Source organism: Wolffia australiana, chromosome 7 (genome assembly GCF_029677425.1).
Source record: "Wolffia australiana isolate 7733 chromosome 7, ASM2967742v1".
NCBI lineage: Eukaryota > Viridiplantae > Streptophyta > Magnoliopsida > Alismatales > Araceae > Wolffia > Wolffia australiana.
The window spans coordinates 16,588,326-16,660,414 of NC_135841.1; the positions used below are offsets into that span (position 1 = coordinate 16,588,326).

Here is a 72,089-nt window from a genome sequence, read left to right on the forward strand (position 1 = left end):
ACACACAATGCATGCCTATGTGTGTTGCTCTTCGCAACAGTTTCAGCCATCTATACTGAGACATGGTTTGTGTCGCATGAACTTAAGCAATTTAATGAATTCAAAATTTTAGAAAATTGGTGAATTCCTTAAAAATAATGGTTTTTGCCTTTTAGTTTTACTTTAAAATAAATATTTCACCATTCAAAAATATATCAAAATCACAAAAATTCCAAAATATGTTAAATTTACGCACACTTGTGGTTTCATAACCTATAGAGTAACAAATTGAGTATACAATTCAAAATATTGGTTATGTCTGAAATTAACACAAGTAAAAAACCCTTCATTTGGACTAATTGAGGGGGCCTGATCCAATCATTAACCAGACGAGTGATTGAGGCCCACGTGTTATGTGCACAAGAGATAATCTAAAACAAGGAAGATGTTTTAATATGAAGTAATCATGTCCTGATTTTGGACGTATGCAATTATATTTTATAAATTTCCTTTGTTAAAAAGATACAAAGTATATGATAACAAATGGGTCAATTCACAGGGAAAAAACTATTTATAAAAGCCTAATTTATATCTTGAAGAAAGTTATAGAAGAAAATATGCAAACAAGTAATTACTTATCTGATCACATTTTCACATTTTTAGTATAATATGAGAATAATGTATTTTCATTCTGATAATAAAATTTTCATACTTATTTTTAAAACAAGATTTAGATGAAACCAAAATTAATTTTCAGATCAGAATGACATTAGATTCAATTTGGAACATGTATCATTCTAAACTTGTACTAAGAAAAACATATATTAAATTAACTATATAGATGAACCAATGGTTTATGAAATTTTACGAAAATTTAGGATAGATAGGGAATAATTTTTTATAACAATTACAGAAATATTTTTGAAGAGAATTAGGATATCATTCTATAGAGTGAAGTGAAGAAAGTTATAAAATTGGTGTTTTGAATGAAGTAAATATATAAATCAAAGGTGCTAATGAATGTCAGAAAAATCATGTTTCAATGATTTGTAATCATGATCTTGAATGCAATGAAATTTACCCTAATCCTCCTTGGGCGTTTATCTGTCACTTAAGGTTTAGTGTCTTGGCAACCATCACAAAAAAATACAAGAAATCAAGAAAAAACTTTGAATTGAGAAAAAAGTGCAAGGAAAATTTAGATTTAATGAGCTTCTGGTACGTTCCAGCTATCTAAGTTACACCAAGCTTCATCAGTGTTTCTTCCCTCTTTGTAGTATTAATTTTAGAGTAATGTAAACGGTTGAAAAAATTTTTATATCTCATCCAGAATAGCACCAGCTGGATTAAAATCAGCATTGTGATTGATGCATAACGTTTTACTTGCTTTCTCCCCTAGCCAATAGTCTGGCACAACATACCATGTACACTAAAGAAAATATTTGTTCCCAAAAAATTAAAGAAAAAATAAACATCCTTTTGGTACTGATTTCAGCACCCAAAGGATGTTTGTTTGCCAACTTAGAGCTGGCAACAAAGGTGGGAGCCTACTTAAGAAACACTTTTTGAATTTCCAATTTTGAGACTTTCAAGTGTCTTCGCAAATTTTCTTCATAGAATAAAACAACTCAATTTTTATGATTGTGTGTCATGGTTGTGGTGTTTAAATTAAGGTAACATCATTGGCCTGGTCAAACAAGAAACAAATCATTAAATCATTCTGTCATCACAAAGGGTGATGCATTAATGATTTTTTCCAATCATTTACTGCTTAAATCATTTACAAAAAAATTCAAAATAGGTGCTAACACACGGTTAGCATGGATGAAACACCAATAAATATATGAAATCACTTAGATTAAAATTATACTTTCTGACTTCTAAAATATTTTCTTAACTAATTACTAGTCAGTATATTCTGAAAATGGAAGAATTGATAAGATTAATGAATAACTGTGCGAAATTGAAAAACAATATTTTCTGACTCGTGAATGTTATATTTCATCGATATAGATTCATAAAAATCTACAAAAACACATGAAAATATGGAAAAATCACATTCAAGGTTATTTATCAACTTTGAACATGATCATATGAAAATAACAAAATTTTGATGCAGTTGTTAATCTAATCTACATGATATTTTATTGATAGTTTTCATAATGTCGTATCTGTCCACTTAAGTCATTGCTAATGCTTCTGAGTTGTACCATTAGTTCTCCTTGGATTACAGCTTTATCTGTCATACCTAAAATATAGTTGCGTGATTTGTATGAATAACCGTCACATTCAGATTCATCTTCATCACTCCTAACAAAAACTCGTGCCTCACTTTTAAAGTTGCTCACTCATAAAAGCTCATTGACTCGGGCCCCTCCACAAGGATTTTTCACCTTTTCAGGAATGTGGGATCCACTCCACCTAGTGCGAACAGAGCTACTGAAGTGAGATAGAGAGATGTACTTCTCCCCAGATATGGCACGTGTTGGGTCTTCGTGAGAATAAAACTTTGATCAGGTAAGTTTTAATCGTTTATCAATATTTTGAACTTAATGAGTAATTAATCTTTTTTATGCAGGTTACTGAAGTAGTTAAAAGAGTACTATTATTTGATTTTATAAATAATAATAATAATATTTCTCAATATAAAATTGGTTTATAAATATTAAATATATATGTAGGCTTGTTTTGGTTTTGAACCCAAGACCTCAAGAATTTTTAAGAAGGGCCTTTAACCATTCCTCCTACTTTATTTTTTTGATATTAGAGAAAAACAAACCAATATAATACCTTTTTCAGCCCATTATGGTAAAGGTACTATAAACGCACCCTTTTCAAAAGGTACTTCACTTTTTGGGGAGAACACTCTCTCTCCTAAATTTTGTGTGCTCACCTTGGGATATGAGGTCTGCCCTTGATTGAGAGCTTCAAGCTTCAAAGAAATTGGGCTTTCTGGTGGATTGATTCAGCATTTACTCGATGGATCTACATTCATAAAGATTGGTGAGATTGTTTCATAACACCTGTTCTCTATATTTTCATTTCCTAATTCGTGAGAAATTGATTAATTGGTTCAATCCTAATAATGCTTTTGTGAATGTTATAATAGTTTCAATCTACGATCTGTGTCTTGAATCAAAACTTGGGCATTGGTTATTCAGATTAATCATCACTCATTTTCTAGTTCTTGATTCTCTAATCTGAAGTTCACAATTCAATATTCAAATCTGAGTTTAATATTCCAAAACCTGAAATTGACATCTAATTCGATTCTTGATTATTTAATATGTAATTCATAATTGTCCATTTAAATTTGGTTTTGGATTAGTAAATATGAAATTGGAAATTGCCTTTTTCTATTTTTATCCCTGATTCCTTCTAAGTGAAAGTTGAAATTGATTTTCCAAATTCGATTCTTAAATTCTTGATTCAATATCTTGAAGACTGAGCTGATTATCCAGATTTAATCATTGTTTATCTACTCTAAAATTCATTCTCGTTAAATCAACTTTGTGATAATCAATCTGTTCTTAATCATTCATCTTAAAATATTATATTTGTTGACTTTATCAAGTCAGTTTATTCATCAAATTTAAGCCTAACAGGTAATTTGATTCGATATTACCCATTAATTGAATTCGATAATTTCAGATGAATTCAATTAATCTTGTTTTGACCATACTCTTTAACTGATTTTTATTATATTTTTTAATTCAGTTCAATCATAAATTCCATTGAATAATTTCTCACATTTGTTTATGTCATTGATTTGATATTACTTTATCACATCTGGTTATACATAATTTAGCTTTGATCACTTTTGATTAATACATTCAATCATAGCCTTGATTGGAATGGACAATCATTATTTTTCTCTCATGAAGTAAATCAAAATCAACTATATCCATTATTCTAAATTGCTCACATTTGATTCTAATGATCGATATCAATTAATCATATGTTATGTCATCATTGATTTAATCATAACTGATCATGTCCAATGTATCTAGTTTCATTTTATCTCATCGTGGTCTAAGTTTAATCAATCAGTAAAATCGACTTGATTTTGACTTGATCACTTGCGTTTGACCATTCAGAACTGATTGAATATGATTAAGACAATTGAAGTATGTCGAAATTGTTATTAGAGTTCACTTGACCACTCTGATCCTATTGGCTTTGACTTGGAGTGTTGAATTGAATTTGAATTTTCAACAGATTTCATTCTACGATTCTGATGTGATTAAAATTGATTATTGAGATTATGTATTTGATCCATATTACACTAAATAATACCAACCAGAACTTGATGGTAAGTGACTTATCATTCTGTTATTCTGAAGTTGATAATCTATTTTTGTTAAATCGATTTAGTTATGAAATATATTTGGACTGAACTTGGTGAACCAAAGAAGTTAGTTTGTTGACCAAGGGTCAACTAGGGAACATTGGGCCTTGTACTATTGCAGGTAGGTGGTCACCAAGGCTAAGAAGATTTGCTTGGTTCAGGACAAGGAAGGTAAACAGTAGGAGAATTGAATTGAGTGTAATTGTAAGGCGAGAGTGAAGCTCATCCCGCATATAGAAATTTGTGGTTTTTTATATAGGATTTTCATTGGGAACTTGAGCCTGTGACTGTCTTGAGATCTATACGATCTCCCGCGGCTGCAATAAGAGCACTTTTGTGCCCCCAAGCAGGGTAAAATACTGTAAGGTGAGAAGAGAGGTTGAGAGACAATATTAAATAAGGAATCTTAAAAAGGAAATTATATAACATAAATACAAAAGTAGAGTAATTCACCCCCCTTTTTAAGATAAATACAAAAGTAGAGTAATACAAAAGTAGAGTAATGACGTCATCAATTGGTATCAGAGCTAGTGCTTGCATTATTGGCTATAAGTAGTCAGAAAGTCCTATAGAGATGGGAGGTGATCATTATACTCTACTCCCATTTACATTAGATGTCACTAACTATGCCATTTGGAAAGTCACGACGGAGGCCTATCCTGTGGGAAAGAAGGATGCAGTATGGAGTGTGATGGTGAAGGGAATTAAGAAACCAGTTGATTCATATACTGTAGAGGAATTAGAACATAATGGTACAGCTAGAAATTTTATAATTGGTGCAGTGAATCCTAACATTTTTCATCAGGTTTTAAGCTGTGAGATGGCCAAGGAAATATGGGGCAACATTCAAATTGCCCATGAAGGGACATCACAACTGAGAGATACTCAGCTGAGCATTTGGGTGAGTGATTTTGAATAATTCAGACAAAAGCCAGGATAAAATATTCATGACCTAGTTGGCCGCTTTAATGAATTAATCAATGCATTAAAGGGTTTGGATGAAGACTATTCATTACTAGAAATGAATAGCAAACTACTGAACTAACTTTCTAGTGAGTGGAAAATGAAAGTAATAGCTATTAAGGAATCCAACAATTTAAGGACAAAATCTTTAAGTGAAATTGTTGGATCCTTGATTACTTATGAACTGAATAAAGCAAGAAGCAATGGCGTATCCACTTCTTCCTGTGAAAAGAGTTCAAAAGCTCTTAAGGCCGAATCGAATGGGTCAAAGAATGAAAACCTTAATGAATTATGTAAAATTTTGAATTAAGTTGATCAACATAAAGGTATCAACTCAAGATCCTAAAGATGATAACTCCTCATCAGATGAGGAAGAAATAGCTATGATATCTAGGAGGATTGCAATATTAATAACGAAGAAAAGGTTAAATCAAAAGAATACTAACGTTTCCTATGAGTGCAACAGGCTAGGTCATTTCAGAGATGAATGTCCTGAATGAGCAGCAAATGAGAAAAGCAAGGGAAAATGCAATAGAATTCAAAGGAAAAACAGAGAAAGAAGAAAGCATTTAAGACAACTTGGAGTGAATCAAGTGATGGCAGTGTTGGGTTCTAGATGCCTTGACATGGATGAATAAATGAAAAGGATTCACAACGGAAGACTTGAACGAATTGAACGACATCAATAAAAACATTAAACGAAGCACCTTTCCACATATTGCATCCATGAATTCTTGGATCCCGGAGTAAGCCGAATCACGCTGCTCACGTGTGCAGCCTCTAGACGTATCTACGCGGTCCTCATGACGTCAGATCTCCTCCTTGTCATTGACAAGCCCCGTTCTTTTTCTGTCGGCGTCGTTACATCGTCCCGATCACGTCGGGGAGGGAGAAGGGTGTTGGGAGATGGGAGAAGAAGGGGAAAGGCCCCTGAACAATTCTGGCCTGGGTGAATTTTTTTTAGGGTCTTCTCCTATTTATCCTCAAGGCCCATGTATAAGTCTAGTTAACGACTCCAGCAGCCCAATAACATTTAACTAACTATATCATCATATAGATTAATTAATGTTTGATCGATTTAACCCAATCGATAGGTCGAGTCTCTGACACGTGGAGTGCCAAGCTGCACCTCGTGTACTAGAAGATACAAAGGAGTGTGTATCGACTCACTCATGGAACCTGTTCGTCATCAGTTACTGTGTATGTATAATCCCTCATCCACTTGACGCTCCTTGGATGACTTAGGGTATGGTCAACTATCAAACCCTAATTGGTCATCCGAGTTAATACTGATGCATTTGGAAATCATCGGAGAACTCTTCTCCGATATTTCAGTGACTTGGCCAAGGACTTCATCGCATCATCTTCCTCGAGCTGTCACCTCTTATACCGAGGGTGGACGATCCCATCTTGATCACTCAATCATCTTCGTGAACTTCTTGATGTACCCGAACTAAGACCATTTAGACTCCCATGATTAGAGACTCGTTGGCCATCGCCAAAGTACAACCTTCCGTCCACAAGACGTCTTTGGTGTCTCAGGTATAAGGACCACTTACACAACCGTGACGTGAATCAACCTGATTGACAGTTCGGTATAATACCATTCAAGGATTCATACGGATCAATTCAGTGAACTCTTTCTACTAAAGAGCACCCACTATCTGTCATTAGTGTCGCCACACTAATGGCTATGGGACTGGCCATACTCATCACATGAGTGAGGCTAGATGGTGCTATTCTATCTGGATACTTCGATGTCCTTCTTGCGCACCCTTTGAATAGGAATTTTTAGAACACATGCATAAAGACTGTCATCTCCGTGTTATGATCTCATCATAATTCTCTAAGTCCAATCATGTATTCATGGACTTCATTATACTCATCACACGTGCAATATAATGAATGTGTTCTATTAATGAACATGGAATGAGATGTGGAATGTGTGATTGGCTTGCCGGCCACATATATTTCCATCAGGCAGTTCATCAGAAAGTAAAGAGGAAAAAGCAAACCTATGTATGATGTCCAAGTCAAGGCAATGTATGATTTCTTATGACCATGATAACTTAAATGAATCTAATGAAATTGTTATAGAATTACTTGAGAATTAAAAGAAGAACAAAACTAAATCTAGGAAATGTAAGGAAGAAATTCTTCACTTTAAATCAAAACTGTCTTTGATTAAAGATGAGATTTAAAGTTATTGACACTCAAATGCTGATGGTTCAAAATTTCTGAATGAAATGAATAAAAATTAAAATGCGTTTTGGACTAGAACGATGAATTACTAAATAATAATTCGTCATCGCATTCATAAAATTCATTACTAAAAATGAAAGTTGAAGAATTAAATGATTATTCCAAGGCTGTCATAGTCACCTGTGAAATACAAAAGGAAAATGACAATCTTAAGAATGATTTTGAGAGATTGTTAGGAAGCCAGAAAATCTTGAATATTATATTACATGCTCAAAGACCATCCAATAGGGAGGATGGTTTAGGATTTCAACAAATTCAAGAAAAACAGATTATGAATAATACCTTAATTTCAGTTTCATTTGATAAGGTTGATGAGTACAAATATGACAAGGTGATTTCAAAATATATGAGTCTAATGAATTTGTGATGCATGTTCAAGGTTACAAATACTCACATAGTATGGATCTTTCTGAAAATATTAAATTTTTTGATAAGACTATTTCTGATCAATCCAAACAGAAAACGTCTAAGATTTGTTATGAATTGGATTATGACTTAACTATGAACAAGAACTATAAGTATTCTCATACTGTCTGTCATGGTGCTGGATTGACTTTTGTTGATCAGATTCAGACAGGATACTAGTAGATATTATAAAAATGAAATAAAATTTGTGTCATGAAGGAATTCTTCTTCTAAAATGCATGATGCATACCCATTTGTTATTTCTAGAAATGTTAATGATTATCATGCACCATATTATTCTGATTTTATTGGCGGATGCTATCATAAAAATAGAAGTTTTTTGTCAAAACTTAACAATGAGATGGAAGGTTCAACCATCATGGGTTCAATCATATTACCACTAATTGTTAGTATGTGTGCAGGAAAGTCAAAGGATGTTTGGTTCTTCAATCATGGATGTTCAAGACACATGACTGGAGACAAAGAAAAACTATCAAACATAGTAAAAACAGAAGAGGGCATAGTAACATTGGGAGATAGTAACACTGGAATCATCAAGGGTATGAGTGAAATTTCTTTTGATAAGGAAGTTATTATCCGTAACATTTTTTTTTTCATGGCCTGAATCATAACTTGATCAGCATTAGTCAACTATGTGATAATCAAATGATTGTGGAATTTGATCGTAATGTTGCAACATCTACGATGAAATAACAGTTCTTCAATCCATTGATTTTGCTATCCATACGACTATATTCATGAACATGATTATAAGTTTTGCTCGTGGATTATACAAGTATCTATGCAAGCAAACATTGAACAAGATGTGTAATATGCAGTTGGCCTGTCATCCCAGTATATTGAGTTCAAAAAATTTTCTCCCACCTGTATTTTTTGAAACACATGACTCATCTTCATTCTCAAAGAAGACACAAGAACTGATCACCTTTTCGACAACTAATATTCAAAATTAGGGAAGATTTCCCCAGTCAAAATTAGACATTTGATAGCTTTCATAGACTGGATGTATAACCTTTGGCTTGTATCATATAAACCTTCCTCCTCAACGTTTCCATCAAGGAAATCAGTATTTTTCATCCATTTCTTACATTACATAATCATACTGTGTTGCAATGGAGAGAAGGGTTCTCATTGGCTTTATCATGTAAACTAGTAAGAATATTTTGTCATCATTAATTATTTTTCAATTAGAATTAATCTTTATTTAAAATTTTACTTCGACTCAATGGGTACATATGCTAAGAAGGGTATAACAAGTTTTAAGCTTGGTTAGGAGTATGGGAAAAAAAATCAGAATATATTCAGTCCTTCTAATTTCAAACTTAGAATGACCTCATTTAAGGTCAGTTACTAACGTCTCTGAAATAAAGCACCTCAAAGTTTACTTTAATCATTTCCCAAATTCTTATGATTATAATGTACTTGCTATAGGAAATATGGAAGGAAATAATTTCATCTCATTTTGCAGAAGTAGGATTTTGGCACTCCACTTGCTACTAATGTGGAAGGATACCGCCGAAAAATGCAATGATCCTTCTCTCTACTGGATGCATTGATGTCGGACGTCATCGAGGATGTCCACCGGTCGGCACCGAGTATGATGGTTCGGTACAGAGATAGTGGGTCGAATGTCAACGGTGTCGTCATCCGATGGATAAACCCTAATTGGGTTGATGTAAGTATGATACATGATGAATGATGCACCCTATATGTCGTACGTGCAGGCTCCAACTCGAAGGAGGCTCCGAGCTCAAGCTTGGATGAGTTGCCGGGGGACAACAATGGTGGCCTCTCAAACCTCGTCAAAGTAACAAGGACGTCTATGGGCAAATGAAATCAATCCGCAGGGCTCGCACGTAACAGACAAACTCGTCCATAGCGTTAAGACGCTCACTTGTGTTTGTAGTTTTCCCTCAATTCTTTCCTCTCTCAACTACCTAGCCGAGCGTGGTGGAGTCAAGACAAAAGTACACTGCAAAGGATAATAAAACAAGCGACAGAGAGAGGGTGTACCTCGTTGTCGTGTGACTCATCATGCAGGTTGTTTGTCGATGAGGTGACCATAGCGGGTGTTGTGGAGAGAAGCTGGAGAGCATTAGCTAGGGGGTGAAGAGGGGCTGAGGAGGATCGGCGCGAGGCAAAACTTCAGCTCAAGCGAGCGGGGGACTGGGCTAGCATGTCCCTATGGGACTGGCGAAGGTGGGGTCCGATGGCAGTTCGAGCGATGGAACGCCTCGGCGACTGGTCATAGGCCGTGACGATCATCAGCGGCAGCACCTGAGGCTTGACGGTTTGGTGGGCTTGGACACGGCCTGGCTGTCTGCACCTAGTAGACCAGCATCGGTTGACTGATGTTAGTATGACCGGCATCGGTTGACCAGCGTCGCCTCGGCCGACGTAGGGCGGATCAGTAGCAGCATCAACCAATATTAATTGACCAGCTCTGATTTGGCTGGCGTCGAGTGATCAGGTCGGATCTACCCGGTACCGGTGTATCTGGCAAGACAGTTGTCCAGCGTTGGCTCGATCGGTCCCAATCTGATCACCAGCAGCGTCCTGGTGAAGACCTCGGCCGACAACGGTGAACTCAAGGAAGTTGACAATGATTCAGGAGCGTGAGGTTGACGCTCTAATTCTCTCCTCAGCTTCTCAGGGAGCATGAATTTGCAGCAAGAATTCGCGACACCGTTGAGTGGCAGACGTCAATTTTGGCGCCAATATAGGAGCAGCAAACCGATTCCTCAGCTGAATTAGAGTCCAACTCCGACGCACGATCAACCGTTTGGTGGGCTGCTCGCCCATTAACCGTTATCTGCCGATATAGTGGCGGCTCATCAGATTGCAATTGTGAATGCATAGTGCCGATCCAAGAGCAGCAAACCGATTCCTAAGCTGAATTAGAGCCCAAATCCAGCGCACGATCTGCCATCTAGTGGGCTGCTCGCCTGTCGATTGTTATCTACCAATACTACAACGGCGGCTCGTCAGATTCTAGTCATGAATTCATGGTGTCAATCCAGGAGCAGTGAACCTTTTCAGGCGAGTAGGAAAGGCCATTCACATGGTTAGACCGTGAGGTGAACAGAATTAGAGAGAGGGGGGAACAAGGAGGTCTCTTGAGATGTGTCACCAGCGGCGCAATCTTCTGGCCGCCCTTCCCTCTCCAATTCCTTGTCCTTCCGCCCTCCTCCCCCTTCTTCACCCTCCCTTCTTCTTGATGTGGAAGGGGGAGACCTGTCTAAGACAAGTCTAAGTTTCTCCTAGGGTGCCCCACTTTATAAGTGGGAGAGGCTAACTGGGCCCTAGGAGGACATTAGTGGGGGGGTTGGGGGGGGGGGGGGGGGGGGGGGGGGTATTGGTCCAATAAGGAGGGGCCTTATATAATGGGCCCCCCGTGACAAAATAAAGGGGGAAAATGATGGAGGATGATAGGTGATGCAGGATGATAGGTAATGCGGGATGATGGGACTGACCGGGTAGGGCAGGCTAGCTTGACTAGGGTAGGATAAATCAGACCACAATTCACACGATCGAATTCGAAGATTTTAAATCTGGTGTAAATACTGATTGTGCAGCCCCTTTCTTTGATGGAGGGCGGGAGTACTGTCTTTCAATCACCATGCTTGAAGTAAAGCGACAATTTCAATAAATCAAACTATCGATCACGTGTGGGTGGGCGCGTTCGCATGGGCGGGTGGTCGCGTGGTGGCAATAGCGGCGACAGCGGTAGCAATAGCGGCGGCTAGTAGCAGCAACGTCAGCGGTGGAGAGGAGACTAGGGCAAAAATTCTCTTAGAAGAAAACTTCATTTCCAAAAGAAAATTCACCCAGTCTTTTTAATAAAATTGGCCTATGTATAGGCCTTAGAGGAAAGAGAAAATAAGATAACAGTTAATTTAAAAACCTAATATTAATCAACATTGGCGATGTGTCGATGTGTCACGTTAAAGGACAGTTCTGAAGTTGGTGCTGGTGACGTGTTATGACACGGGACGTCTTGTGTGAAGGTGGGGCCACGTTCGGTACTGGTGTGTTGTCGTGGTCGCCATCAAAAAAGAAGCAAACATAAAAGAAGAAAAGGAGAAATGGGGAAGACAGGAGGGGGAGTCGAAATTAGTAAGGACCCCGCCCACATGGCAATGAAGAAACACAGACAGACAAGATGGGATGCATCACATTACGACGAAAACAAACCGACGAGTGCAAAAAACACAAAATACGACTACAGAAGACGATGAAAATCAAAATGTGATAAACGAGCATGCTTCACCCAACTGCCGACTATGGTGGCGGGTGGCGCAGACGACGTCATCGACGGTTCAAGATGGGGGGCGCCATCATGCACCAGATCCAATATACGTAGCTCGTTCTTAACTTGATCAGACAAACATGTCCGTGCTTCATGCACACCTACTCTATTTTTTTGTACCAATACAAGCCTCATCATTGATAACATGAATTATTAATAGGCCAATATGATAATGATAACATGATAAATGCATGGTTATTTGCATGCATCTAAGATGATTTTCGTATTATTAATTGGGAATTTATCATGTTAATACTTGAATTAAATGAATATTTATGCAATAGCTATAAATTTCAGTTTCTACACATTGTGGTTATTTTTCACTAACTTCCTTGACTTCTCTAAAGTCAATCAGTTTGGCTACTGATGAGTATTTCATAGTTTCAAATGTGCAGAAATTTACAAGAATGAGAAGATAAAATTCTTAGGAAATTGGAGAATTTTTGGGAGCTTAGTCATTCTAAAAAGGGGCTTGAAAGGATCAACCGGAGCTATGGACCTTCAAAAGAGATATCTCAGGGAGAGGAGACACTACCTGACCTGCCCATTGGGCTATCTCATAGCATGGTAAATGCATATGTATTTGCATAAGTTTCATATGTTGTTTGCTTTTATTAATTTAGAATTTATTGTGTTATCATTTGAATTAACTAAATATTTATGCATTATCTATAAATTCCAATTTTGCACATTATGGTTATTTTTTAAATCACTTTGTTGACTTCTTTGAAGTCAAGCAGTTTGATTACTGATGAGTATGTTGCAGCTCCAAATGTAAATAAATTTACAGGAATGAGAAGATACAATTCTTAAGGAGTTGGAGAATTTTTGGGAGCTTAGTGATTATCAAAATGAGCTGAAATGATAAAATGGTATTCTGGGCTTCTAAAACAGAAATCAGAGGGGGTTGGGCCATGACCTGACCTACCTATTTTGCCTTAAAATACCTTAAAAAAAAGAAATTGGAAATTACAAGGCAAAGTTCTAAATCCATGGAGAAAAAGACGCAAAATGGCAAGAAAAGTGAATACAAAATGCCCAATGGGGTATTTCGGTAATTCTTTAAAATTCTAAATACTCTTTTTCTCCCTCATTTATCCTCATTCTGGTCATACTCTGGCAAGTGGCGGGCTAGCAGCACAAGGCATATGTCAGAATCCAGGTTGCTCAACATGCTTGATATTAGTTTATTGAAGTTTTCAGCCAATCTCAACTCTTCTTTGCATTGAAAAATGCCACATCCTAGTGAAATATAAGAACACTGACCTGAGAGGAAGCATTTAGGACTCATTACCCTTGCATTGAGGTTTGGAAAAATTAGATTTCCATTTTCCCATCATTATCTATCCATTTCCCCTTTAAAATCATCCCTTTCTCACTCTAAACACTCATTTCCCTATTTTCTCAGCCTCGAATTGACTCGTTCTCTATCTATACTTTCGTTATCTATCTATATTTTCTCAGCCTCGAATTGATTCGAATTGACTCGTTCTCAAATTCCATCTCAAACTCTCTCTACACCATTTCTTCATTCTCCCTCTACATCTCCTCATTTCAAACTTTTCTCTCTCTAAAACCGTATCCTTCTCTCTCTAAAATACATTACTATCTCTTCCTGGACTCTCTATAATTTAAATTTAAAATCCCAAAAACATTCCATAAAAAAATCAGTTTAATCCTTTAAAAACTAATTTTCCCCCACTTGCCACCGCTGCCGAGCACCATCGTACGATGCTTGTGCGGTAGGGACAACCTGATGGAGGACCATCCTGGAGACGGCACAACGGGACGACATCAGCCACGCCGAGCAGCTCGCCACCCGGGGTTCATGTACCCCGCGTAAGCATCTCTATCTTCCCTTGTGTTTGTTTATGTTTTGCTTGTGTCTTTGGATTTCATGGACTGGGCCAATGTTGGGCCTCGCCTTTTATCTTTTACTTTTGAAATTTTAGTTTTATTTTCAAATTGTAAGGAGAGGCCAAACTACGTCTCGCAACGGTTCGTCCTCTCCCCACGTTCACTTGGCACCTATCCTCACTATATAAGGGGATAGCATGCCCAAGGAACATTTGAGTCATTTGTTGAAAGAATTTTTACAACTCTTGTCTCCACCTATCGTAGTGAGTAGAGTAGAGGGAATTGGCTATTCCCGCCCACGTCGAGACCACTCCATGGAGTAGAGCCCGCGTCCCCCCCGTCGAGACCACTCCGTGGGAACGCGTTCAATGTCTTCGTCGAGATCACTCCGAAGAAGCTAAAAGATTCAAGAATTCCTCCTTTCTTGAAGCCAAGAAGCCCTCCGTCGAGATCACTGAGGAGGGTCTCAAGGATTCAAGAAAGCATCACCAAGGGAGAAACATCATCAACCGTCACCGTCGAGATCACTCCGGGTACGCGTCGCCATTGTTCCTCCCCAAGATTTCACCAACCTCCTCCAAGAACGCCCTCTCCTTGGGAATCTTGGGTTGTTAGCCCCCAAGAAACGTCCAAGAAACCTCTTCTTGGAGGTTATCATCCCCGCCGCCGCCGTCGTCCGCCGCCACCATCGACCTCCTCCAAGATCCATCCAAGAAGATCAAGAAACACCCCTCTATCACAGACTTCTTGGGTGGTTATTTTCAAGAACCCTCTTCTTGGAGGCTATCGTCCCCCGCCGCCGCCATCATCCGCCACCGCCATCGCCATCCACCAAGAATCACCAAGATTTCAAGAAACCGCCACCCTATTGGCGTTCTTGATCAACTACCGCTCAAGAACCCCAAGGTTTCAAGAAACCACCACCTTCTTGGCATTCTTCATCTACTACCGCTCAAGAACGATCAAGGCTTCAAGAAATTGTCACCTTCTTGGCGTTCCTGATCAACTACTGCGCGAGAAATTCAAGAATCGACACGAGCCACCAACCAGAGACATTCTTGGGGTGATTACAACCAAGAACCCCATCCTCCGCCCTTATTGTGCCTCACACACGCAGAATCTCCCATCACCTTTGACTACGTCAAGACACCATTTCCCACACCGTGGACTATCGACATACAAGGTACCCTCTCGTCTCCCCTCCATCATTCCCAGTATTATTACCGCCTTCAGTGTCGTCTTCCCCTATCTCGTCCGCTGCCCTCTTTCAATATAATCTACGGATAGGGTTAGCCACATTCGTCGAGAGATAGGATCTTATTTTTGTGGTTGAAAGGATATTTGTTTATTTGAACGCCGAACATCTTAGGGCCGTCACACACCCCTTACCTCGTAGTCGTCTAGTCGGTCAAGAGGGTCATTGGGAGTTTGATCTAGGGTCAATATCTTCCCCTTGATCGGCGAGGTCTTCTTCCCTGCTTGTAAACGATCGAGTCTTGCTCATTCAACATGTTCTTCATCGTCATATATTCATATCATTCACGAAATTATCCATCGAATTCTTGTGACGTAATACGAGCCGATCGATCCCGGCCGATCGTATTACATCACAACCCTCTGCCCACCGGTCTCGCATAGGCAGTGCGCATGACCGCAGGTCACAGGAGTGCCCTGTGCAGGATTTAGCCAAATCGGCTAAGTCCTAACCCTATTGGGTCAAGCTCAATTGGGCTGACCCATTTGGCTAAGTCATGACTTCGCCAAATTGGGCTGACCCTTTTGGCTGCCCTGACTTGGCCAAATTAGGGTGATCCTTAGTGGGCTGACCCTCTAAGGCCAGCCTAAATAGACTGGGATTGGGCCCTCCAACCAAAGGCCCAAACGCTCCACCATCGTTGTCGATCGCCACCACCGCCCCCCGTTGCCGCATGTCGCTGCTACGGCCTCTACTACCTCCCCTACTGCTTCGCTGCTGCCACCAGCTGCCTACGTTGCCGCCTGATACAACCGCCCTGCCACCGCTGCCGCCAGCGATCGCAAGGGCAGGTATTTCCTTCATTTTATGCATTTTAACATTATAAAACAAAGGAAAATAAAACAACTAGGAAAAAAATATTTGCTGCCTTTCACAATTATAAAACATATGAAAATTTGGAAAAAATTAAAAAAAACATTATCCCTTTAAAAATTCTGATAAAATCAGAAAACATCCTAAACTAAATCTAATTGATATCTAGTAATTTTAACATCTAAAAAAATTATAAAATATCTCTATCATTCGTTTCTAATATTTATAGTGGTTTTTGGTCTAAATTAAATTCCATAAAATTCTAAAAATATTATTTTCGACTTCTGGTTAAAATTAGAAAGCTTAGTGAATAATATTTTTAATATTTTTATTTGTATTTCTGCTTTAGATTAAATCGTAAGAAATTAAATAAAGTAATTAAAAATCTATAAAATCCCATATATTATATTTCTTATTTTTAAACTCATTTCCTTTATTCCAAGATTGAGAAAATTTTGAAATTAAATTTCTGCTTCTTTGTGGAATGACCCCGTATTTGCCCTATATTAATTATAGAGTATTTAAATGGAAATTTTCATAATTTTTTCTGGTTAAGTCTGAATTACAACAATGACATAAACCCCCAAATGGAAGGTGAAGGTGAAGGGGAAGGTGAAGAACTTATCACTCTCAAAAGCCTTTCAAAGATAGAAGGTGAAGGTCACAATGGGGAAGCTCTCAACCCATGGAGAAAAAGAGGCAAAATGGCAAGAAAATAGAATACAAAATACCCAAAGGGATATTTTAGTAATTCTTCCTATGTATAAATAATCTTTTTTGCCTTAATTTCCCATCATTATGGACATGCTCTAGGAAGTGGCTGGTGAGAACATGCAAAGAAGAGCTGATAAACTGTTAGTTTCATCATACTTTTAGGATTTTAATGCTTAAAAACATTGATTTTTTAATGCATGTGATCTTGATTTTAGGTGAAAAGAAGTATTTTCTTAAAATTTAAAGGTAAATGATACGTTTGTTAAATAATTAGGTCAATATATACATTTTAAACATTTTTCAATTAATTTTAAAAGAAATCAAATGTTTAATTGACCTATTTCTATAAATAAAAAGAAAGTAAACAATCAAACATATTTTAGAAATGAATAAATTAGTTTTTAGGTATTAAGACACAATTTTTACAATTTATGTTTGTTTTTTTAATACAAACTTTTTTTCATTGAAACTGGCCCTTATTGGGCTGGTTTAAGCGCTAATGGTTGTTAAGTGGGCAAGGAAACGCACTTAGTGGCGCGGGGGCGAATCAGAAGCCAGAACAGGTTTTGGTGCGTGATACGCAAGCACGCAAGGCTGTGCATGTCGCGCACCACATCACGCACAACGCGCAGCACATGCCGCTTGACATGGACCAATCACGTTTGACATAATTCCTCACGTGTAACGCGCGACCTGGACCAATCATTTCGGAGATCTGATACTTACAGTGAATTCTCGGCCGTGCAAATTGCACGCACACAACGCTGTGTGTACGACAGAAGACGTGTACACGCCACCATGCAGACCAAGTGAGCTGCTTCGTGCTGCCCGTGTACAAAGCGAAATGGACAAAATTAGCAACGCAATCCGAAGATCTTGTTCTTCTGATTCCGCGGCAATAAAAGGGGAAAACAAAAATTGATCTGGGCATTCTTAATTTTAAGCTCAAGGAGAGAACAACTATCTCCCTTGAAGACTCAAGATTCAACCAGGAATGATTTGGAGCTTGATCAATGCAAGCATTTTACAGATCACGTTTTTCATCATATTCAAGCCAAATTTGTGGAACATTTGGGTGTTCGTTGCTTGGGGTTCGCCCAGATCGACTCTCGGATAATTCCTGGTATGTCTAGGTTTATTCTGGATGCATTTTACAATTGATTGATTGTTCAATTTTCCCAGTTTCATAGTTTTGTTCCTGTACGCCGTTTTCCCCAAATTCTGATTTTAATAATCTTAATTCGTAGATTTTACCTTGTTTTTAATTCAGTTAGTATTCCTTGAGTATCAATTAACCACTTTGAATTATATTCGTCCCTTAAATCACTTAATTTAATATCTTGTTTCTCAAATTAGCAAATCGTAAATCAAATTCACGATTTGCTAATTTAGGACATTTTTCTCATTTTTAATTAAATAGGTTGAACCAAAAATTCAATTAAAAACTTTCTTCTTATTCCAAATCTGTGAGAAACGAATTAGATTAGTGCTTATGGAAAACACCCTAAAAAGTTACCTTAGTGCTTCTAGTCCGTGAGAGGTTTGGATCCATCCTTACAAAAAGATTGGTAATTGATAACACCCTAATTTCGGTCTTTATTTCATGTTATCAGCATGATTTATGCATTTAAAAGGCTTAAATTTGGGTTGTTATCATATATTTACACAAAAATAATGCTTCCAAGTAATTTCTGATTTTTCCCTAATTTTCTGTTAATTATATGAATTTTTAAGGATTTATTGAAGCTCGAAATAATTATTTTTGGATGAAAATGGCACATTAAAAAGTTTATTTCGACATTTATCAACATGGGAATTAATCAGGGAATTTTATAGACTTTTCTATAATTTTTTACGAATTTTTAGGAATTTTCTGGGATTTATTTCAAGAAGAAATGCATTTATTCTATGAAAAAAGGGCATATTTATAGGAGAAAAAAATGTATTTATGCAATTTCTAGACTTTTCGGGGCCTTTTTGCAACGTTTCATTGCAAAAGACCCTGAAAACAGCTCTCGGTCGCCACGGCAGGCGTAAAGATCCTATTTAAAATCATTCAGGGTTTTATTGCAATTTTTAATATATATTTTTAATGTTTTAGGAGAAATCGGAGGAGAGAGAGTGCGCGAGGGGCATATACGCAATTACTTTTGGGCGGCGTTCAAAAGCAATTCCAGGCTTTTTAAGGACTTTTCTGCAAAAAGGAGGATTCAAAATGCGCCAGCCAATGAGAGAGCGACACGTCATTGCGTGTTTAAAAACGAAACTAATAAATAAATCAATTTTAAATCTAATGGATTAAATTGGTTTAAAATTGATTTATTAATAACTTTTGATCCTGAAGTCCGATTGAGATGATTTTTTTATGGATTTGTTCGTCTTGATCCCCTCTTTCTATCTGTACGGTTAGATCATTCAGATCAGACTACATTGATAGATAAATATTAAGTACTAAACGGGGGTAAAATGGTGATTTTTACCCTATAACCTAAGTATAAAAGCTGAATTTCGAGAGGGGGAGCTCATTCTGGAGGGTGCTTCATCACAGCTGCAAGACAGAGATGAGTCCCCGCCTGGATCAACAGTTTTGGTATTTTTTTCTTTCATTGTATTCAAACTTTTGTGCATTTTGAATGAAATAGGTTAAGTTGTTTGTTTCTTCATCTCCATTCTAGTCTGAACTTCTAAATCGCTTGGCTTGAGCGGCATGTACAAGCCCTGATTAGGATTGAGAGGAGAAATTGAGGAATTTTACCTGGGCATTCAATTGCATTACAAAAGAAAATTATAAAAAAATTTAGTTTTAATTTTTAGAAGTCTCAATTTACCCCATTTTAGTTCTGAATTATCAATCTGAAAAATCAACCCAACTCATTTTAAGAACCCTCTTTCAACCTCTCTAAATGATTTCTTGGATCCTTTAATTAGGATCAAAGAAGGAAATTTAGAGCTCTTAATTCTTCTAATCTTCCCATCTCTCCTACCCCCCTCTCTAAATTCTCACCTAATTAGGGTGACTTGATCCTCATTGAAGATCAAATTCACTCTAATTAGGATCTAAAACACCAAAAATTAAATCAAATTGAAATTCCTACTTGCCTCCCTTGGACGACACTCATACTTATCACTATACATATTAAGTAGAGTTTTATAAATTTTATTGCATAAGCCAAAAATTCACAACGACAAGGGCTAAAAATTTGCGTAATTTTCACCCCTATTTTCGGCTTATCAGTAATACACAATTGAGATTACCTTTCTTCTGCAAACCATTTCTAATTCACTAAAAAATCAAAAAACATTATTCAAGCTGAATAAGTATTGGGTTAAATAACTAAGTAAAAGCATGATTAATGAGAAACTGTTGATCTAGATTTTAGTGACGCTCACATCCTAAAAATCTAAGATCAATTGAACACTTAAATAATCTAGTTAGGCGATTAGTTAGCAATTCTTATCAAGAATTGCTAACTTATCATAAAACTGTTAAATCTGCGTGCTAATCCCTGATCTGATAAAAATTTAATTTCCCTATCGCCTCCCTAGGGTTCGACCCCTTACTTAAGCTCTAAAGGATAAATAAATTTTATTGATTAAGTTCAGAAAACCCTTAAAATAATGACATATAAACACATTTTTGAACTAATCATCTGGCCTGCACGACAAGGCATATTTCAGAATCCAGGTTGTTCAACATACGTGATGTAAGTTTATTGAAGTTTTCACTCAATATCAACTCTTGTTTGCACTGAAAAATGCCTGCTCCTGGTGAAATATAATGATCTAGACTTGATAATAAGCATTGAGGGCTCGGTGAGCTTGCATTGAGGTTTTAGGAAATTATATTTCCATTTTCACATCATTATCTATCCATTTTCCGTTTAGATCTATCACTTTCTCACTCAAAACACTTATTTTCCCTATTTTCCCTCTCTATAATCGACTCTTTCTCTCTAGATATTCATTCATATCCCTAGTTGCTCCCCAAAAAATTTCATAAAAAATCTACAGCATTTGCACCCTCAAATTTCCTGTCAAACTCCTTCTACACCCCTTCTTTATTCTCTCTCTATCTCGTTATTTCAGCCATTTTCTCTCTCTAGAGGATTTTCTTTATGTCTCTAAAGTCTATTCTATCCCTCTGTGGGATCTGAATCATCTATCACCTCTTCTCTAAATAAATCGCAGTAAAAATAATTTTCTACCTTTCAAATTTCGAATTTCTCACATCCCCACTAGGGGCGGCGAGAGTGCTCCCCCCTGCTGGTCATGCACACACACAACGCTAGTCAAAGGAGTATCCCTTTGGGTCGAACCAGATTGAACCAGTCGAACCCCTTAACATTAGTTTACTTAATTTTTTTAATATTTTAAAAATAAGAAAAATATTTCAAAATCAGAAAAAATCCCTAAAATTAATATTATTCATTTGTAGTTGTTTTAATATTTAATAAATTCATAAAAAATCTATAACTCTTTTTTCATCTTTACTAGTATTTTTGGTTTAAATTTAATTCCATAAAATTCTAAAAATATTTATTTTCAATTTATGGTTTTAACTAATATTATAAAAATTAATAGAAAATATTTTAGTGTTTTTTCTTGCATTTCTGCTTCGATTTAAATCACGGAAAATTACATAAATAAAGTATAAACCCAGAAAAATCCCAAAAATGACAATTCTCACGTTTACATTCATTTCCTTCATTTACGCTTAATAAAATATCAGAAATTAAATTTATGCCCATTTGTGGATCGATCCCTTACTTTCCCTATATTCATCATAGAGAGTTTAAGTGGAAAATTTTCAAAAATATGTTTTGATAAGTCTGAATTGAAACGATGACCTTAAACCCCAAAATTAGGATTTATTGGATGATACTTACATGTTTAATCACATGAGATTGTCATTTATATGTATTGAACCTAGAATGCTTAAACCCATTTTTAAGACAAGGTTTAGAGCTTTTAAAACTTTTAAGTACTTTAAGAAATTTTTTTGACATCATGTTCTGAAATTTGAAGTATGTTAAGGGATTTCTATGACAAGGTTGTGAGTCAGAATATGTTTTTTTCCTGAATTGTAAAATATTATTTCATAAAGATGTGACTCTCAAAGTTAGAATATATAATTTTTATATTTTGGCTGTAAATTTAGATGGATATATATTATTAAGGAATTAGTTTTTTTTCCACCCTGCCACCTATCGTCATTCGATTCATTGAATGACAACTAATAGATGATTACTGCTAATGATTGGCAACAACTAATCATTAAATCTCATGAATATTTGTAATCAGTCAATCATTACAGAGGAAGTGTGATCAACGATGCCATAATGTCATTAATTACTAATGATATGATTTTATTATCTTTTACTGCAGATGATGGCATGGTCCAATTTCAAAAAGGAGGGATTTTTTAGCACAAATGTGTGTGTGGGCTGAGGTCAACGAATCTAAAAGAAATTTATTTTTTAATAGTTTGACTGGTCAGCAATGGCGGTGCAACCAATGTGTCACGAGACATGTGGCTTATATGCGTGCCTCTTTAAGTGTGTTTTCAAATAAAACATTGAAGTGGCATGCGTTGAAATTTTGCCAAATCACATGTTCAGTCTCCTTAAATGTTATTATATAATAATATTATACTGTTATTCCCATTTTTATCTTTTTCCTACAATGACACATGTTGCAGCGGGAGACATTGATCGAGGAAAAACATGAAGGAATTAAAGTCATTCATTTTTAATGCAATGCTAAAGAAAAAACATTGAATGCAACATGACAGAACAAACGAGGACAAGGAAAGAGAAATAGTTTTAAAAAATTATGGCCGGGAATCATCCAACTTCAGGGGTTGATATCGACAACCTAAAAGCCTGATCAAACTGAAATTTAGAGGTTAGCTTTGTCTTTCTCTCCTCTATTATTTTTTATATTGTTGAATCTATAATTTCAGCTATCAATATTAAAAATCTTGTATAAAAACATATTTAAACTCTTAGAGAGGCATATTAAAATAGAGTTATGTTTCGAAGGTCCATCAAGGGTGTTATTGGTGTCTTGAGTGCTTGGAGAAGGTCAATAAAAAAGTGGGGAGGCTGATCTTCATTATGAAATAGCCTTCATACTGGCAGGACAGAGGTATGTACGATTATTTTATTGCCTTACATTGATCCATCTTCAACACATTCACTTAGATATATCCATATCTACTTCCTCTTTTCCTTTCCCATCTACTATTATCCATCATCATTGCACATCTCACATCATCTCTACCATGTCCAATCTCATCTCACCATCTTCATCTCATAACTGCTTCCTATATCCAATTTTATACACCCCGCCTCTCATTTTTTTCTAATCACGATTTAGGAAATATTTAAATCCTAATTTTTGTTCCCTTTAGAGATGACCCGTACTCATCCTCTAGCTAGACTTAGTTCATGAGATTGGTTGTAAGCTTTATTGATTAAAATCATCTAGCAAATGCTGAAACTTTTATCATAAATTTAAGTTTATCAATGCAGAAGGATATTCCCCAAAAGAACGGAATGCTGATTCACTTTGCTGGATACATCGAATCCAATATGAGGAGCTTGTTTTTTAACGTGCGGGTGATTTATTGTGCGCTTACTCTATTGTTGTGTTACATAAATCCTGATCACAATACTCCAGAAGTACTTTTCTTTCAGGACCACTAAGATCCATGTGAGCCCACAATTCCTCCAATAGCAAAAGTTACAGTGTTTTTCCTCCACTTCTTGTTTCCACGGCAATTTGACCATGAGAAGTGCGGCCTAAGGTTCTGTTTGTCATTAAGTTTTATTTCTTGTCCTAAAAAAATACCAAAAATTCTTAATAACCATAATAAATTATTAGAAACAACATAAATATTTTTTTATTTTTACAAAATATTTTTCACTAGTTTCCAACACTTGGTTGAGTTCCTGTTTAGAAAATAGTTAAAAATCCAGAAAAATATTAAATCACCCCAAATATATATATATATATATATATATGAATTGTAATTTACTCTCCTTATCTGCTCCTTGTGTATTTGGCCCTTACCAACCATATTCTGAGTAAGGAAAATTTTATAAATATTGTTGGATAAATCAGAGCCTAAAAAAAACTTATTTAGCACAAATTCTAAATTATCAATTGGCACTGTAGAGGGGGAGACGGTGTCATTGAGGAAGTAAATTTATTATTATTATTATTCATGCTTACATTTATTTTGTTAACAATGCATCAAAGGAGGATTTTATTGGGTCCTATGACTATTTTATCAGGAATTAAAATTTTATTCTAGAAATGTATATTATGGATGATGATCCATGTTTATTTCTGATGATCGAAAGTATGATGGTTATCATTATTTTGAATGGCCTTATTGTGAAACAACGGAATATTTTTGCAAGAAAATTTATCAGGACCAAACCTATTCTAAATATCATATGCAAAAGTATTTTGTATAGTTTGTTTCAGATGTGGCCATGGTAATGGAGCACGCCAGGACGTGGAGCCAAATGTAAATCATGTTGACCATGGTCATCACCAATGGATCACAACAGGAAATCAAGGAAGCAGGACCTACAATTGTGAATCAAGGGATCCATTTTAGCAGAGATTATTGCATTTCCTCAAACCTCAATCTCACTCAAAATTTCAGAATGTGCCTTTAATGAATCAGAATCCCTATAATAACATATTTCAGATTCTGAAAAATGATTCTGAAGCTGAATGAAAGGATTCTAGAGAGGATGGAAAATGTTGGAAGGAAGCAAGAAGAACGAAAGCATTCTCCAATCAACCTCATGGAAGATGAACAAAGTGACATGTATGCCAATCAAGGTCGACCCTCAACTCAGAATTCTTGTTTTTTTGGTCAACTTTCTGATGTTGAATCACACGCATCATCTTCCTTGCCTCCAATCAATGAGGAAAATAGGGAATCCATTCACGATATACCAAGAGTAATACTGTCAAAAGAATCATCCGCCTTTTTCATGAAAATTCCTAATGATGAAGTGAAGGGAGAGGAGAATGAGTAGACTGATTTTCTGGTATATGAAACAATTGAAAGTGATCCCCATCGAGGACATCAAGAAATTCATGTTCCTCTTCAAAGACATCTTCATTCTGGAATATCAAAAGATAATTCAATTGAATGCATTACTGATCAGGATTCTGTAAAACATGGTACTTGTACAAATAGTGGAAAAGAAAATCCTAAAAATTTTGAAGCTTATGTAATTATGCTTGAACATCAAATGTCATCTAAGAGTAAGGATTATCTTTCTAAGATTAATAAATATTGTGAACAAAAAATTGACAAGGAAAATATGGATGAAAATTTTGTGGATAAAGAATTGAATGAAGAGCTATTCAAAGAATTCAGTTTAGATATTCATATGTTATTTATGGATGAATAAAAAAGTATAGAAAATACTGTCTATTTGAGCAACTCTAATGAACAAGAAATTATTTTGTCATGTTGAAAATGATATTTATATGAATGTATCTGGGAATTTCAATGATCATATGGTTATCATGTAAGTATATCATGTTTTATATCACTTTTTATCCATAATGATCATGATGTATCTTTCAAACATATAAAATAAATTTGAACTGAGTATTGATACTCTGGCATATAAAATAGATGTATTGAAATAAAACTATTTTTCTGAAAGAATTGAAGATCACAGTTGTTTGGAAGATTAATCGTGGATGTTGGGGAGAGGATATATAAGGGCTGAAAAAGTTGAATGCACGTAAACCACTGGAAAATTGAATAAATCTTTTTACTGATTGACATGACCATCTGTTTGACCCCCGACCACAGCAACAATGTCTCTTATTGCTTTTGTCCCGGACCTACTGGATTAAACTGCTTTTTTCTTTCAACCATGTTTGTAAAAACTCAAAGATATGTGTGCTATTTCATGACTTTAAATGATTTTTCATTAGAATCTGCTGGACAACTTGAAGAAAAAGTTACATAGCATGTCATGGTCACGTTTTGCATCATCAAAGTTTTCCTTTCAAGTTATATTTCTGTAGTAACAAGATATAAATTTAGTTTTTCATTCCTACTGCTACGTTGCTTTCACAAATATCTTCTAGATATTCTGAGTATTTCCATGTCTAATACTAATATTAAAAAATTATTTTTACTCAACAACCAAACCATTTTACTGTCATGAAAAAAATATTATGGTTTGGAATAAATACAAATATCATGCTATTAGACTATAATGATTTATTAGATGAATGACGAATGATTTTGCATGTTTCATGGAATGATAATCTAATTCACATTGAAAATGTTTCTTATGATTTGCTTTTCAGAATTAAAGATATATTATCTAACGATGTCATGTTTCTTGCTCCAACACTAGTATATTATCCATGTCAAGTTTGGAGTAATATAAACCTCAAATAAAAATTAAAACATAGGTTGATTCATATCACTATTTAACAACTTTTACAGAAATATTTTATCCATGGAAACATTTTTCGCTCAAAATTATTTATCTGCAATTTGTCTTTTCATATGCTCTTAAAAAATTATATTTTAATTTATTTCTTCTTTTTTTTTTTTTTCTTTGCTTGGCTTTGTGTTTTTTTGTTTGTGTTTTCGGATTTTAAAATCATAGAGACCTGTTGTGCACTAGGGAGCCACAACTACAACTCAATTTAAAAATATGCATGAAGAAGAAGAAAACTACCCTCAATATACATGCTTAGGATATTTTGATTTATGTTTTCAAGGCATAAGGGGCCATGTTTATTTTTAAGTTGGGGTGAAATTCCTGTGATATTTTCTAAGAAAATTATTTTACATTCATGCATCATTCTTAGTTAGGAGGATATTTTTTGAAAAAAGATAGATGTTAAGAACCCCCCCATCTTCAGAAATTCATTCCATCCTTAATCAAAACTGAGTGAGTTCAGAAATTTAGCTCCTTGAGTGCATCATAAGCTTTTTACAATGATACCAACCTTTATTTTTGACTGCATGTATGATACTTCCCAAATAGTAAGGATAACTAGTGGACTGTGTTGAGGAATTGAAAACATGAAGGGTGGAAATTCTATGGGCATGAGTAATGAGAGTGAGTAGAAGTAGTATAGAAACACTTCCATCTCATGTGATGGATATCCAAATCTACTTTGAGTGTCTAGTTCCTTCACGAAATGGAATCGTGAGTAAGGAAGGGATTTGTACTTCTTCAATTCCCAAGTACAAAATAACTTTTTCTTGATCCACCAAAACCTAACTTCAGAACATATATATTTACCTTCACCCGTCTCCTAGCCTATCTAATACCATCCCCCGTATTCTTTTATAACCTATCAGAACCCATCTCTAAACCTTTCCACTATACTAATGATATCCTCTATCCCAAGTATATCTTCCCCTTTGTGATATCATTGTGATATTATTCTCTTGTTATCCCTCATTGTAATTTCACTCTTAGTCTTGTCAATATTATTCTTCTGTCTCATTACATTCTCACTGGGAATAGATGTTTGATGGCCATGCATAAATTACATGGGTTTGCTTATGACTTCGGCCATTTCGTGAGCAGTTCATTTTTGTTGTACCGCATAAAAAAAATTGAAAAAAAAACTTTCAATGAAAAGGTTTGAAAAAAAACAAAGAAAAAGAGAAACTAAAAAATAGGAAAATACAAAAAAACAAAAAATAAAAAGTACCACTAGGGCTTTTACACTTAAAGTTTATTCTCTCTTCATGAATTCTCCATCCAAATCTTGTTATAAGTATTTTGACCATTTTCCTCGATCTTTTTTCTTCCTCTCCCCTTTTGCCTAAAATCATGGAAGTTGTGCTATCTAAGTAATGTTTCTCTCTACACAAGTTATCATTTATCTTACCTTTCCCCTTTTTAACCATCCATCCTTCTCTTTTCTCTTTACGTATAGTTACCTCATGTAACCATCCATCCATCCTTCATTGGCAGCCACTTGATATTTTGTGCTTACCAAGAGGAGCAAAGTTTCTTATCCCCAACTAATTTTGAATAAAATATATTGCAGGTATCAAGCAACAAGTAGCGACCTATTCAGAGAGACTATCCATAGCCTTAAGAGATGTGAGGGTCACCTATTCTTTGAGAATTGTGAGGTTACTCTTATCTATAGCATCATACCCGGAGAAAAGTAGATTCCCTTTCTCATCTTAATCAGCTATTTCCAAACAACTAACATTTCCTTTTACAGGTTTATATCTAAATCTTCGTCAAAGGTATCATGTATAGATAAGTGACTGATATTTCTTACACTTCTCTCTCTCTCTCTATTTGTTTTCAAGATTTATTGAATGACACAAGAAAAAATTAATTGACATTGTTAGTAGACTAATAATCATTTGGTTAGGGGGCATTTAATGACATCAAATATGATCAATAAAATTATGTTTTTTTACTTTTTTACCACATATTTTTAGATTTGCACTTGCATTATTCAAATTTTAAGGAAATGATAAAATTATGATTCCTTTTCTTAAGCTCTATTTTTATATATTTTATTGATTTTCGAGAATAACCCCAGTTGACTCCTTCGAGTCAAGTGGATTTCTCATATCTTTTTGGAGTTTTATTTTTAAAAAATAGGACTTATGTAAATACAATGCCGTATTTGGGACACAAATGGGAGGAAAATAGAAACATAAGCCATCTAATAGATACTAAGAAGAGACCCAAAACACAGGAGGCCCACTTTAGACGCTGATTCAGACCTCCTTAAAGACTAGGTCAACTGAAGGCAAGAATTGTGGAACTAACCCACAATTTTAATTTGAAAGGTTTTTTTAAAAATTCGGTAAGGAGAGAACATGGTTCCAGGCTGGAAATCAAGAAACCTAACCCTCAAACCCTTGAAATTAAATCCTATGGTTAGGGTAATTCTATTTATTCTCTTCTCCCCTCTCTTTGTATCTCATCTTGGACTTCTGCTCCCAACTTTTTTTTGGAGGCCTAGTGCATCAGATTTCTTTGATACATTCTTTTTCTAAAAGAGTGTGGAAGAGAGAGTTCAAGGGCGATCAAGATTCTTGGAGAAAGCGCACCACTTGGCCCTAGGGGGCGGGACAACAAGGTTCGTGTGATTTCTTGAATGTTTGATTTTTATTTTCTCATCATTTTCTATAGTTAAAAATTCCAGAGGATAGCCTATACTTCAAGCTTTCCAATGAATCAAAAGACCTTATAAAATTTATCGTGCAGCAAATATTATAGCATTTTTTGTGCACTACTCATTTCTGCCAGCGGGAAGTGTGGCCCAAGGTTCTATTTGTCCTAAGTTTGGCCTAAGTTTATTTATTTCCCTAAAATAAATACCAAAATTATTTAAAATCATTATAAATTATTATAACTTAATCAAAACAACATAAATATTTATTTAAAATAGGTTCACTAGTTTTCCATGATTTACTTGATTTTCTCTTTATAAAATAGTTAAAAATACAGAAAAATATGAGATCACCTAAAAAATTATTTTAAAATACATTTGAATTGTAATTTACTCTCCCATTACCTGATACTTGTAGATTTGACACTTCACCTATTCTAAGGATGGAAAATTTTATAAATATTTTTTCATAAATCAGAGCCTTAAAATGACTTATTTAACACAAATTCTAGATTATTTGACCTGTACTTATCCCCTAGCCAGAATTTTTTCAAGAGTATTGGTTGTAAGTTTTATTGATTAAAATCAACTAAAAATGATGTAATTAATAGCCTAAATTTGAGTTCATCAATGTAGAAGGATACTGCCAAAAAGAATGGAATGTTGATGCACTCTGTTGGATGCATCGGATCTGATATAAGGAGCTTTTCTTTAACATGTGGGAGCTTTATTGCACACTTACTCCATTTGTGTAGCATAAAGCATGATCATACTACTCCAATAGTGCTTTTTTTCCAGTTGTGCTAAGATCCATGTGATCCCACAAAGTTTTACATATATAGTGCTTGAGGAAAACCCATCATCTAGTCGCCCCCCCCCCTCCTAATCAGGTCTAGGGTAATTCCAACCATAGATAAGCATACCACGACCATTGTGAGACTCATTTAATGGCAACTGTCATTTGGTGGGCTTTTAAACCTCAGCTTGGATGTTATAGCAAAGGCAAACCTTGGGCTTCCGAGAAGCAAATGCATACAACTTGACCATCCAGGGAGAATCAGTTATTTGGGTTTTCATTTTTATATGATATTCATGCTAACAATGCACTAGAGGATATGGTGATACACATTCGTCTACAGGATGAGGAAAAAAGATCTTCATGAGTCATTTTCAGGTCTTACCTCACAGCTATTACTTAATATGTTCCATGAAGTTTCATGTTCACATGGGCATATTTGATGTGTTTAGAGTTGCAGCATTAGTTTTAATGGTAGAGACACAAAAACTTATCGCCAGCTATGTGAGGGGAAGCAGACAACTGACACGTTCACTAATTATATGATACATTCACCTAAGCACATCATTTTCTCGTCATGGCAAGACTTTGCATTTAGATATGCATGATAAACACCAATTTGAGCACCTTGGCATGTCTACGATTGCACACATGCTACACACTCGCATCTGATGGTCCACAATAGTGGCATATTACTTGGATGTGGTCGAGGGTGGAGCTTGTCCTATTTAGATAAAATATCATGATGAACCGAAATGTGTTGATATGGGTCCATCCTTAAGTGGAGCATACTACCAATTCCAGCAAACTTCAAGTAATTAAACAATGGCTTCTCTATGACAATGAGAGGTTAACGTCTCCATGTAGGACTGGGTTGGAAGGCTTTGTGAAATAACTCAAATTTCAAATCAGTCATTTGCTTCAACTACTCATGCTATGGATGCGGGAGCATCAACTCCATTCCTTTGGGCTTCTGAGGAGCAGGAGAAATTGTTAGAATTTTATGAAAATGGTTTATATATAGGCTATATCCTTATCTCCTCTTTTTCACTTTCTCATATCACCTCAAGGGATCCCCTTACCTTTCCCTTCTAAGCCATATGCCTCTAGGTACTAGTGACCCCTCACACCATATGTATTGTTTTTTTTCTTCATTTATACGACACCCCAATGATTGGCGACTAGGGATGGCCCCTTGGGCTTCGGTTATTAATGAAAAAGAAATCATAAATTTAGGATCGCCTACCTCCCACAGTACTCGCAGGGACAAACTGGGGAGATGGGTGGTTAGAAATCCCCTCCAAAAGGGAAACACCCCATATTTGCCCAGAACTAATTATCTAGTCTGCCTGTGGGCATGACTTGCCCATTTACAATAGCGTCAAAGCAAAGTCGAACACACAGGATATAACAGAGAAATATTTCCTGTTATTGGTATCAAACCAAAAAAAAATATTCTTAATACACAGGATATAATCAGCCATGCGGACCTTGTTCTTCTCTGATCTTCAAGCTATTGAGGAAGAACCAGAGTCAGCAACTTGGCAGCCACGTCAGTAGCAGCACCAACCAACATGAACATATATATAAGATTAGCTAGTAAAATCATGACATGTATCCTACACTCGTTAAGAGAAATATCGGCTCGGATCAAATTTAATATCAAACATAAATATGGTCTACGATAGAGGGTCAGGATTAAATTTTAGATGGGAAGCAAATCAATGGTTAAGATTCAATTTCATCTAGCCGCTATAATTGGTTATAACGGCTCAATACTTTCTATCAATACTCTATTATAGTATTCTATAAAATATTTTTGGAATCAACGATCTTAACCTACTATTTTGGTGTCTCTCTCTCTCTCTCTCTCTCTCTCTCTCTCTCTCTCTCTCTCTCTCTTCCCCCTCTCTTCTCTCTCCTTTTGTAACTCCGTTCTTTTTAATGCTAAAGACCTTACCCAAGCCACCGAATGTCCAGACCTTTGAGACTACCCACACACCGCTGTCTGCGCATGACACCCGTCGCCTCCTCAGTCTCTCTTCTTCTCTCGCCGTTTCTGGTTCATAGATCCAGCATAGATACCGCTTTATGTAAAGCAGATCACTCGGATTCGGCCAAAACGATAGTGCAGCGAGCGGTGCAAGTCAACGCTTCGCGGACCCACGCGATCTCCAGGTAGATGATCCCGTCGTGGGCAATTATTCGACAAACCCGGTTTCGGATCCGCTAACGGGTATCAATTCCTCCGTCGAGATAGCGACGAAGAGCACCACCACCGCCGCCCCCCGCCGCTGCGCGGCGGCGACGTGGCGGAGAGATGGTGGCCGCCAGGTGTATTACCCACCTGCATAGTCCAAAACAGGAATATATCACGATTCCGTATCCTCTGCAATCCACGTGGCATCATCCGAGAGGCGGGCCGTCGCGTCAAACTCTCTGGTATCGTTCGATGCACCCGGGATGCGATATCCACCGTCCAATCCGCTGAAGGATCACCGCTTGGACGCTGGCGGCGCCGCCAGAGTGGTCATCCTACTCGTTTGAAATGAGCGGAAACCCATGCGAGAAGCCAGAGGTTGACGACGACGAAACCCAAGACGAAATTTTATGCGGACACAGAAGAGAACTGTGCCTGCCACCTTTGTCAGCCTTTCGTAGGAGCCCCCCCCCCTGCCATGCCCACCCACACTCCACTCCTCCCTCTCTCTCTCTATCTCTAACTCACGCTATCTATCTATCTATCTTTCTTTCTTTCTATCGAATTTCTCTTTCTCTTTCTCGATTGCTTGCTTGACTGTAAAAGGGTGGAAGGAGAGAGGTTATGAAATTATGGGAGCTCCGGCGTAAAGGACGGGGGTATTCGGCGGGGGTGTTGCAGAGTTCTAATGATGGGGGAGGAGGGTGTCTACAGAGGGCACTGATAGAGGTCCAGTAAGAAACCGCCGCGTCGCCCTCGTCTACCAGCCCCTTTGCTGGCGCTCTGCGCAGGTCAGGGCTCTGAGGACTGAGTTAGAGGAGGACTGGGCTTATCTCTGCTGTATCCACTTCTCTCTGTCCCCCTCTTTCCTCGACGGCTGCCCCACTGTTTCTTGTCCTCTGCGCAAGGGATTTGAACTTTGAGTTGGGGAGGACGCTCTTCCGTTCAGCCTGTGGCCTGGTTCAACAGATCTTTCTTCCTGGTAAAAGTTTCCGTTTTGTTCTAGCTTCTCCCCACGAGGAATGGCACGCCGGAGATCGGTGAATGGAGCGAGATGTAGATTGATAATGTCCTTCGTTTCGAGACTGAGCTTTCGATCTTGAGGCGTTCTTTGCAAGCTCTTCGCTGGCGCCATGAGGGTTTCGCTTAGAGAGACTCTCCGGCGGCTTTGCGCGGAGATCGGCTGGTCTTACGCAGTCTTCTGGCGTACGATATGGCGTGGAAACTCGAGGTGTGCTCGTAGGCTGAGGAGACCGCATTGAAAAGAAATCGAGGAGAGAGATTGAGAGAGGTGTTTTCCCTATCCTCATCTCTGGTTTTTTCCGCAGGCATTTGGTATGGCTGGAAGGGCATTACGAGGTGGCCATGGCCTCCACTGCGTCTGAGAGCATCAAGAACTGGGGTGGGTTGCAAAAGGCCAGCGAGGAGCAGGTTAGAGACCTCGTGGAGAAGACGATGAAGTCTCAAGTCCACGTGGCAGGAAACGGGTGGGTAACTTCGCCTCTAGCTAAGGTCCCTCCTACTATGGATATAAACTCATGACAAAGATAAAAACTTGTGTATCGATCTTAGTTGTTTATAACTTCAATATTTCCTTCATACGTTCTTCCTCACAAATGATTTTGGTTCTCTGCGCTTTGCTTGGTTTAGGGTTGTTGGCCACGCCGCAATTACTGGACTCCATCAGTGGATCATCAACGGGCTTGATGGCTGCAGATTGGAGGTATGAGCCCCTCGAAGGCTGGTAATTCTTTTGAAAGACCCGTTGATTTAACGCGTTCAGTTTTTCAACGAATCAGGTATTGGGGGAGATGAGCCCTCAATTCTCGTTGGGAATCATGGTGAGAAGAATTGTTTTTTCATTCTTTTTCACGCAATTTGTTTCTCGATGCTCTGTGGAAACCCATTCTTGGTGATCATGGCAGACGATCGCCGTGATTCCCGTTCTTCCGCACGGGGTGGTGCAGCTGGGTTCGACAAAGATGGTAACATCGTACCCGTCTCATGTTTTCTTAGATTGAAGAGAAGATCGCTATTAAAATGATTGATTACTGATGGTTCATTGACGCAGATTCCGGAAGATCTTGCCTTCGTGGAACATATGAGACTGAGGTTTCTCCATTCAGATCTCTCCTTTCGAACCCAAGATCCAAGACCCAACATCGGAGCGGCTGCCCTGGCCCAAGATCTATTATTGAACACCAAAACACCAACAAGGGCCGCGTTTCCTGGTCCCTATTATAGTTCGAGTCAAATAACTGCATCCAACTCGCATTCCGGAAACTTATCATCAAATCCAGGGCACTCAGAGAAAGTAATCACGGGCTCTATGCAAGCTTCAACGTCAATTCTCGCTGTGGAAACAGGGCAGATTAGAGGAATTCAGAGCTCAAAGCCCAAGGGAACGATCATCACCAGCAAGTTAGCATTGCTCGGCAGTCAGTGCGATGATCAGAAAGTTAGATTTTCGCCCTCTGGGCTCGTCGAAGATCACGTACAGGATAATTGGTCCCAGTGCGCCTCGGACCCAATTGTCGAAAGCAAAGAAGACATGGCCTGTGTTCTTGAGGGTGGCTGCCGTTCCTCTGGAGATGACTTGTTCGACGCGTTAGGAGTGGAGTTCAAGGCCACGCACTGGTTGGACGTTCTCGATTCTTCAACCTCTGCCTCGCTGCGAGACTTGGACTCGGTCTTTGATCCTCTCCAGGACTTGTTATTGGGCTGCGATGGAGTTTTCTCCGATTCGAACCCAGATCAGCTGCTAGACGCCATCGTTTCCAAGATCCCTGGAAATCCCAAGGAAAGCTTAGAGAGTGAATTCGGTAGCACAAGTACGATAACGATGACGAGAGGTTCGCTGGTTGACGCGAGCTCAGTGATGCTGGGCAACGTTAGTTTGCGGTTAGATGAAGTTCAGCGTTATGGAATCGATGGGGCCTCTTTGGAGCCTCAGTATTTGAGGACGGATGACGCAGGGAAATCTACGAGGAAGAGATCTAGGCCGGGAGATGGACCGAGGCCCAGGCCCAAGGACAGACAGATGATCCAGGACCGCGTTAAAGAACTGCGTGAGATCGTTCCAAACGGAGCAAAGGTAGCCGCCCTATCCTTTGCTCTTTTTTTCTCGTTTATCTCTATCTCCTCGATTTCACCCTCCACTGCTCTTATGCGGAGCAGTGCAGCATTGATGCGCTGTTGGAGAGGACGATCAGGCACATGCTTTTTCTTCAGAGTGTGACCAAGCATGCAGACATGCTGAAGGAAACAGGGGAGCCGAAGGTCTGGAGATCTTCTGCTCGATGTTTTCACTCTGTATCCTTCCGTTTTATTGGGTCTGATCCACGGCGGGCGTTTCAGATCATCAATAAAGGAGGAGGCTTGCTTCTGGAGGATAAGTTCGTGGGAGGCGCGACCTGGGCGTTTGAAGTGGGGTCTAGGCCTCCGGTCTGCCCCATCATAGTCGAAGACTTACATCCTCCACGCCGGCTTCTTGTTGAGGTATGATGATCAATCATATCATGTGAGATAGCATCAGCATCAAAATTGCGAACTTCACGCTTTAATTGTGCGCGATATTCATCGCAGATGCTCTGTGAAGAGCGAGGCTTCTTCCTGGAGATCGCGGACCTTATTCGCGGGCTGGGCTTGACCATACTGAAAGGGGTGATGGAAGCCCGGAAGGACAAGGTCTGGGCGAGGTTCGCTGTGGAGGTAATATCTTATATTTCTTCCTAAAGTTTCGTCCAAAGTGCTATTTTTGAGTCATCCCCTCTTGTTGCAGGCTAACAGAGACGTGACCAGGATGGATATCTTCATGTCCCTCATGCGCTTACTGGAACCTGCGCCGGGGAATAACAGTCCTACGATCGGGAATACGAGCATTGCAGACAAAGCCATATGCAAGTCCTCTATACCAGCGACAAGCTCCACGGAACGTCTTTGTGAGCTGCGTAATCCTTGGCCCATCTCCATGGACATGAAGATGGGTCAATGCTTAGACCCAGCACTCCGTTAGCTACCTCCTAAGGGCTGATCTCCGCATGAAGCCCGCTTCGTCAGTTACCTGCGATGAACTTGAAGATAGCCCGTCTGGCTGTCATCTGTCGGCTTTGCCGTTTCCTGTTTGTTCTAATTATCTGTAAAAAAATCAACACAACGTAGACCAGTTTTCTCTTGGTGGTCACCACTGCAGCCAATCTTTCAACCATACAGGAATTCAAGGGAGTAATAAGGTTAGACAGTAACGGTGATAACGTGAAAACTTTAAAGTTGGAAACTACATCAGGAATTGTTGACTGTCTCATAGACTTGGGTAATATTTGTGTTTGATTAGTAGTGGAGACAGTATTCTTTATTCGATCGCGTATAATCGCAGTCACAATCAGTACGACCATTCGGTGCATACTTTTGAAGCTTAAGTTTAGAAAAGTATACCCCATTCTGTCGACCGCGACGTTAGGGCGGCGAAGGTACCGTCGACTGGTGTAGTTCTTCCCCGTATAGAGCGCCGGTTGTCGGGTCGTTGTCAATAGCTTATTCGTCTGCTGTGAACCCGACGTGGCCCACCACAAGTTTAGAGACAACCTGTTCGTTGTTCTTGATAGGGCGGGCTCTCCCTCACCGACGGCAGTAAATGGCCCCAGAGAATCTTCAAACAGAGTCATTGTCGTATACATCAAGCTGAAAACTATCGCCTTTCTCTCAAGCTTGAAATGACATCCTCGAGCCGTGATTTTGGACGTCGGCGTCTGAATCTGTTGACAAGATATAAATCCCAGTGTACAACTGTCACTGTAAGCTATAGTTTTTTTCTTTACACTATGGCTTCGAATCTTCGCGCTCCCGCCTTAACGGCGGAGGTAGTAGAGTTTAGAGACGGCAGATGCCCTTGTCCGTCCCGATCCAATGACTATACAAGCATATACCCTAACATACAAACATAACTTCAGGCGACGAAGTCGGGCAAAAGCGATGCGGCGAAACCCTTCCTGTTGGGAATGTTGATGTTGTCGAAGGCGTTTGAAGGGGTAGCTCGAGCTGGAGCGTTCCTTATATTGCAGAACTCACCTGTTTCTGCCGACATGAAGGACGGCTGTGCTGCAGATAAAGGGAGGTTTTCACAGTGGGGAAGCCCAAGAGTGAGAGAGACTGCGTTCCCCGAGAACCTCGGCGTGAATTGCCCTGGATCGAACCTCCCCAAGTCACCCATGGGGAAGGAACCGAAAGAGTAGCCACCGTCTTCCAAACTCCTTCGGTTAACGTTGAAAGGGTCTCTATTAGTGGCCTCTGGCATGAATTCCAAGGCAATTTGCAAGCCATGAGGAATCCCGTTCATGGAGATAGATCCCTCTTCCGTCCTTGCTTTCTTATACTTCGCATCGTAGAGTGCGGTCTCCTTCATGCGGATAATGCCCGAGAGCTCTGACGATGGAATCATGGCGGAGTGCAGTTTTTGATCATCTTCCGAGAGCCTACGATCACCGGAAACGTTCACCGAGTCTTCGTTAAGCTCACGCTTACTGACCGCGTCGTCGCCTTCACTTCGCGGAAGTTCCTGGCCCTTAGTCTCCTCCAGGTACATCTCCTCCACCATGGGCTTCCACAGACGAACGCGGGCGTTGATGAACCAGTTCGATACCTGCGTGCACGACGATATATTTAGGACAAACTAACATAAACATGCATGATCTCTATTGATCATAATCACTTTAATGGGTTGGTAACATAGAGAAGCAACACGCGTACCTGACTCCGAGTGAGGCCAGTCTGCTTGGCGAGCATGAGCTTATCCGCATCCTTTGGGTATCTGCAATACGAGAGAGGGGATTTATGGAAAACGAACCACAAAATTACCTAAAATTGGTTTTTTTGAATCTACAAACACGATAAAATGAGCTGAGTTGAGGGTATTTGAAGAGATGGGTTACTAACGGGTGCAAGAAGTGTTCAAAGAGCCAGGCGCGGAGAACAGAGACAGCCCGCTCAGGGAGTCCTCTCTGAGGCCTCCAGGCGTTGTTCTGGACCATGCCGAGGTGGTGAAGAGCCCTCTGCTGCCTTAGCTGTTGGTCGACGAACCGCAGCCTGGAGCTTCCCTCGCCCTTTTCCCCTCCAATCTGCCCTTCATCTTCTCCAAGACTTCTGCTGGTCGCCCTAATCTGACCAATTATCGCATCCTTGAGACTCCGAAACTGCTTCGATATCGTTTGCAGCGCCAAAAACGTGTACGTTCTTGCCGACCCAAACCCCGCAATCGCTTCAAATGACGACACCACGATCTGCATCTGCTGCTGATACCGTCGGTACGTCTGCTCGACCTGCGCGGCGAAGCCTAAACCATGTCAAACTTATCCTCGCGATGGGGAAAAAAGTCAACGGCTTACCTCGTCTAGCATGGTGTTTAACTTGGCCTTCTTCAGCTGCTGCTCTTGCCTCTCCGCGGCGGTGAGCTCGGGCTTTGGCTTTGACCCCGCCGCTTCTCCTCCACTGTCATCGGCTTCCTTGGCCGCTCTAGTTGAGTTCTTCTGATGCTTGGGGCAGAGTTCTTTCGCTGCTTTCCCGACGTTGACAACCTCGTCTAGCAGCTGCTGTGCCGCCTTCAAGAACTTTGACCCGGAGAGTATGCCGTGGAGAGTGGGAATCTCGTTGGATCGGTAAGCACCGTAGCTCTGGTGTTGCGGCGAGAGGCTGAGAGAGAGGCCGCCCGGCTGCCGCGCCGCCGCTTCGGCGGTCCACTGATTGTACTGAACGGTGGAGATGTCATTGGGGAGGGCGATGGATATCGGCCGAGCGTGATCAACGGTAGATGATGCGGCGGAGACTTGGCCGTGGAGGGGGACTCCGAGGAGCTGCTGTTGATGGGCTGACTGCTGAGAGGCGGAGACTGCGCTGTGGTTTAGGAGGAGCATGTTGGCGTGGGGTGGGCCGTCAGAGGCGTAACCCACATACCCCGGATTCATAAGGTAGAGAGTTTGAAGCCCATCTGGCTGGATCTCTTGAGGACCGCCGTGGAAGAACGTCGCCATCTCCGGGAATCGCCTAAACCTTGAAGACGAAGCGGAATTATCTTCGTCCTTTGAGCTTCAGATCGACGCTCAAAGCCCTCATCCCATCTGAAAGCGTAGAACCGTAGAATAATTAAATAAAACAGGGATGCGGTTCGTAGACGTCTCTTATCGCTAGAATTTCAGAAAAACAGGATAATTGAAGGGAAATAGATTCGAGGAAAATTACAAAGGCTTTGAGATTCGACAAAGCCAATGATTCTCGAGGGATTCGCCCGGCGGAGAGAAGGAGAGAAAAAGAGCCAGAAGGAAGATCTCCAGGCCATGTTAATGGTGAGATGCGGCGATTATCTCGATTATCGATTGGCAGTACCTGAGAGACGAAGTACCAGATCACGTGGTGACAGAGCCGATGGAGGAATTCTCCTCTGTTGTTTTTTCCCTCTCCTCTATCTCTCTCTCTGGGGGAAGCTTTTCACTTTCTGAGGAGCTGCCCCTGCGGCAGAGAGGCCATCAGCGAAATCTACGAGCTGAGAAGTCCTGACTGCACAGTTCTATCAGAGGAACATCTCGAAGCCCCATGTCAGAGAGTGGTCTCCCCCCCACCCTCTCTCCTCTTCCCCTCTCTCTGAGTCTTCATCCCAATCTGTCTACAGCGTCCTTTCCTTTTCCCTCTCCACTCTGATGACCTCCATTGAAAGGGACGAATATAAAGAGGTCGGATTAAAAAAAGCCCGAAAAAGGCGTGCCCTTCTTTCCATCCCATTATCCAAAACCCCACACGCTCTAACGCCGCCCTTATTCTCAGTACTTCTTCCCCAATTCTTTACCCACGGAAGGAAAACTCAAAGACGTTCTTCCGGCTACAGAAAATGGAGGCAACCCTAGTCTTAACTTTCATCCTCTACGCGGTCTTCACTGCATCAGCACAGAAATAGACTCACCTTAAAAGTTTATCCCGTCTAGCGACAGATAGATAGGGAGAGTGAGAGAGTGGATATTATGGATCGGAAAGACGATTATGGATAGAAGACGGAATAATCTCTCAGTTTAGGGCATCCGAATAGGCGATGCTTAGTAGAAATTAGGTTGTCGATTGGGAGGAAGAGTTAATCTTCCTCCTCTTCACGTTTCCTTAACCTAGCGTCAAGCCATGACGCCTAAACCAGCCTGGAGGAACGTTACCTCTTCTCTTGCCCTTCATTATTTGTCGCCCATCGACTATTTTACTGCAACAAGAGCGGTATTTTAAGTGCCGAACGCTATCCGAAGTCGTGGCAGATTTCCAACAACGCCACAAGAGAGATAAGATAACAGAGAATGGCCTTCATTTTTATCTTCTCATTGTTCCATGACAGTCGGGGACGTAAGTATTTCTATGATATGCTGAGTGAGATAAGGGACTGCGCGCGGCACGCGCACCGTCACGGCCTTCCCATCTTCGTCAGTTGTCGAACTTTCTATCTGCCTCTTCTTGATCTGCTCATCTCACTTTCAGCACTGTCCCATGGAGGAAGATGTGAGATATGTGTTCCATCGGACGTGATGCTTACAGTTCGCACGCCTTCACTGCGGCAAATCCGAGGGAGACGTATGAAAGCACTTGTGATTGGCTAATCAATCTCAGTCTCTGGTATCATCCTATAAAATAAGGGATGAAGCTGGAGTTGGAAGATGGATGACATAAAAAAGTGAGAATGCTGTGCTTTTCTACGCCCAGAATACGTACCTTTCCACCTACTGAACTTCTCAATCGGTTCGAAATACGAGGATCACCCTTACTAATTGACCTATTGTTCTTCCATGTCTTATGATTAACTTAGAAATATTTTTTTTTAAAAGTAGAATCTAGAATTAAAATGAAAATGTATATAAGAAATAAGTACAAAATATTAAAAATTAATAAAAATATTAAGTAAAAGAAAAGCAAAAAAAATGAAAAATAAAACCCAAAATGTAGATGAAATAATTTAATCTTGGGTTTTTATCGACCAAGCTCATTTTATATTCCATCATGTTGGATGTGTACTAGCCGGATGATAAGGCAAAAGGACACCGATGACGTAAGGAGCAAGCGATCTACAGAGACGACGCGAGGCCGTCGTCATCCAACTGGTGTCCTAATCTACAGCCGCAATTTTCTCGCGCCGTGGAAGGCGGAATAAACGTTCATATCTCCAGCTGCTCGGATTCTTTTAAGGCTGGTGGGGGAGGCTATATCGTGGATTGTGGGGACAGATAGTTGTTGGGTTATCGAGAGCGAATTGACTGTTTTTCGACAAATGGACTAACAAATGGTAATGTTTTCGATAACTGATGACTGTTTTTCCAAATTATTGTCGGCCCCTCTTCACGTTTCCATCTCTATGTGGATTCGGATTCAACGTTGATCGTCTCATCCGTCGTTCATCTCCGTTGACGTTAGGGATTAGAGTTTTGTTGGTGCCATTAGTAACGGGGCCCTTGACATTGTTAGAGGGGTAAGTAGTCCGCGTCTCCTTCAAAACTGCAACGGGATGTTACACGACTTCCTTTCTCCACCACAATTTTTCCTCCGACGCCACCCCTCCATGGTACTCATAACTTCCTTCGCCTCTCCGCCCTCGTAGTCAACAGCCGTGCCAACTCTCTCAGTCTTCTCTCTCTCTCTCAGTCTTCTCCCCCCCACCCTTCTCTTTTTCTCTCCCCCATCTCTCTCTCATTCCCTCTGTTTCTCTCTCTCCCCTCTCTCTCTCTCTCCGCTTCTCTATCCACCATATCTATCTCTTCATCTTTATCTCTCTTTTTTCTCTCTCTCCGATGTTTCCACTCTCTCTTTCTTTCTACCCATTATATCGCTATTTTTTGTCTTGTTTTCTTTCTCAGTGCGTTGTTTTTTTTCTCCTTTTGCTATTTTGATTCTCTCCTTTTCTCCTTCCTCTTTCACTTTTATCTTCTCCATGTCTGATCTCCCTCCATTGGCTCATGAAATAATATTCTGATTGTAAACTTCCTCGATGCGTAGCAGGGCGTACAAACTTGGCTAGCTAGACCATACAATCAAACTCTCCCCACGAGAGAATGCCAACGTTCATTAGGCGCATATATACCGCTGCGGTTTAGGCAATAATGAGAAAGAAAAACATGAAACTTTTGAGTTAAATACGCTGGGTCACGTTGGACTATAAAAGGGGTTATCTCCATTTTAAACTTATCAATTCTGAAAGCAATATTAATTTAGTCAAACCACCGGCGGTCGCCAGGAAGACGCGTAAGCACACAGTCATAATACAAGAAATGCTCGCCAACTCTTACACGCCTCTTTTCATATTGATTTTTCTTCGCCATGTTGGGGTAAACAACTCGTCCCACCCGTATTACTCCAGAAGATTACCATCTCTGTAGTTACTATTTTATGAAAGAAGCTTTCCGTCCAAAAAATATGTAGAATACAAAATAAATAGTCTCTTACATCATGATTGTCAAGATATTTGGTAGCTGATAGCGACGTCTGCTGGATGCCCCCTTTTTCTGCATGGCCCCGCTTGTAATTTGCCACCCAATCATCGCCCCCCACCGCATGGGGCCTCTAATGGCACCGACTGCCACCGCCTACTCGTCCTCATCCCTGCGTGCCAGCGGCCAACGTTCCGCGTCGTTGATATGGGCCCATCGGGGGTCTCCACTGGCCCACGGTGATGCTTCTTTAACGTCATTTAGGTTACCCCCAAAGAGCTACCCGTCGTCTTTCTTTTCTCCTCTACGGCGTGTGAACGCCTGCCAAATCGGCCTTAACCACTTGGTTGAAAGGCCTAATATATGACTTCTGTAAATTTCAAAAAAAATGTGGATCGTGCTCACAAGATGGGTATGTATGTAGATATTAGATGGATATGTATATAGAGAGAGAGAGAGAGAGACATCTGCTTGGCTTGTCAAGGATATTGGCACTAAATAAATAACTGCATACAAGGATAATGAAGCGCGCTGGGGGGGACTACTTCCCAGAAACCAGAATATTTTTTTTTTGCAAAAAGAAAATATATGAATGAAGAAAAAGGGTAGACAAGTGCGTAGATAGATATAGTTATGAAGAGAGTTAAATAGATGTATGGATATATAGATAGAGAGATAAGTGGATACAAGGATAGCCACATATAGTTAGATTAAAAAATAGAAAAATAGAAAAATAGAAAAAAAGAAAGATAGGCAGGTAGCTAAGTAGGTGGACAGATAAATGATAATACTTTTAAAGAGAGAGAGAGAGAGCAAGAGAGGAAGAGTAAGCGAGCGCGAGCGATAGAGGGAGGGGGCAAGCGAGGGAGGGAAAGCTGTATAGTTGTATATATGTAGAGAGAGAGAGAGAGAGAGAGAGAGAGGGGGGGGAAGTGAGTGGGTGAGGAGAGAGAGAGAGAGGGGGAGGAGAGACAGACTGGGACGGAGAGATGTATAGCTATGTAGACATGTATAGAAAGCGAGAGAGAGAGAGAGAGCAGAAGAGAGACATATCTACCTATATATATGGATTTATAGATAGATAGGGTGGAGGGAGATGCAGTTTTGTTCTACGCGCGGTCGGCGGCCATAACGCTTTGCTTTCAAGGTGGGTAGGAGCGAAAAAGGAGGGTGGTGGGTGGAATAGAAGCGCATGGCCTCGTAGTTAGCTTTTGCGCTGACAGCTATGTACTATTCCTTTCCGTAGAAACATCCAAAGCTCTCGACGTAGACATCCTGCCTGGTCTCAGGAATAAGATGATGGCGTAGGCCTTCTCGCTGTTACAGAGGACGGAAGGGATAGGCCACGTAGCCTTGCCCTTCTTGCGACGAGGAGAGAGAAAATGACAAATAAAATAGAAGAGGGAATAAAGGACCCTCTCTGGAGTGGGCCTTACGCGATGCTTGCCGTAAAGCTCTTGGATACGGACGGCGTTGCTTGTTGGACTTTTGGAAAGGAGTGGGTCCCGGGGGGGGACGGTGACTCCTCTTATAGACGCGTGTCATACGAAGATACGTGCTATTGATGGTACGTCCCATCATGTTTTGTCATTTTTCTCCTACAACAATAGGTCAACGACCTGATTAATGGCGGGAAAGGGTATTTTTCTCGCTTATGGGACCGTCAAGGGACCCATTTCGCTGTTTTCTTTCGCTACCGGGCTGCCCCCGCTGACTGGCAACATCGACGAACGTTTGCCTCATCCAAGGCTCTTAAAAAGGTCGGTTGGGCTCATGCCGCCTAATGATATCGTGTTTAATTTGCTTAGTTCAAAGGAATAGCGTCTTAGCCCTTTAATTACCGCTAAATCGGAAAAATGACAAAGACTGAGACGTGGAGTTGGGAGTGCTTCCTTGTCACAGATGTAAGCGAGCAAGAGAGGGAGGACGAAGTCATGATCGGTAGAAACTGTAGCAATGTCAGAAAAATGTTTATCTTGCCGGGAATGAACGAGCCAGATTTGCCGTAAGCGACAAGGTCCCTTCTTAAGTGCTTGACGCACAATTCAGGCTTTATGAAACAAGTTGTTCTAGACAAATATTTTGCTCTGCCTGTTTTCGCTGCGCTTTGCTTTTGAATGTATACTGCACTGGCGAGACTATGTGCTTGGGGATCATTTTAGCCGTTCTACGATGAGAAACATAAATCTATTTTACTCTGGTTCAACTTGTTAAACATAAATCTATTTCACATTATTTTCTGTAAGGCTTAATGAACACGGATCTCCTTCCCATCTTGTCGTCTTCGAGGACATTGAATTTGTTAAGATTCCAGTGATTAATAGTAGTGCTAAAAGCTATTGCTGATAGCATGGGCGTGTCATTTACGTTTAAAGCTATTATTGGCAGATTGTTGTCCTTCAACAATCCCCCTCAACGCTCATCATTGATGTCTTAATGTATTGTGTCTAGGATTTCAACCCTCAGCCTGGCTCTGGAACAATTTTAAGGTTGAATCGGCTACCACCGAGCAAAACTATTTCCGGCTCAACAGTTTCAGTACTATGATCTGGAGATTCCATTCTATTTCTGAACTTTCAACTGGAATTTCAAATGTCCTACTTTCTAATTCTGAAAAAATAGTAGAATACAAGACTTTTCAGGGTTTTTATCATTAGATTTCTCAGTCTCAGTGGTTTAAGAGTAGTACATAATATTTTCATGAAGAGTATGGTATTTAAAAATTAAAAAAAATAATTCAGGAAAAAACTACGTAAAACCCTCTTTGCTTAAGAATAAACAGGAAATACACACTTAAGTCCAACATTATGTTTTTGAATGAAGCGTATCAATGCATGGACTCTGGAAAGAATATTATTTTTCATCAAAGTACGGGAATAAAAAAATTACCATTTAAATAGGAAGTTTAAATTCATTATTAGTTGTATAATTATTAATAACCTATGTATCTGTGAAAACAACTTCCACCTACATTTTACAAAGTGCAATACTGCAATCAATTATCAATAACCATTTTTATGAGTGCATAAACATTATATTCCTATATATGATACCCTCTCTCAAAATATCCCTTTACTTTAAAATTATATTTCTGTAGTTAAAAAAGAACTATATCTTGGATTTAAACATCTTCAAACAACTGCCATTAAGGCCTAATGTGCTTACCTAGGATTTGAGCCCCCAACCTGGGTGTGGATACCATGTTCCACATGTGTGTGTGTGTGTGTGTGTGTGTGTGTGGCCACACATACACGCACATGTACACACACACATTTATACACTCTCTTGTACATCTAGATCCGAAGAAGGGTCCATATCTTTCAGGTACAATGTCAGATTAACACAAAATTATCTGTGGCAAAGCTATAAATAGACTCCTCCTCAGGATCAAAAAACATATGTCCCAATCAGATCTGACACTTGAACAAAGGAACCTCTTCTCTAAGAACAAAAACCTCATTTTTACGAAGAAAAAATGCAAGAAAGAGATAGAACAAGGATGACTACTAATGTAATTTCATTGATCATAAAATAGCACACATCACATGACTACTAATGTTACTTGTGATATTATTCTATTTGATCCTATATAGACTTAAATCCTGTCCCTTATAATTACTTCTATTTTAATTAAAACCTGAGAGTTAATGTAATATATGCCTTATCCTTCAATAAATTTAATCCTAAACCTTCATTATCTTAATTAGTATAAGTTACATTTTCATTTTTTAATTAAATGTGATCAATCTTTTGTTCTATTTGCCGATGTCAGCTTTGTCCCAACTCCCTTTGTTCGAAGTTATTATCATTTGCTTTGGCGCTCTCTTATAAGTAAAGTGTGTAGGTCATGCATGAATGCTTTAAAACTATTGTCGGAAATTTGTTTTCTTGAACAGAATTTTAAGTCTCTTCCTCTCTTTTCGTTTCACCATGACCATTTCAGGAATGCTGTAAATACTTTACAACTAAATCATCATGCAACTTGCACTGCATAAATGGAAGTAAACCTCTATGATTCCCCTGTGGTCTCACAAATAAATTTTCAGAAAATATACTTTTATTCAGATTTCACATACTGAAGATTCAACACAAACTATTTTAGAATTGGAATTTTAGCTTTATATTTTGTTTCTGTGCTTTATCAAAAATTGTTCTAATGGTAGCTCTATGATATGAGATTGGATCCACTAAATACACCATCCCTGGTAAATCTTTGGTTTTAAGTTAAATGTTACCAATCTATATCACTACTAGCATTTAAAAAGATTTCATTTATATAGCTTGGCTATGATTGATTTTGTAATATTTCATTTTATATATCCATGAAAACTCACAGGTTCAATTCACTTATAATGTGGCATCTTATATTCACTTCATAATACATAATAGACCTAGAAATGGTAAAACAAAATAAGATTTCATATGATGCTTATATACCGTTTATCTTCCTTGAATACTCATTTTGTGTATACATGATGATATTTGGGATGGAATACACATGAGTTTCCGATTCTCAATATTAATATTGATCAATATTCGTACACTGTGATTTGATTGAGATAAAAACCCATCATCATTTTTAGAAGTTCAAAGCCTCAAAAATATAGATTGTGTTGTTGATTTATCATAGAAAATGATAAATATTCAACTATTTCATGTGACTGACATACACTCTATCATATACCCTTTTATATAACATTATCTATGTAGATTATAACTTTGATACTCAGTTTTCTGTTGTTTTACCTATAAATAATTTAAGTTGTATAAATTCTCAAAGATGCTCAGGTGGATTGAGTTTCTTGGACATGATTCTAATCATAATGGTTTAAATTCAAGAAAAAAACATGATTATGATACATATGATAAACATTATCCTGTAAACTTCTCGTTAAAATAATTTATAAATAAATACATTAAAGACATTAAAGGAATGAATGCAACAATATTAAATCATATCATGTGAATGTGAACTGCAAACTGCGGTAATTTGTATATGATTTGAGTTAACATTTTACAGATGTAAAATATTTCTTATTATGTATACCCTTCATCTGCTATCAAATATTTATATATTTCAATTTCCTTTCTGCATTTAAATTTATTGGAGAAATCAATGTACATCCTATGTCATTCATGATTCATGCCTATATACAAGCTTCCATTTTTAATTGAGGGTTAGGCATTCATATTCAGGGGGCACTGCCTTCATCAACCTTAAAACTTGTTGATTATGTGAATTTATGAGGCTTAATATATAATATATATCTATTGATGTGAAACAATTTGTTTCTGCCACAATAAATGTTACAAACCTGAATTTAATGATAAAATAAATCAAAGGAATCTATAGAAAGTGAAACCAAATAATAATTTAATCATCCTGTGCATGATCACCTTGAATACAAAGATGATTACTTCCTTGAAATAGTATGTTGAAGCCACACATTCATTCAACCTATTGATTGAATTCTCCTTATACCTGAAACACCAATGACCTTTTGTGGCAGATGGTTCTATTTTGTTCTTGATCTACAATCCCTCAGCTCAGGATACTTAATAGCCTCAGCTCAGGATACTTTGACTGTGGCATGAATCAACCTAATTTCCAATTTGATAAAAAACTTCCTAGGATTCATAGGGATCAATTCAGTGAATGCACTCCCTAAAGAACACCCATCCAACCTTTCTCTCAAAATTAATGACTAGGGGATCAACCATACTCGTCATATGAGTGGTACTAGATAGTGATATTTTATCTGAGTATTACATGTCCTTCTCAAATATACTATGAATATGTATTTCATAATGTATGTTTAAGAACTTGCGACCATTGTGTCATGATCTCATCATAATCTTAATCATAATTTTATATATTCTTGTAGTTGATTTTGAATTGGGCATGTGTAAAATAATTTAATTCAATAAACGTAAAACATACGTATGATTCTGAATGAAGTATAGGACTAATAGTTCCATCGAATACAACCAAATCTGATGTTGTTTTTTCAAAATAGGGGGAAAGCAAGGAACAAAGTGAGTTATTTATTGTTTAAAGAAGTAATTCAAGTACATTATAAAATTATCTACAATGTGAATCAACAAACAGCCTAATCCCGTGTGAGGGATGTTGAAATTACATAAGAACTCAAACATGATTTAATACATTAATTGACTATTCTAGAACCATTGTCAACAGTTCACCCAGCCATGGCCTTATAATAATTTTGTCTCCCAATCAGGAATCTAGGACCCCAAATCCTAAACAAAGAAGAAGACATTGCAATTAACAAATCTTATGTCATAGAACTCCTTTTTAATAGATTTGGGAATTTTATTTAATCCAATCTGATCATTAATATATTAAAAGAAACATCCTAAAATTTAATTTATCTTCATTAAATGGTTAACATTACTTAAGTTTCTGCAGCTAAAGGACCATATTTGTATGCAATAATGGCTCAATCAATTAAAATTTCCTTTTTAATGATTTTTTGTGTGCCATTTTTATGGAGTTTTTCTTCATCAGATTTGTTTTCAAATGACTGTCTACATCAAGAAAATATTTTGGATTGAATTAATTAATGGGTTGTATGATACTCTTTGAGTTTTTTATTATAATAGAATTGTGGCGCACACAACCATGCCCCATCATCCAATGCAACACCACCACCACAGGAGGAGATGACCCATATCCAGATACATCATCATTGCCAACCTCAAACCTGGGATCTGAATTTCATTTATTATTAGATTTGATTTATGAAATTTCAAATTTCTAGTTATTTTCCTTTTTCTCCAAGGCCTCTAAATAGGTCATTGATTAATGGATAATTGGTGATGTTTGGAATTGAATCTTTGTTCCCAAAAATTTCTCTAAGCTTCATCTTTGTCGTTGCCGCCATCGCCGCCGAAAAGACACAAACCATCTTGTGCACGCCTAACCGTTGAGTACGTCCCATGTGCACATGTCATCCGCATCTCCATGTGTCACCTGCACCGCTGCGCACTACACAACCTTCCACATGATCGCGGTGTGCCATCGCTCACAGTGCACAACCACCCGTCCAAACAGCCACCAGGCGCAGCCACCACTCGCGCGGCCTCTGCCCGCACTCGCCGCCCACATGGCCCACGTACGCAGCTGCTCGCCTGCACAGTCACCGTGTGCAACCATCTGACCGTGTGTCCACCGCGCTCTGCCGCCTGCATGGTCTGCATTAGACACTTCACCCTCTACGCGAGACTTCTGCATTTGCGCACGTGGCTTCTGCATCCACGTCCAGTCTTGTTAAAGCGCCCGTCATCCGCCCCACCAATGAACATTTTGACAACTTCTCACGTTGCTTTATGATGCTACACTTCCACCAAGGTCCATTCTTCCCTCTTTGATGATCCACATTATTTTATCCAGTATTTTCTCGTGTATTTTTTAACCGCCGTGGGACTAAGTGGAATAGGTTAGTGGAATAAGTTTGTGTCTACTCATAGTTAATCATTTGGGATATTGGATTTGGAGTTTTTTTTTTCATCGTGGTAGTTGTAAGACAGTCCTCCCGCCCTCGATTGAGGAAAGGGGCTGCATCATCATCATGTTAGAAAATTAATCGTGTTGATTTGTTGTCTATTTTATCCTTCCTTAGTTGACCTTTAGTCTTACGTACCCGTATCAGTCCTAGCCATCTTGCATCATAGAAGCTACTTCACCATATCTTGATATTAACTTTATCAGTTTTTACCAATACTTGTTCCTGAAAATATTGGAAGAATCTTAATTTTGAGATAATAAGTTGCAAAGCCAGATCAACCAACTAACGACTAATCATGTGGCATTAATAATAAAGCGACATGATAAGTCAAACAATTTAAAACCCAAGCCAGGAGATTACCAGCCTGATTACTTGTATTTTTTTCACAATTCATACAAGTAGTCTTTGACAAGATGGAGGGATAACATTACAAGAGGACTAAACGCACATTAAATGTATACATGTGTGTCCCAAGAATAAGCACACTTCACACATTAAAATTGGAGAGGATGGTATGATAAAGTTGTTATAATGACCATGTAAAGCTCTCTCTAAATTTTGGAGACATGTAAATGCATGGGATTAAAGCTAAAAAGGTCAATTTTATGAATGAAACATTTCCCCGTCAATGGTGGATTTTCAAAAAATTAGAGTGCTAAACCACAGAACATCTAGCAGCTACATGGAGGAGAGAAACTGAAGATAAAATGGTTGAGATCGAGAAAAATAAAGACACTTGATATTAACCAAATCTCATGATCTAGTTGTTGCAATTAGTGGAACTTTTAGGGTTATAGTTGTATTTCTCATTGTTTCAATCTATGTGGAAAATTATACTAGGGTAGGTAGGAAAGTCTGAAAATTTAGTTTTGAACTCACAACAGTTTTTGGTCTGTATAGATCCACTAAGCTTATGAAATATGTGAGTTTATTGATAATTCATTAATTTCCTCCGTCAGTACTATATGAACACTAAGCATGATTAAAGTTTAGGAGAAGATATTTTGTGAGGGCATTATAGTATTTGAAATATTCATATAGTATCCATAAAAGACTCTGTAGATTGATCTGAATTAGCATAATATGTAATAATCTTTCACATTGATACAAATCAATATCTAATCTTCCATATTGTCTCCTCAGTTCCGTAATATGTTGTTCGTGAAGTGAGGATAAAGTTCAAAATGATCAAATTCTCTCATTGTTTCTTCACTCATCCAGATCTTGATGTTTATGATAAGATCAACATCGTATTGATCCATTTCCCTTTCAGCCCCACTTTACGTTTACTTAATCTTCAGGAGAAGATTTAGATAAGCTAAGGATCTTCCTCTACATAAAAATAACTTGCCTTTTCAATTCACTCTATAGCCCTTTTCAAGTTACTATCTTTTACGAGAATAAATCGTATTTCATATTTACACTTTAAGAGCATTTTAGTAAAACACTTTAATATGTGTTTCTGATGAATGCTCATATTAATGCATGCCTTATTAGGGATGGTGATCAAGCATAATAGGTCCTTCATCAACTAATTGACTAATTGAAAGTGAAGATCAAATATCATCAAAATTTATATTAAAAGGCTACTTAACTTGACCAGATGGTGAACACGTCAAATCACTGATTTGGGACTTGGGCTTTCTATGAAATGAAGATAAATATATTCTCTAGCAATGTTCAAGTATTTGTCCGAATGTGACCTCATTGGATTGGTTTAATAACTTTATCACACTTCTACCCGCAACCTTTGTGTATTTCAGGCTGAATTTATTGATGATTTAAAGAAGATTAATTACATGACTGTATTACATGACGAGACTATGGTGATATCTTTCTTAAAATGATGTAGTAAACATACATGATATTTGCAGATTATTCTAAACATAATATTGTTGGAAAACTGACTAGTTTTTACTCTTAACACCTGAGACGCATTTTGAACTTATGAAAAAATAGGAAATATACAAATTGGAAATTTGAAGGATTACTGTTTCATATTGTCTAATCATAATCAACGCTTATGATTATTGGACTTTTGAAAAATCACCACTATAACCTTTCAAATGTTTGAGTCTTTGTGAACAGTTTTGAGCTCTCATTTCAATTTTCCCTTCTCGTTTCTCTTTGAAAATCACAGTAAAAAGCTAGAGAGTTCTTTCACTTATTGAAGCAATTTTCAAGCCATTTTCAGCATTTCTTCAAGAGGATATTTTTTGGTAACATCAATCTGAGTCCATATAACATAAAATTATGTGTTTTTGGTGACGGGTGATTCAAGACTCAAAGAAAAAATTTCTGTCCTCCAAATTTCACACGTCCTTGACTTTGTGATAAGTTTAATAACATAATTTTTATATTAATTTTGAGATTTCATTTGACTTATGAAAATTTTCTTATATTTCTACAAACCCTATAACATGGAATTGTTCAGTTTTTTAAAGAGCTACATTGGTTTTTTTGGATGTTGAGGAATGGAATGGCTGAGTAGGAAGATTGAACTCAAGAGACTTATTTGATCTGATTTCCAATATTTTGTCCGAGATAATAGTTTTTTATAATCGTGTCAGAATATTATATGAGTTGGAATAATCTCATTTGGTGTAGGAAGAATAATATATTTAGTTTTAATTACCAAAGGTCAAACAAGAATCAACAAATGTCATGGAAAGAGAAATGTTGATGAGAAGAGGACTTGAGGAATGAAACATCAATATAAAAGGAATGTATTGCTGTAGAAAATTCATGATTATATTTGTAAATTTTTATCTCTGAAGTATTTCTGATCTTAAAATATTCCTTCTGAAATATATGAAATTAGCTTATCCTGAATACTACTTAACAAGTGATTATATACTAAGTGTTGTTGCGGAGAAGTACATATTGGTGTAAAATATACTGTTTGTGCTGGATCTTTGCGGTCACTTAGGTTCTTTGGGGCCATAAGAAGAATATTTTGGGGCCAAGTTAAAGTAGGCCAGGCGATGTCATTTCATGGAACACTTTGGAAGTTGAGGAGACCATAGCTTCATCGAGCTTGGGGGCATTCACAATGATGAACTTATGGAGATACAGGAGAAGGATAGATTATGGAATCCATATGAAACAATGAGAAAATTGTTGTTAACCTCATTAATCTATGTCCAAACTGAAACCTCATTCAAACTTGAGCCATTACCTAGTGGAAGTTGATCAGTGTTAAGGTTGCTGGTGGATGAATAAAGCAGATCTTTATCTAATGTAACATGATGTGTGGCACCCGTATCAGGGTACCATGCTTCATTTGAAGAAGGTCCACCAGAAAATGACTGACATTATTTTTTCTGATCAGTAAAATAAATAAAAAATAAAAAAATGGAAAACTCTTTTTTTATGGTAAAAAATTCATTTATCTCAATTATTAAGCAAGAACAAGAAGAAAACAAAGGGTCTGTCGAATTTCAAGTAGTCAGTTTCACCAATAAGATACGAAGGCTGCATTGGACATGCAAGCTCGAGGTTGACTTGGAGATGATGTTGCTCCTTGAGTTCTTTGCTGATTCGTTTTTCTCCAAGATGAATCTCCTTTGTTGCAAAATTCACTACACTCCTGTGCTCTAAGTCCAAACTAAAAAAATCTGGCATCTTGGTTGGAATCTATTGTTTCTGCCACAACATCTGCCTCAACCTTCGTAATACTTTATATTGTAATACCTATCTCTTCGTTGCTGATTATAAGATTAGGTATTGCAAATTTGTGTATTATTCGCTGCTGGACAAAAAAAACTCTCCAGTACTTTCTTGTTGATAGGCTAAATATGCATCGTGTGCCTCTAGATTCATGATAATATCATAAAGTTTCACACTATTGATATTTCCATTGATGCTAACTACAAACTATGAGTATTCAGTGCCTAATCCTCTAAAAAAATGTGAAAATCATAGTAGGTTCACTAATAATCTGATTTGCAATTTCAAGTGATTCAACTATATACTCATCAATTGTCATAGTACCTTTCTTCATGGTGTGGAATTGTCGATGAAGCTCCATAATTTCTGACTGTCTTCGATTGGAAAATGCATTTTCTAGTTTCTCCCATGCTTCTTTTGAAGATCATGATTAGCTGATGCAAGGTATGATATATTCGGAGATAGTTGAATTCAGGAAGCCAAGTATTAGTTTATTGGATTTCTACCATGTTTTGAATGTTGGATTTTCAACAGTATTTTCTTCAGAATCTGTAATAGAAATAGGTGGAGGTGAACCTTAAATATATGTAACTAATTCATACCCATTGAGAATCAGCAAGATTGAGCTCTTCCAAGCTTGATAATTGTCATTTGTAAGCTTGATGGACACTTTCATGCTAGTGGGAACAAACACCGGGACTTGTCCTGCAGTGGTTACTGCACCAATGCTCAGAGAACTCATGATACAAATTTTGAGTTGTCTCTTCTAATTTCTACAAAACGCCTTCACATCGTTGTCTCGGATACCATGTAAAATTCTCTCAAGAGAAGAAGAAGAAGAAGAAGAAGAAGAAGAAGAAGAAGAAGAAGAAGAAGAAGAAGAATAGAATATAGGACAAGGATATAGGACAAGGATAGATTATGGAAGCCAGATAAAACAATGAAAAAGATTGTTGTTAACCTCATTAATTTTTATTAAACAAATGGTTTCATATTAATATATTAATAGTAACATCTAGTAGTGAGTAGTTGTAAGTCGAGATCTATAAGTACCTCTTTAGTTTTAATTATAACTGTTATCAGTATAGCATTCTGTGGGCCAAAGGCCTTGTAAAGTGTAATAGACTAATCCTAGGGAAGGAATAAAATACACCACTAACCGAACCATCTCACTACGGGCCCATTAAGGGCCCATTAGTGCAGGCCCGGTAGGGCCCATATATTAGGCCCATTAGGGCCTAATATATTCTGGGCCTGACTTTAGTCAGGCCCAGTTTTTCTCCAACGACTGGAAATCCAGTCGTTGGACAGTCCAGCTGCTGACTTCAGCTGGACTGGACTCCAATGGTCATATTTTTAAATATGACCGTTGGAAGAAATATTCCCCTCAGGGAATATTCCTCTTGACTTTTCTTCCTCTTGTGAATTATTAAGTTGTATAAAAGGGGCCAGGGTGAAGTAAAGAGATGATCCTTTTGATTCTGCCCTAAAATCTGTTTCACTCTCTCTCCCTGGCTCACTCTCTCTCTCTCCTCAGTTTCTTACAATAACCATTAGATTATCCAACAGTTATATAAGCCTATCTATAATTAATCATGTCTACTAAATTTATCCTATCAATATTAATCCTAGCTCTTTATATTTTCACATATTTAATCCGGACCATCTATTTATCATACTGAGTACAGATACGTGTCCATTTCTTACTAGTCTAAGTTATTTAAAACCTTATTGTTCGAAGACGATATGACGTGGCCTTTCATATTCTCATCTAATGTGTATGTGGCTCCTCCTCTTCATAAAGCATAAGTTTTTTAATTATCTGAATACCTTCACGGCCCAGATTTTATGTATAACTTATGGAATTTTCACATGCATCATTCGTCGAGCCATGTTATATTGCATGTGTATGGGGTTGTTATTAGTAGCTGCATATAAAAAGAGGTTAAGATTTAAAATATCCAGAATATTTTTGTGTTGAATTTTTACTACATGTTGGCGAGCATTCAGAATGACTATTATACAATATGATAGTCCAATTAATTTCTTATAATTTCTAAGTGATTGTAAAGCATACTTGACCAATGCTTCTGATTAGCATGGAGATAATACTTGGTGGTGATCCTATAATATTCATTTTTTTGAAAATTTGGTGATAATGATAACTATTTAATATGTTTCCTAATTATTGTTCTACTCCCATGCAACAGAATAATTTGTTGCTGAATCAATTTTAGTATGTGATTATTGTATCTACAATGGAATGCATTTAACAATCTTAAAATGACATTCACTGACTTAAGAAAGAATTCATACAATGAGAAATTAAAAAGGTACTCACAATGTCCATTCCTTTAAAAATCATTTTCTAGCACAATGATGGATTAAAATGGGATGCAACCAATCATGTTCGGATTCAGTGCAGTTTAACACTTGAATCAACACGGTACAAAATAAAGGAAATATTAATTCTTGCCTCATAGTGGCCCTCACTGAAGAACGAATGACAAGAAATGCTCCATCTTCTTTATTCCTCCTCCCTAAAACATTCTCTAAAAATAGGATTGACTCCAAGATGGAAACACACAGCCTATTTAATTTACTTAAATTAAATATATACCCTGAACCTTTTTCCATGCATGCGTTGGTTATTAAAATATAATTGAAAATTTACGCACACTACGGTATGCTCTCAATTTTAATTCGTAGGATTTGGTTATCAGAATATAGATGTGTGAAAGGGGTATATAAGTCAGCAGATAATCTAGAAAGATGATATGCTCCCTAATGAAGGAAAATATAGGTTATTAATTTATTGTTGTAATTAATTTTGCTCCACTTAAGTGGTGTATAAAAGTTTTCAATCTTACTCAAGTATATTTTGTAGAGATATAGTTCTTCTCCATGAGGATAAAAATTTAGGAGATATAACTAACTAGATATTTAGAAAAGGCAAAGAACGAAAACTTAAATGGTAAATCTAGGAAAATATATCATTAAGAGACAAAGAAGTGAAATTCAAATGGTAATACTTGGAAAATATATTATAAATAATATAGAGATTGTAGGTAGACACTGGTAGAAATATAGTTAGAAAGACGAAAAGCTTAATAGGTACACGATATGGGTATTGTTAGAGAGAAGAAATGATACCATGAGAGTAAATTAAAATAAAATAATAGTTTTCAAAGATCGTGTTTCTATTAATATCACAAGGGGTGAGGAAATTAGTAAGATTATCTATGATAAAATTGTATTTTTTTTCACTCAATTGAAAACTAAACCATGAAAGATTACTGTGGTAATTCAATCAAAGGATTTAGTCAAATTTTGTGATTTTTTATGAAATGAAATATCACAATAAATAATAAATAATAAATTGTTGATTCGTAGTCTTGGCAAAGAAAGAAATTACTCAGTTTATGTTATTTACTTTATAGATTAATATAAAGATTACCTCTTAAATGTTATATGGTTACTAATAAGTTTTTACTACCATGTTGGATGGTTGGGTTGGGTTTTTGGTTTTTGGCTGTTTGTAAGGTCTTCCTTCCCATAATTCAAAAAATATTATTTTCTTCCCTCCCTAGACCATGTCTCTATTTAAATTGAACTCGCTGTCACGTTTTCAACTGGAAACACTTTTTAAGAATGAAGAAGAAAAAAATTAACCTGTTCTCAAATTTCAGAGAAAATTTTGTAATTATGTCTGGTCTTTTAGAATAATGACAAATCATGTGCTTATCAAATGGGGCTGAGATAGGACTTCAGAGAAACATTTTGGAATCAATGTTAGAGGTTTTTTGGCAGAAATATGGAAGAACTTTTTCATTTTTGGCCAGGCACAGAAATTGTTTATTTTTCCCCTGTCTGTTCAATCCACATTATGTAGGGTTCAAGAACTGTGATTAAATTTAACCAGGGTTTTCAATCCCTGTGGGCTCAATCAGCAGTTGGTTCTCAATCCTTGTCCCCTCCGGTCAGCCCCATCTAGTCTAAAGAAACTTATACAACATAATCGGAATCACCAGACCTCAGTTCAAAAGAAGAGATACAGTGAGGAGATTGAACAATTGGAGCATGGTAAGTGGTTTCTTGATCTACAACAAGTAGTTTGTAGTAATTTCATTCAAAATCAATTTCATGTCTTTAAACAAGAAATTTATTGGTTTCAAGGACCTCATATTAAAACATGCATGAACAAGAAATCCTATAAGGTCACTGACCGCTATATGCTTCATCACTTTGATTTATGTAGTCAATTTGTAGCCTTTCTTATGATATGGTGAGTAAACGTATCGTCTGCACCAACATTAAGTTAGGTTTTTTCCTGGATGGGAAACATATATTCAGCACGCACATATGCAAGAGCTTGTACAAGTTTTTTGCATATTGAACCAAAAGAGCACCATAGTATGAATAAAACATCCATTGAATCTCTGAACAAATAACTAGTTTGTAAAAAAATAACAGTCATATATGTTTGAAAAATAATGGTGCATTGTCATAATGAAAAGGCACTACTGAGATGAAAATGTGTTAACTGGAAATGTGAAAGTAATCAAATTGGTCATTAAAATCAATAATACTGGCCCTAGAAACCAATTACACGTCAAAGGTTTCCTAAGGTTGATCAAAGTAAATATTTACTCATTACTCTTATCATCTGATGTTTGTGAGAAATACTTTAATCGAAGCAATGACTGAGTGAAATTATGTCATGATTTACTAGTATTTAATACGAATAATAAATATTCTTACCTTAATTATCACATTTGTGATGGACATCACAATATCAGATAGAGTAGATTGCCTGATCCCGCTCATATGGCTGATCTTGTAATTAAGAGCATTGATACAAAAGATATCTGGTGGCTAGTCTTTAGGGAAACAGTTCATTGAATTGATCTGTTGGGAAAAGTGAATGGTATTACCCCTTCCTATTAAATATGTTGATTTTTCTCATGGTTGTGTAATTTTTTTATTGGATTTGGTACAACAAAAATACCTTGTTCATGGAAAGCTATGTTTTAGTTACATGATATTTTGATGTTAATGAATCATGACATAAGACATCTTAATCGCATAATTCTAAACATTCTTAGCTTGGATCAAGAAAAAAACCACTAAGATGATTGTTATCAAGATATGTTTGTCCACCCTCGAGATAAGAAGATATGAACTGAAAGATGACTAAGTAGTTAAAGCCTTTCCAAGACTGTGAAACTATTTTAGATGTGCTCTCTATTGATTTATTCCATACATTAATAATAAATAGAATGGAACCTTATGATTTGATAATCATTCAAACCCATAGTAATTTAGGAGTTCCACATGGTGATGTTAATATTCCTTGAGATAATTGAGGTTGTTCTTCATATCCTCTGTACACCAGATGTATACTTGAACCCCATGACCCAGAACTTAACCTATACAATTAGTTTAATGGATTCTTATTTAATTATGTAACTTATAAGCTATAACACTAAATAATATTGCACTATAAGAGCTATAAGACTGATTTATGGGCCATGAGGTGATTTGTGTTAGATTTGTTGGATGTTTCTGAGTATATTCTAATTTTGGGGACTTTTATGAAAAATATGTGGAGAGAACAGATATGTAAGGACACCCAATTTCGGCTCCCAAGCAAGTTTGAATTAAGAACCCTCAGGTTTGTTTTCTTTGTTTCTCATAGAAGCTTTATCAGAAGGATGGATAGCGAGGAGATCCTATTGGATTGCATGTTGTATTTTTTTCAATTAGGTAAGAAGGAGAACCAACATTTAAAAGATCACATGGATATATCTAGAAGCCATACATTTGAATGGTTTGATAGGATTTATCCAAGGAACTCATTGATCACATAATCAGTTTTAGGGTCCTGTGATCATGGGTTTTTAATCTGACCCATTTTGGTTATAAAATAAATATTATGCTGCACCAAAAAATCCTTGTATCTAGCATTTAAAACTAGCCATAGATATCCAAAAACTTAGATTTCATGTAGTCTTTTTTCAATGGAATGATAAGGAGAAACAACATTTTAAAGATTACATGGATGTATCTAGAGGTCGTACACATGAACAGCTTGTAAATACTCATCCAAGAAACCCAATGGTAGCCTAGTTAGTTACATTATCACATGGTCATGGGTTTTTAATCAAAACATGTTTCTTTTTAAAATAAAAAATTCTCCTGTTGCAAAGAAACTTTTTAAGTAGCATATAAGACAAATCATACTTACGTAGAAAATAATAAATCTTAGATTAAAAGTCTTACAAGAGTCTCATCAATAAAAAGTAAAGTGATTGTTATGGGAAAGAATAAAACTTTCTACAAATAGAATGAAATTTGAAATATCTGAAATATCATAAATATATCCTGTCTATAGTGATTTGATATCCTCCTTGAGAACCTCAAGCATACAAGGGTATAGTCACCTTTCAGAGTTTCTAAGTAACATTATTATTAAATAAACGTCCTGTGTACATAAGTATTTGGGATAAGCCTTTTCATGAATGGTCTCCTGTGTTGTAGAGTTATATGAGGATAAGGCTTTAATTAATGCATGTTCCTGTCGAATAACATAGAATGAAATGAAAGAAAATAATTTGTGAGGTCCTAATAATACACATTTAAGGGAAGAAGGCCATGAAAAGACCGTAAAGAAATTTGATGGCTCAACGGATGAAACATTAAAAAGTTCATCAAAGTTAAGACTAAATAACTTGTAACTACATTTAATAAATCCAAAATAATAATAAACTTATAAGATATGCATAGGCACTGGAATTATAGAGTACTCTATTAGTTTGCATATGAGAATTTCAATTTTTCTAAACCTAATTGACATTCTATAATTTATTTTCTACAATATAGAATGGCTAAGCCAGGTCCATTTTTGGGTTAATGAAATTCTACAAACTATGTAAGATTATGTTTAGGCAGCAGACTAAAGAACCAATTCAGAATTCATCTATAAAATGCAAAATGATCACATCACCTAGTATGGAGTTCATTTCATCCTCTCTTTTACCATGTAAGAGATCCTTCAAACAGATCAGATGTCCTGCCTCTTTACGCATCCGTGATGAACATGGTTTTATCATAAATTATACCATCATTTATGCATATATATTATCATGAAATAACAAGATTTTACATTTTATTGCTCAATATAAGTTTATTTTGACTAACCCCACTTGATTCTATGAATCAAGTGGATTAGATCTCATCTTTGTTTAAATGAGTACAGAAATTAATTTGGATATAATACGCATGGGCAAAAATGAATCAAGGAAGGGCGCTTGGACCAAGTAAAATGGTGGTTATGGAGCAACATACACCGAGTCAAGTGGCAGTTATGGAGATCAATATGGACCATTCAAAGCTCCAAGCAGTTAGAGAGAAGAAATATTATAAATACTATCTCAAGAACAATGCTGGAGTTGTCTAGAATTTTCGTTGAAAGAGTGGAGTGTTGTTTGTTCTCAAGGTTCTATAGACCCTCCATTGTTGATGAACAATCGAGTTGAGTGAAGAAGCAGAGCTGAGAAGATTCTAAGAAGGAGGATCATTTCCTAGCCGATCAGGGGTGTGACACAAGGTAAATGTGATTTCTTAGAGTTCAGTAATTGCTTAATCATTCTTTTTAAGACAGATTTAGTTGGGTTGGAAAGTATAGGATTGTAACTTTCTAACATATCTAACCAAATCTGTTCAGCATTTCTCATTTCGATATCATTGTGCGACAAGCAGATCTAAGACTTTGTCGAAATTTCGACAAAGTATTAGATTTTGCATTGTAGTGCACAGGCGCTGCAGCCAGTGTGCGCTCTGCAGCGCAGAGCCACGCGCTCTGCTGGCGCAGTGCAGGCCGTCTTCGCTACCGCATAGCGCGACGCGTGCCTCAGATAGAACTGGACTTAGACTAAGTCCAGATCTATCTGAGATAATAATTCAAATTCCGAATTATTAAATCTTCAAACTAAAACTTAAGATAATTAAATCTTTATTCTTACTTTAAAAATTGAAATCTTAAATCTATTGAATCTCAAAATAATTATTAAAAGAATACGATAGAAAAGATTGAGTGGAAATAGAAATTAAATTGAATTACCTGCTCCTTGAGGTTTGACCCTTACTTACCCTTGGTTAGTGAGGTTAATTAAATTGTTGCATAATCTCTAATCCTCACACATTGATAAGATAAACAAAGTCTTAAAGTCATTATTTAAAACACCAAAATGAGGGATTATCAATCCGCAAAGTTTCTAAAATGATGGTTATAATTTCTAAATTCTTCAGTCTTCCTTTAAGAGCTGGTTAACCTTCTTGCCATCTAACCTCACTCGAGGGATAGAGTTTATGAGGAGAGAATATAAAAAATGAAGGCACCTAAAGGGACAGACTCGGGATCAGGGGACATATTTTAGATCCCCATGATTGGTTGATGGAATGAAATCATTATGGTATCATGATTTGCGATGCCAGAATAATTAAATCATTGTATTATGAAAGAAAATTAAACTCACCATTGGAACAAATTTGATTTCTGATTTTTTTAAATGTCATGATTCACCTGATGACATAGAAAAATATCAAAATCAGCTCTTTATTTCAAATAATGTGCCACATCTTGAAAAAATTATAATATTCTAAGATTAAGTGGCATGCTCTAATTTTTCTATGAAGAACGCTTTATGTGCACTGAGCTCCGCACCATCAAGGTAGTATTATTTTATGCCAAAAATGTCAATTATTGTAAATGCACTATCCAGGTAGCAGTCTCGAATGACTGAAATAAGGACTCAATTTGCCACCAAAATAAACACTAAAAGAATCCTGAAATATTTGTATTTATTTTTCTCTCTCAGATAGCCTCATTTTATAACTTAAGCCTCTTGGCAGCACATTATTGTTGGGCAGAGAACACAAGGAATAAGCTACTAAGGAAGCAGTAGGCATGTTTTGATGCAGATGTTGCCCACCTAGAGGTCTCAGATTGCTCAAAATTCAAATTTTTAGGGATACCAAGAGATCGAATCGTCTGAGCAAGCCCAAAATTTTAGGACAGTCTTGTCTTTTGACCTATATCTATCACTACGGTTGGATTGTGAAGATAATGTCCTGAAGAGAGGCAAAACACAAAAATTCTCTTCTTCACCTTGTTGGCCAGGAATATTTGATTCCCTACTTTTACTTCACCTACTTCAATAGTCAAAATTTTTTACCTTTGGGTTCATCTATTAAGGTTTTTCTTCATCTTTGAGTTCGTAATTGTAAATTTCCAGAACACCATTGCATGGGTTAAATATAACTGCCTTTGGAGTTTCTTAAATTGTAAAGATCATTGCAGTTCACTCCAAATTAAGGTAAAATTAGAACAGTATCATTCTAAACTGTTTCTCATCTCATCTAGTATATTTTATTTGCAGGTCTATCTTAAAGTCAACGGAAAGATAAAAAGTGAATAATACTTTGTCTTCTCTCTCTGTAGATTTATAATTTTTTTACTGCTCAATTCAGTATCTATCTTAATCTCCCTAATATTTGATAAAAAATTCATTCGTCTCAACCTTTATTCATAATATTAATTTATTTTCTTCATTTGAGTTTAGAACAATGTCCAATCGAAATTGAATATAATGTTAGTCTGACCTGTAATTTTAATTCAATCTGATCTCAAGCTTGGAAATGAATTGCAATTCTCAAATTTGACGATCAGAAATATAAATACATAAATTCTTATACTATTATAAAAATCTTTTTTTATGTCATAAAAGCAATTTTGTGTTTCTATATTTTCTCGAACATAGGTAATAAAAAAAATTAAATTTGTATTGTTATACATAGTTCCCTTTCTGTGGATGGACACCTTATACTATCTATATTTTGAAAATCAGATAGTTTTAAATATGGTTGGATTATTCAAAACATAACCTGGTGGAACACGCCATCAAGGTTCATCGACGATACCGTCCACGCCACCCACCACCGTCATGGAAGACAGGGTGAAAGTGCTCGAGCATCGTATCTTCATTTTCATGGTTTCTTTTGCCATGTTTTGTGTTTTCCCGTCTCGTCATTCTGTTTTCGTCGCACGGTGACACGTCCCGTCAATGTCGTGCATCTTTGTCGACGTGTGGGAGGGGGTCCTTAGCAATTTGGGTTCCCCCCCCCCACACATCCCTTTGTCCTTTTTCATTTATGTTGTTATTTCCCTCTAACTATAATAGGGGCCCCATTATATAAGGGCCCCCTAATGGACCCCTTTTTATTTTTGTTGACTCACTAAGAGGGGGGCCCCATTGACCTCTTCCCCGTTAGAAGGGAAGAGGAGGCGCCCTAGCCTCCTCAGACCAGGAATATTCAAGATGCAGCGTTCAATCAGTTCTTGGTCTCACCCCCTTTGTTCAGAAAAGAAATATTAGAAAGGGGGGGAGAAGAGGAAAAACGAGAAGGATAGTGAGAAGGGAAATTGACCTGCTTGCAGGTTTTCTTCCCGACTCCTAATAGAAGGGTGCATGTGTGCAGATCCTACTAGGTGAGCACAAGCTCCCAGCAATCGTCGGGCGACAATGAGAGCAAGAAAATTGTCGCCGATCTGTCGGTCGTGGATCGTCCGTTGAATAGGGGATAGTGGGGTGAAAGTCTACATCGACCTGGTTCATGCCTGCACGGGAATTCTTCCGACCGTCCTAGCTGAGAACTCCAACTGATCGGGAATTTGACCAGACCAAAAGTTCGTTTGATTGGAGATTGGCTCATTCGTGGCTCAAATTGAAGGGGAATCCCATCTAATAGAGGGCTCGTCCAAATTGGGCAATTGTTCCGTCGTGACCCAATCTGATTGGGAAAGCCATCTGATCGAGAACCCGCTCGACGGGAATTCGCTCGGTCATGACCTAATTTTGATCGGTCATCCGCTCAGATCGTGAGTTTAGTCGAATGGGAAATCCACTTTGGTCGTGACTCTGATTGACTAGGAATCTGACCTTATCATGAGCTCATTCCGCTGAGAATCTATTCAGACGTGAGCCTGGCAGACGAAGAATTACAACCTGGTCTAGGCTCCAACTGATCGGGAACCTGCCATTATCCTTACCATTTGATCGAACGCTGATGCCTATGGACCTTGTAGAGAAGATTCAAGCTCCTAGCATGGATTCCATTTGGAGGATGGTTGGGCAATTCCCTTGATCCCGTTGACGCCCAGACCGCTCGACCTCGCGGTGTAACTACGGTGGTGATTGCCGCCTATTCTCAGCGGAGCCTGGGTTGATGGAGGACCATCCTGGAGACGGCACGACGGGACGACATCAGCCATGCCGAGCAGCTCGTGTCGACGCTCGCCACCCGGGGTTCATGTACCCCGCGTAAGCATCTCTATCTTCCCTTGTGTTTGTTTATGTTTTGCTTGTGTCTTTGGATTTCATGGACTGGGCCAATGTTGGGCCTCGCCTTTTATCTTTTACTTTTGAAATTTGAGTTTTATTTTCAAATTGTAAGGAGAGGCCGAACCACGTCTCGCGACGGTTCATCCTCTCCCCATGTTCACTTGGCACCGATCCTCAGTATATAAGGGGACAGCATGCCCAAGGAACATTTGAGTCATTTGTTGAAAGAATTTTTACAACTCTTGTCTCCACCTATCGTATTGAGTAGAGTAGAGTAGAGGGAATTGGCTATTCCCGCCCACGTCGAGACCACTCCGTGGGGTAGAGCCCGCGTCCCCCACGTCGAGACCACTCCATGGGAACGCGTTCAACATCTTCATCGAGATCACTCCGAAGAAGCTAAAAGATTCAAGAATTCCTCCTTTCTTGAAGCCAAGAAGCCCTCCGTCGAGATCACTGAGGAGGGTCTCAAGGAATTCAAGAAAGCGTCACCAAGGGAGAAACATCATCAACCGTCACCGTCGAGATCACTCCGGGTACGCGTCGCCATTGTTCCTCCCCAAGATTTCACCAACCTCCTCCAAGAACGCCCTCTCCTTGGGAATCTTGGGTTGTTAGCCCCCAAGAAACGTCCAAGAAACCTCTTCTTGGAGGTTATCATCCCCGCCGCCGCCGTCGTCCGCCGCCACCATCGACCTCCTCCAAGATCCATCCAAGAAGATCAAGAAACACCCCTCTATCACAGACTTCTTGGGTGGTTATTTTCAAGAACCCTCTTCTTGGAGGCTATCGTCCCCGCCACCGCCATCGCCATCCACCAAGAACCACCAAGATTTCAAGAAACCGCCACCCTATTGATCAACTACCGCTCAAGAACCCCAAGGTTTCAAGAAACCACCACCTTCTTGGCATTCTTCATCTACTACCGCTCAAGAACGATCAAAGCTTCAAGAAATCGTCACCTTCTTGGCGTTCCTGATCAACTACTGCGCAAGAAATTCAAGAATTGACACGAGCCACCATCCAGAGGCATTCTTGGGGTGATTACAAGCCAAGAACCCCATCCTCCGCCCTTGTTGTGCCTCGCCCACGCGGAATCTCCCATCGCCTTTGACTACGTCGAGACACCATTTCCCACGCTATGGACTATCGACATACAAGGTACCCTCTCGTCTCCCCTCCATCATTCCCAGTATTATTACTGCCTTCAGTGTCATCTTCCCCGATCTCGTCCGCTGCCCTCTTTCAATATAATCTACGAATAGGGTTAGCCACATTCGTCAAGAGATAGGATCTTATTTTTGTAGTTGAAAGGATATTCGTTGATTTGAACGCCGAACATCTTAGGGCCGTCACACGCCCCTTACCTCGTAGTCATCTAGTCGGTCAAGAGGGTCATTGGGAGTTTCATCTAGGGTCAATATCTTCCCCTTGATCGGTGAGGTCTTCTTCCCTGCTTGTAAACGACCGAGTCTTGCTCATTCGATGTTTTCTTCATCGTCATATATTCATATCATTCACAAAATTATTCATCGAATTCTTGTGGCGTAATACAAGCCGATCGATCCCGGCCGATCGTATTACATCATGGGTGCTCTTGTGGGAACCCTCGACCATCTCCTCATGCCAATACTAAGCCGCTGCCACCCCTGTGGAACTCTCCCGTGTTGAGGTTCTTCTGCGATGGTAGCCGACCTCTTGATTTGCTGATCCGCACCATCAAGTGAGTTCGAATGATCATCTACACCACCTGTGACAGTCGCCGCGCCCCCAGACAGGTATTCTGCGATTTAAGCGAATCAACCCGTTGCCGCCCGCTCGTCGTAGCTGCCTATTGTGTCGGTTTTGTGCGTCCACAACAAACGCGCCGATTATGACCAGTTGCTGGCTATAACTGTGTCCGCTACCACTCTTGTCTTACTCTCCTCCAACCCTTTACCAGTAGCTCCGACATCATCATTTGCTCGTCGAGCTGTCGTCCGCTCTCCGGCGCCTCTCCGTCCCACCCGCTTTGACTGCCGCCGATTGTCGACAAAGCCTGCACCATGAGCCACGCCTACCTGGTACGCCGTCCTCTCTCGTCGCTCGTTTAATTATCTCTTGTAGTAAATTTTTGTCTTGACTCCACTGCGCTCATGCCAGATAGGTGAATGAGGTTTTGAGAGAAACTATGACATGTTTGAGTGTCTTACCGGTACGGATGAGACCGTCTGTTACGTGTGAGCCCTGTGGACTGACTCCATTCGGCCATAGACGCTTTCGTCACTCCAACGATGTTCGAGAGGCCACGATCGCCATCACCCGGCAACCCCATCCACACTTGGAGCTCAGCGCCTCCCTCGAGTCAGAGCCTACACGTACGACACATAGGACATTTATTTATTGCATCGTAGTTACATTGACCTGTTAGGGTTCATCTGTCGGACGACGACATCGTTGACATTTGATACCATCATCCATTATCGGTACCGAGCCATCATACTCGGTGTGATCGAACGACGTCCCTGACGACATCTAACATAAAATTGGTATCAGAGCCAGGCTGTGGATGCTCACAACACGTCTCTGACTCTGCATATCCGTCATTTCTGCATCGCATCGTCCTTTCAAAAACCATCTAGGTACCCTAGGGACATGGCCATCGAGATGCTATCGAGTATCGAGTAGGAGGTTCGACCGCCCTGCGATGAATCAAATCGTCACTTGACGAGAGAGACCATACCATGGCTCTCTCAGAACATCATCCCCCGACGAGCATAGGCAGCCCATCACAGCCACCTACGGGGCCGCACGGACCTCACCTGTCGATGTGGGTGCCGCCGGACCGTCCAGTCCACATGAGCACACTCGTACCCATCGTGGATGACCTACCGACCTGCCTTGATGACCACATCCAGCCCCATGATCGTAGACACGACGCCGATCCATCGGCCCGCTGAGACGACCACATCTGGCCCTACCTCCACCAATATGAGGAACTTGATGAGGTTTCCTGGTACCTGCCACAAACGATGTCTGACATCCGTGCACGACGGGCCGATGGATCTTCGACGACATCCTCGACGACGTCCGACATCACAACAACATGATTAATTCACAGTAAACAAATCAAATATAACTTTATTGCTATGATTAATCATGAAGCCACAATAACTAATTCCAGTTACTACTCATGCATAACAAGAGTCACTGGAGACACATCTTCTAGAATTTATACACTGCCTTGGCCAGGGATTTAATGCATCTTATTCCTTGAATCAATCTAATCTTAAATGCCAGGTGTCCGATTCCATCTTGACATATCAATTAACTTTTTATACATCTAGATATACCTGAGCTAAGGCATGTTTTGAATCTCTTGATTAGGAACTCATATGTTATAATCAAAACATATATATCCATACGAAAGATGTCTTTGGCCACATATCTATGGACCAATTGCAGGAACATCATATAGATCAGGCTGATTTGTGTTGTGGTATTATATCATTCTATGAGTCATATAGATAAAAATAAGAAAGATTTCCCAAAATATCACCCATATCCTTGGTTAATATCCCTACACTAATGGTCAAAGGATCAGCCATATAAAGTATATAAATAAAATCTTATAGTTACACTATCTGTAGATGTTTTGATTTAATTGTATCATTCAAATAGGAATATTTGAAATATATGTTTAGAGACTAGTGATCATTATATTAGGATCTCATCAAATTTTGTCAAGTCATTGGATGAATTAGAGGATGGGTAATATTTATCAGCTTAGAAGACTTGTCCCAAAGGATGGGTGCACAGTTCAAGTTGCATGTGATGTTCTTATCTCCTACAATTAAATCCATATAAAATAAGAGATATTGACATTATTAGTGACATTTTCTATATTTCAAAATGTCTCATAATGTACCTGTTAGCTTATTGTAACTTAAGTATACTAGATGAAAATTACAGAGTTTAAACTCATCATACAAAGATATACACATAATATTCACACTATCTATAAAACTATAGGGTATCAAATAAAACTTGTTCAACACAATTGACATTGAAACAGTGTAACTTGTGCTTTGACTCACAATTAGGAATCCCATTCAATCTAATTTTATTCATACTCATAGAAAGAGGAACCTTCTTTTGTTTCTTAGACGATATAGAAAGATCTTTGAAATTTTTTATAACCTGAAATTTTTTGGTTAGAAAAAATAAAAGAAACATGATAGCAAGTTTTTAAAAGTTGTTTTAGAATTTTTTACTTGGTTCTTATATAATTTTATTTCAGGGAACTAGTAAAGATGAATCAGTGGTCTATAAAGTTTGGATTTGAATCAAACATTTTTTGTTGTCTTTGACTATCTTGAAAATCCTGATATTCTTCATTAATATAATCATCATCTTATTCATTAAGATCATGCTCATCCTCAGTATCCTTTCTACTCTGTATTCAAGGGTCAGATAAATTGTTTCCGCATCTTATTTAAGAAGTTACCATTAGTATTCCACGTGGAGAGGCTTCATCTGCTCCCTCATAGAATAATAGTCAATAGAGTTTTTACACTTCAGCATAAGGGGCATAAATAATTACTTCCATGAAATGCATAAAATAAGACTACCCTTTCGTGAGAACCTAGACCCTATGCTCAGTTGTCCTATTCAGGGATGTACAATGCATCTTGATCAGTTATCTCTTTAACATTTTCCTTCAATGAAGCTCTGTTATTGTACCTAACCTTTGGTCAGAAAGAGTGAATTATTTGACTCTCTCTTTAACATTGTCACTTACATTAAGACGGTGTCTAAACTGTAAGTGAAAGATACTAGTAATGTCCCTTTCACCTTGTTTATAAAATAGTTCAAGAGTTTCTTTATAAGTCTAAATTTCTTGCTCCCGAGTAACAATACTAGTTGATCTAATCAACAGTTTGGATAAAATATTCCTTTTGGATCAGATTTTTAAACTAGTATTGAGTACATAAGGATCGAACCACAACGAGTAGATTCACTCAGCAAATTTTTGTGAATATTTGAAGTTACTTAATTTATATTTTATATTACTTAATAGTTTATAATCTTATACTATTCTAAATATGGAATTCAATCAAATGAAATCCAAATCGTAAAGTCAAATTTGAAATCGTTTCAACATTAGCACAAAATTTAATTCTGAATCTACAATTTATATCAGTTTTTGTAAAAATAATCATAACAGTTGGAAATATTGTTGGTTTCCTTGGGTGTGGTAAATAGATCGAGTCGACCGAAAAGTGATAAACTAAACTCTGTTGGGTCAAATAAGATAGTCATTAATTACTATCACTATCTATTTTGATGGGCTAGAGCACTTTGCAAGTAGAATAACTTCTAGTGCCTTGGTAATAGGCTTTAGTTCTCCATAAACATTCATACATCATTAAATATAGTGATTAATGATAGTGAATGTTTTTAAAATATTAATCAAAATATAATAAAGGAATATCTTTGACCCAATTTAGATATGTGCATGTAATGAGGGTGTATGCGAACCCCCTCATAGTAAGGAAATATCCTAATTATTTTAAGAAGAGAGACCTACTTCTGGATGGTTTTGATACCAGGAATAATTGTGACGACATTGTGTAAGATAAAAAATTGACTCAACATGAATTGCCCAAATGACCTAACATCCCTACTACTCCTCTCGCTAGGTGAGAGTACAATATATTAATTATTCGCCGTCTTGGTTATCACATAAACATAAAATGTAGATCAATGTTGAGCACATGTTTACCTCAAGAGTGATGAAAATGAGGGAATATGGAGGCCCAAAAAGGAATGGATCCATGTATATGGAGACAGTGGTGTGTGATAAACTACAAATTAGACTTAAGTCTATCTCTGACGGTTTCTGATCTATAATATTGATTTTCATTCTGAGAACTGAGCAAGGTTCCAATCCATGATAAGTATTCAAAAATTAAAATTTTAGCTCATTTTTTTTTAGAAAATTATATTCTTTAATAATTAAATTTAATTTATTACAATTTAAAGTTGTATAATTATTTTAAACAAATTAATTCCTCTACGCAGAATCCTTAAAATGAATGAATCAAATTACATGGGTACATATTACATCTATAATTTCTTGGATGCTCATACGAGACATGTTGAGCTACTCAAATATGCAGACCCCAGAAAAATTCACATAGTCCATGGTCTATCGGCTATCATCCTTTACCTTGAGGATCTCTACTCACTCATTATTGAAGTCAGTACGCCATCCCAATCTTCTTAGGAAGGGAGAGTAGTTGAGGAGAGAATATTAAAAAAAAAGGGAAAAACCCTAAGTGATTCTGGCATGGATAAACTTTTTCAGGGGGTCTTTCACTTTTTATACTAAGTCGATATTTTTCATAAAAATTCCCAAACTTTAACAATATCTTCCAATGTCAAAAGGGCCTTGTGCGTGTGACCTTGTAGACCCATGTACTAGTCTATTTAAAGAATTGAATGGTTGAATATACTCCACTGGCGTTACAAATCAATTAAGTATGTACCATCATACAGATTGATTAATGATATATTGATTTAATCCAACGTATACGTTGCGTCTCCAGCACTGCGGCTGCCAAGCTACAAGGTGTACTCGAGAACATACAAAGAAGTGTGTATCAACTCACTCATGGAACATGTTTGTCATGAGTTACGTTGTATCTATAGTCCCTCATCCACTTGATTCTCCTAGGATGACTTAGTTTATGGTCCATTATCAAATCCTAATTGGTCATCAGAGTTTGCACTAATGCTTTCATAACTCATTGGAGAACTCATCTCAGATATTCCATTGCCGTGGCCAAAGACATCATCGTATGATGTAACACGACTGTTGGGATCTGTTGGCTCATGTTACAACACATGCAAATGATGATGTGAAATGTATGGAACAAGTATGAGTGAATGGGGTAATGTAAAACTTAATAAGAAATACTTGGC

The 72,089-nt window shown here is 38.0% G+C and overlaps 2 protein-coding genes across 3 annotated transcripts; one reads left to right on the forward strand and one right to left on the reverse strand.

Annotated features, from left to right (window-relative positions):
* Positions 1-33,017: 33,017 nt before the first annotated feature.
* LOC144705724 (transcription factor LHW-like) lies at positions 33,018-36,270 on the forward strand. 2 transcript variants are annotated; one of them, XM_078578515.1, is made up of 10 exons: positions 33,018-33,318; positions 33,416-33,574; positions 33,738-33,810; positions 33,887-33,928; positions 34,013-34,072; positions 34,159-35,181; positions 35,265-35,366; positions 35,445-35,585; positions 35,673-35,798; positions 35,869-36,270. In XM_078578515.1, the coding sequence occupies exons 1-10, from the start codon at positions 33,221-33,223 to the stop codon at positions 36,100-36,102; spliced, it is 2,058 nt and encodes a 685-aa protein (XP_078434641.1). In that variant the 5' UTR covers positions 33,018-33,220; the 3' UTR covers positions 36,103-36,270. The 2 variants fall into 2 exon arrangements, with proteins under 2 accessions (XP_078434641.1, XP_078434640.1); XM_078578514.1 differs by having other exon boundaries at positions 35,265-35,585.
* A 580-nt stretch (positions 36,271-36,850) lies between these two features.
* Positions 36,851-39,769, reverse strand: LOC144705725 (BEL1-like homeodomain protein 1). The gene is made up of 5 exons (XM_078578516.1): positions 39,462-39,769; positions 38,468-39,196; positions 38,019-38,401; positions 37,833-37,893; positions 36,851-37,725 (listed from the first exon to the last, which is right to left on the reverse strand). The coding sequence occupies exons 2-5, from the start codon at positions 39,107-39,109 to the stop codon at positions 37,033-37,035; spliced, it is 1,779 nt and encodes a 592-aa protein (XP_078434642.1). The 5' UTR covers positions 39,110-39,196; positions 39,462-39,769; the 3' UTR covers positions 36,851-37,032.
* Positions 39,770-72,089: the final 32,320 nt, after the last annotated feature.

Bases quoted from the DNA above. Each gene is read 5' to 3' on its own strand.
- LOC144705725 (XM_078578516.1), bottom strand. From the start codon at position 39,109: ATGGCGACGTTCTTCCACGGCGGTCCTCAAGAGATCCAGCCAGATGGG. The intron at 38,402-38,467 runs GTAAGCCGTTGA...TTCGCCGCGCAG, and splicing joins TAAACACCATGCTAGACGAG to GTCGAGCAGACGTACCGACG. The intron at 37,894-38,018 runs GTTAGTAACCCA...CTCGTATTGCAG, and splicing joins TTTGAACACTTCTTGCACCC to ATACCCAAAGGATGCGGATA.
- LOC144705724 (XM_078578514.1), top strand. From the start codon at position 33,221: ATGAGGGTTTCGCTTAGAGAGACTCTCCGGCGGCTTTGCGCGGAGATC. The intron at 33,575-33,737 runs GTGGGTAACTTC...TGCTTGGTTTAG, and splicing joins GTCCACGTGGCAGGAAACGG to GGTTGTTGGCCACGCCGCAA. The intron at 35,586-35,672 runs GTATGATGATCA...TATTCATCGCAG, and splicing joins CACGCCGGCTTCTTGTTGAG to ATGCTCTGTGAAGAGCGAGG.